Here is a 72,089-nt window from a genome sequence, read left to right as displayed (position 1 = left end):
CAGGGCGGTAGGTGAGGGTGAAGTGGAACCTTCCCAGGAACAGAGCCCACCGGGCCTGACGACTATTGAGCCTACGTGCAGAATGAAGATAAGCCAAGTTCTTATGGTCAGTCCAAACTATGAAAGGATGTACTGCACCTTCCAACCAATGTCTCCACTCCTGCAGGGCCAGCACAACTGCAAGAAGCTCCCTGTTCCCCACATCATAATTCTTCTCTGCAGGTGTCAGACGACGTGAGAAGAACGCACAGGGGTGGAGCTTCTGATCCTCAGGAGAACGTTGGGAGAGAATGGCACCAACTCCTGTGTCTGAGGCATCAGCTTCCACGATGAACTGCAAATCTGGGTCTGGATGAATGAGCACAGGAGCAGTGAAGAACATAGTCTTTAAAGCATCAAATGCCTCCTGAGCACTAGGAGTCCACAAAAAGGGACGCTTAACTGAGGTGAGTTGAGTTAATGGTATTGCAATCCTACTGTAGTTCCTAATGAACCTCCTGTAAAAATTAGCAAAACCCAAAAACCTTTGGAGCTGCTTTCGGGTCTCTGGAGTAGGCCAGTCCAAAACCGCTTGAATCTTGGTCAGATCGGGTTCCAACTGGCCCTGCCCAACCACATACCCCAGAAACCCAACAGAGGGAGCATGAAACTGGCATTTTTCAGCTTTCACAAACAGTTTGTTTTCTAAAAGTCTCTGGAGAACTGCCCGGACATGACTGACATGCTCCTGCTCACTCTGGGAGAAAATCAAAATGTCATCAATGTAAACAAAAACAAATTTATCAAGCATATCTCGAAGAACATCGTTCATGAGAGCTTGAAAAACTGCGGGCGCATTTGTTAAGCCGAATAGCATTACCTGGTACTCAAAGTGTCCTAAGTGAGTATTAAAGGCAGTCTTCCATTCATCTCCTTTCTTAATCCTTACCAGGTGGTAGGCATTCCGGAGGTCCAGTTTCGTGAACAGGACGGCATCACGCAGGGGAGAGAAAGCAGAGTCAATCAGAGGTAATGGGTACTTGTTTACAGTTATGTCATTCAAACCTCTGTAGTCGATGCAGGGTCGAAGTGACCCGTCCTTCTTTGCCACAAAAAAGAACCCTGCACCGACTGGAGAAGACGAGGGCCGGATGAGACCCGCTGCCAGAGAGTCATGAATATAGGTCTCCATGGCCTCTCTCTCTGGTCTGGAGATATTGTAGAGCTTCTTGGTCGGAAGGGGGGCGCCTGGCAGCAACTCAATAGCACAATCATAGGGTCTGTGGGGGGGTAAGGACAGGGCCCTATCCTTGCTGAAAACAAAACTTAAATCATGATAGGCACTAGGGACCACTGATAAGTCAATGTCCTCCATGGGACTAGGAACCTCAGCTACACTAGCTGGAATAGCAGACTTCAAACAATGAAGGTGACAAAACCTACTACATGACGTGACAGAAATAGTGGACCAGTCTATTGTGGGGTTATGGAGTTTTAACCACGGTAACCCCAATACCACAGGTGTGGAGGGAGCAGACATGACATGAAATACCACCTCCTCTGTGTGGTTGCCTGACAGTACAAGGGTGATGGGAACAGTGGTATGAGTTACAGAGGAGATTAAGCGGCCGTCTAAAGCTAGAACTGACTTGGGTTGGGGTAACTTCACTAGAGGGATGTTGTGTGTGGAAACCAAACCCTCATCCATAAAATTATCATCTGCCCCAGAATCAACTAAAACCTCCACAGAAAGTGAATCTAATGACCGGAGTAGGGTACCTTTAAGCAGAAGACGACTGGTGTGGAGAGGGGATTGAGTCGTGCGGCTCACCAGCGACCCCCGACCGGTTGGTGAGCCAGCTCTTTTGGCCGGGTAGGGCAGGTTGCCAGATGATGTCCCTCTTGCCCGCAGTAGAGGCACAGCCCCAGCTGAAACCGACGCCGTCTCTCTGCCGGCAGCAATCCAGAGCGTCCCAACTGCATAGGCTCCACTGAAGAGTTGGGTGGTGTGGTTTCTCCAGGTGGCTTGCTGGGAACCCTGGCTGTAGACTCCGGAACCACTGGCTGGAGACGATGGTGAAAGCTGGAAGAGTCGGAAACCACCCTCTGCCTCTCAGACCTCTCCCTGCGTCTCTTCCTCAGTCTGTTATCTAATCTAATGGCTAAACTAATAAGTTCCTCTAAGGAACTGGTCTCATCCCGGACCGCTAACTCATCCTTGATTTCATCAGATAACCCCTTTAAATATATTCCTTGGAGCGCCACCTCATTCCACCCACTCTCCCCAGCTAGGATGCGAAAATTCAGGGAATACTGGGATACTGACTCTCTGCCTTGTACCACTCCTATAAATTCTGTAATATTTGCCTATCCAAGGCGTACCCAAAGTAAATTGAATGCTGTTCTTGAACTGTTTGGAGAATATGGATGGGCTTGGTCTCTTTTGAAAGGTATCACTCTGAAGTTTTTCCCCAAACTGAAATAATCACTATAAGTGCTACTATCATTGAGTAATCTAAGTGGGAGCACACTGAATTAGAATGTTTTTATTCTCGCCTGAATTTTTTTGTTGCAATCAGATGCCTGAAGATGAGTGTAGCTGAGAATTTTAGCTGGAAAACACAATGGGACTACAGCATGAAGCCTTACCTGGCCCCAGTTCAAATTTGATAACAATCCTGCTAAAAATGAGTATTTTACACATGTTTTTCTAAGTGTATATCTAGGCGTTTTCCTAAAGTTGCCATTGAGAAACAATACATGCGCCAAAGTGCAGCTTTTGCAAAGTTACGCATGAAGATGGCAGTGCTGCCTTTTCCCAGGGACAGTGAATGCAGCACATTGTTCGTTTCGTAATCTCATTGGCTATTCAATGCATCAGTTGCCATCGGGATCGGTTCCTAGTGGCTGAAGCCATTCAGCGCTGTCGGAGGGGATGTTCCTCATGAGACACAGCCACTCATCCGCTATTGCAGGCGGCAGCCGGGGACAGGGAGCTTGTGATTGGTCGAGTGAGCTGTCAATCGAAAGGTCAGAGGGCAGCGCCATTTTGTAAAGTGAAATAAACATTGTTTTCATGTAAACGCCGGACTTATGAGGAGAAATAAACGGATTTACTGGATATACAATGCGTTATTTCATAAGATGCAGCAGCGGGATGAGGTTATCTACCGGTACAACCGTGTGTTTTGGACTAAATACTTTACTGGATTGGATTTACTGGACTTTTCTGAATGTAACGACACCAAGTTTGTGGGGAAACCCTGTGATCCTGAGCCTGCCCTGACACAAATCGTGAGTTATATCGGCTTTTTACGAACTTTGTTAGCATGTTTATAGTCTGATTCGAGTGTTGCTGTGATGATTATATTTAGGAATGGTCGGCATATCTTTAATCACAAGAGTTTTAGCTTTCCAACGATATGTGGCATGACTATTTCAAGTGACTGGTGACATCCTCTATGACACCTCCCTGATTAAAACCCCCCCGCGGGCCCGCCGGCGGGCCGTCGGAATGGCAACAGGTTGGCTGACTGCCTCCTTGCCTCTCACTGGGTGGTCAAACACTCTCCGCATCTCTTCGGTAAAACTTTCAAAGTCTGAGCACAAGAAAGGGTTGTTCTCTGACATAGCTAGGGTCCATGCGGCTGCCTTATCAGAACACAGACTCATTATAAATGCGACCCGGGACCGATCTGTAGCGTAGGTACTAGGCTGTTGGCTGAACACTAAATTACACTGGTGCAAAAAGGTAGCACATGTCCCTAAATCTCCTGTGTACCTGTTGGGGATGGGGATGTAAGGCTCTCGAGGCTGAGGAGGCAGGGTGGGATGCGGCCCTGGTGTCGGCAGCAGCTGGCGCATCAGATGGCGAACCCAGTCCATGGGCAGCTCCAGCGAGGTACGAGACTTGTGCTGCTGTAGCTGGGTCAATGTTTACTTTGTTTTATTCGCCTGATCATTCATTATTGTCATTATTTATTTATTTTTCTAATTAATTATGGTGAACATTCTCAAAACCTGGTCAATGCCAACACTATCTAAAAAAAAGTTTGAATTTCCTGCATTGTTATATCAGTTCTATTTCTAAGTTCCATCTTCACCTGTAGCAAGGGGGAGCGATATTGGGGTAACACACAAGGGGGTACGTGGGTGACGTCGGACCAAACTCCCGGCAAAACTATGGCTGCTCTTGTTGTGGTAAGACGTGTTGTGAAGCTCTCACGTTACTCTGTAAAATATGCACGTAAACTGTCGTGTAATGCGGTTGAAACTGTGCGCTAAAGTAACGACAGCCTTTTATTAATGTGTTACTGTGTTTTCAATTGTTTTTTACCGTGAAAAAGCGGCTGTAGTTTCGGTTTAACGTGACGTCTCCCGTGTGTGTGTTTTGTGGCCTGTCGTAGGAGGCAGACTGTTTCTACCTGCAACTGTGTGTTTCCTGACTCTGCCCCTGTGCTGCCTTTGCAGGTGCGTTTTGTCTGAAAAATGCTTTGAAATGTGATTTCTGAGATGTGTTTGTGGTAAATATATGAGAGTTGAGTTTAGTCAGAGCTGTAAAAACGTCACTAGAGCACACATTATTTCAGTTTTTTTTATTATTGTCCTTGTGTAGAGGAAAAGTATGGAATATTTTTATTTAATAATTTCATGGTGATTTTTATTCTGTTTTTCTGATAATTATTATTTACAAGTGGGTAATAGACATTAATTTATTATTTTCGTTTCCATTCTGGAATCTTTTCTCTAAAATGATTATTACTATTTATTTATTCATTTATTTTTGTATTTTTACAAACAATACAGTAAAGAGCAGCAAAAAAGAAAAAACTATGGCTGCTCTTGTTGTGGAGGCAGACTGTTTCTACCTGCAACTGTGTGTTTCCTGACTCTGCCCCTGTGCTGCCTTTGCAGAATAAATGAACCAACTCAGATCCATGGTGATGTCATCCTTCAGCCTATAAGCAACCATTTCACAACTGCTACATAAAACTGGTGCCGTGACCCGGATCCATTGGTCAGCCGCCGCCGATCGCCGAGGTTCTGCTGTGTGCTTGTGACATCTGGGATATCAAGTTGGTGGACCTGTGGATCCCGTTAGTTGTTGAAGTGTTCGCTAAGACTGTTTAACACAGGAATTAAAAAAAAAAAAATCAATACCTAACCAAGGAATCATATTGATATAAGTTGCATTTTTTTGTGATACCTGTAAAACTGATTTCTGAGGGTTTTTTTCATTACTGTATATGTGCATTACATTTGTGTGATATGGCAGGCAGAGGTCAGTATACCTTTGATGTGTCTACGCCAGGTTTTGATAGGAACAGGGGTTTATTCAACACAGATGGGGTAGTTCGTAGTAAGACTACAGTGTTAATAAATGAAGAGCCCTTAGATCTAGATGATTTCACTGACACCCCTCCACTTGAGCCCTTGTTTTCCACACCTGTTGCTAACAACGAGAACACAGCCCAACAGCTACGTGATCTCATTGGTGAGCTGGGGAGCCAGATAGGTGAATCAATAGCCAGTCGTCTACTAGCCAGTCAGTCCCCATTCACCCCACAGCAGGCTCCTGCAGCTAATTCAGCAAAAGTTGGAGCACAAGACACGACCATTGACCTCTCTAAGGTGAGCCTGGTCGTCAGATCAGATGTGAGGGAACCTCCCATGTATCGTGGCGATGGAGATGACAAATATTCCATTCAGGAGTGGATTGACATGATGGAGGTGTATTTGCACAAGAAACAGTTCTCGACCCACGAACAGAGAGATGAGATTCTGAGCCACCTTCTCGGCAAAGCTAAAAGTATCGTCAAAGTAGGACTGAAGAGCAGCTCACCACCTGGCACAGTTGTTAATCCTGAGACAATCTACAGCATACTGAGACGTTATTTTAGTGAAACCCCTGGGTCTTGTTTACCATTGGCTGACTTTTATGCCACACAGCCAGTGGCAAAAGAAACACCTGTAGACTATTGGGTTAAGCTAAATACAGCTGCTGAGGCAGCAGACAGACACCTCAAGCGCCAAGGGAGCAAAATGGACAATATGGATGCAGAAATAGCTATGATGTTCATTAGAAACTGTCCTGACCCCAGTCTTGCTTGTGTTTTCAAGTGTAAGCCCATAAGTGGTCTCTCACAGAGGTGCAGGAGGTCATCGATGAACATCAAAGAGAGTGTCAAGTTAAAAGACCAACTGTAACCACGGCCAAAGCACATGTTCTGCAGGTAACTACAGCTACAGCATCCCTTAGCTCCCCTGAACCTGACACTGACTTTGCCCAAGTGAACACGGCCAAATGCACCCCAACTAACCCAACCAAGTCAAATGAAGCAGCTGTTTCAGAATCAGGTGCCCTGGAACGTGTGTTAAGTATGTTAGAGAGAGTGTTAGAGCGTACCAACCAGTCTGCCCCTGCTGCTAGACCTCAGTTCATCCCATCAGCTCAGTTTGGCCCATGCAGAGTTTGTGGTAACAGCTCCCACTCTACACGAACACACTGCATGAGAGAACGGAGATGTTTGAGCTGCTTAGGACAAGGACATATACGAAAAGATTGCCCCCAGGTCACTGCTACTCAGCAGGACAGAAACTCACCTGATCAGGGAAACTAAATCACTCACGCATGGGAGGGGACAGTGTGAGTGACATCGACGAGACCCTCAATCCTAGTGAAGATATGCAGTCAGTGTACGCAGAAAGCCTAAAATCTGCTCCACCTGGTGCCATTGTATTGTTCCAGAACATAACCCAGCTCAATAAATCTGACAGCCTATTCTATGCCAGTGCACAGGTGGATGACAAACTGACATTACAAGCTCTGCTAGACACAGGCTCCATGGCTTGCACCATTAGTGAAGAGGCTGAACAGATGCTTAAGAATGTTGGTTCTGTATCAGAGACCAACTCTGCCCATCCTGATGTTGTGCTTGTCGGCTGTGGTGGAACCAAAGTCAGGCCCAAATCCATTCACAACCTGAAGATGGAAGTATATGGTTGCACATTTATTGTACCTGTTTTAGTGGTTCCGGGGCAGAAAGATCAGTTGATTTTGGGCACAAATGTCATTAAGTATCTATTGAAGCAGTTTAAACAGTCTCCCCATTTCTGGCAGGTTCTGAGCAAACCTCAGTCTACAAACGCACCTGAGATAATGCAGTTTCTTAACATGTTGTCTGGCATCAACAGATGGAAAGGTGACACTATGCCGGATTTTATCGGGACTGTCAAGCTGGTGCAAGCAGTAACTCTTCTCCCAAAGCAAGAGCACCTGGTCTGGGGTAAGTTGCCCGGAGCCTCACCCCTCTCTGAAGGCAGCGCTGTTCTGGTTGAGCCATCGAGAACACAGATCCACAAGAAAAACATCATCATCTGTCGGTCTGTTGCTTCTATGAATGGTGAGAGATGGATCCCAGTCAGAATCTTGAACACGTCTGACAAGGCTGTTACATTAAAGCGCCACACCAAGGTAGCAGATGTGTCCTCCTGCATTGCTATTGAGGATCTGGATGTGGCCCCTGAGCAAACATCAACTGCAGAGGTCAGAATGCAGAACCAGACAATATGTGGTGAATCCGCCCACAGCTCAAATCCTCCACCAGGTTTCAGTTTTCGTGACAGCTTGTGTAATCTGGGATTGGATGATCTGGACATTGATTCATGTGAGGTGACAGACCACTGGAAGTCACAACTGTTGCAACTGATACAAAAGTATGAGGACATCTTCTCAAGGAGCAAGCTTGATTGTGGGATGGCTAACAATTTCGTCCATCGCATCCATTTGTCCGACCGGCGCGTTCCACCAGCGGAATATCACAAGCTCTGACAGGTTCTCACAGAGATGGAGGAACGTGAGCTCATTCGCAAGTCCAACAGCGAGTGGGCTTCCCCATTAGTGCTTGTATGGAAGAAGAACGGGGATCTCAGGATCTGCGTGGATTATCGCTGGTTGAACGCGCGCACAATCAAGGATGCACATCCCTTGCCCCATCAATCTGACTGTCTGGCAGCTCTGGGAGGTAGCGCCATTTTCAGTGCAATGGACCTCACATCAGGCTTTTATAACATCGCCATGGCAGAAGAGGACAAAAAACTCACAGCCTTCACAACACCTATGGGGCTTTATGAGTTTAATAGACTCCCACAGGGGTTATGCAATAGCCCTGCAAGCTTTATGAGACTAATGATGGGTATATTTGGACATCAGAACTTCCTAACTCTACTCTGTTATTTGGATGATGTGCTTGTGTATGCTCCCAGCGAAGCTGAAGCTCTGAGGAGGCTTGAAATAGTTTTCAGCAGACTTCGTGTTCATGGATTGAAGCTGGCCCCTAAAAAATGTCACCTACTGAGGAGGAGCGTGAAATTCTTGGGCCATATTGTGGATAAAAACAGTGTGTCGACCGACCCAGATAAAGTCAAGGCAATCGCCTCCATGTCTGAGTCTGATCTCATGATGGAAGACGGTGCTACACCATCTCAAAAAAAGATCAAGTCATTCTTGGGTATGATCATGTATTATCAACAGTTCATTCCTGATTGTTCCCGCATAGCCAAACCTCTGTTTGCGTTGACTGCAGCACCAAAAGGGAAGAGAGGGAATGCAAGAGGCGCTGCTGCGTTCAAGAAACTGCACCCCAGTGATTGGAGAGAGGAGCATCACAACTCATTTGAACGGCTGAAAGCTGCACTCCTGGAGTCTGTTGTACTTGCACACCCCGATTTCAACCGACCATTCATTCTTTGCACTGATGCCTCCCAGGATGGCTTAGGCGCCGTGTTATCTCAGCTCCAGGATGGCGACAGCAAGGCATGTCCTATTGCCTTTGCCAGCAAAGCAATGACCCGTGCTCAATGTAACTATCCTGCACACCGCCTAGAGTTTTTGGCATTGAAGTGGTCCGTCTGCGACAAATTTAGCCATTGGCTAAAAGGGCACACCTTTACTGTCTGGACGGACAATAATCCACTGACGTATATCCTCACAAAACCAAAACTCGACGCATGTGAGCAAAGATGGGTAGCCAAGTTGTCGCCATATAATTTCAACATCAAATACATACCTGGTAGCAAGAACATCGTTGCTGATGCTTTGAGTAGGCAGCCCTTCGTTCAAACCCGTGTCAGCCAAAGGCTCATGAAGGAGTCATATGCCAAGCTTTTGGAGGAGTCTCAACAAGTTCAAGACGGTGTCGTTCAAGAAGTGTTCAGGGCTGGCGCCAACCACCAGAGTGTTGAGCATCCACTTTCACTGGAGAGCTTGGAATGCCGCTCTATGACTGATGATGAGGTGTCTGCAGTGTTAGCAGGTCATGTTGAGTGGGATCAAGGGTCCAGACAAAGGGTGGTTGCTTGTCTAGCGCAGGATCTGGAGCAACTCATCCCACCAGGCCAAAGCACCCTGCCTGTCTTCTCACTTCAGGAGCTCCAGGATCAACAGAGAAACGATGCCACGCTGTCGCAGGTCGTCCCGTTTGTCACCCGTGCTAGGCGGCCTTCAAGGAGAGAGCGAGCCGGATTGTCAGTGAGGGTGCTTAAAACTCTGAAACAGTGGCATAGGAAAATGCTCGATGGCATCTTATACCGAGTGTGTAAAGATACAGTGACTAGGAGGAAGCGCCATCAGTACATGGTACCCACCTCTTTGGTCAACGGTGTTCTGCGTGGCGTTCATGATGATGCTGGCCATCAAGGTCAGAGCAGGACTTTGTACCTAGCACGGCAGAGGTTCTTTTGGGCCGATATGGAGCGTGACATCAGAGAGTACGTCAAGACTTGTAAGCGTTGTGTTGTCAGTAAGACCTTGGAACCTGAAGGAAGAGCCAAGCTTGAAAGTATTAAGACCACAAGCCCCTTGGAACTGGTATGTCTGGATTTCTGGTCTGCGGAGGATGCTAAAGGAAGGAGTGTGGATGTATTAGTGGCAACAGACCATTTCACTAAAATGGCCCACGCCTTCAAGTGCTCTGACCAGTCAGCAAAGCAAGTTGCACGTCAGTTGTGGGATAAGTACTTTTGTGTCTATGGGTTCCCCCAAAGGATCCATTCAGACCAGGGTGCAAATTTTGAAAGTCAGTTGATTCAGGAGCTGTTGCAGGTTGCCGGTGTAAAAAAGTCAAGGACCACCCCTTACCATCCCATGGGGAACGGCCACACGGAGAGATTCAACAGAACCTTGGGGAATATGATCCGTGCTTTACCCCCCAGAGATAAACAAAGATGGCCGCAGATGCTCCAAACGCTGACCTTTGCATATAACTGTACAGCTCATGAGTCGACTGGCTATGCTCCCTTCTATCTGATGTATGGACGCATTCCCAGACTGCCTGTAGATGTGATTTTCTGCAATGTGGAAAGAGATAATGACATCACAGACTACGACAGTTATGTCAAAAGGATGAGAGATGACCTCAAGGAAGCCCTCACACTGGCCCAGGTCAACGCCAACTCCAGTCAACAGCGACAGGCAGACCTGTATAACAAAGGGGCACAGATATTGAAGAAGGTGATCAGGTTCTCTTGGCAAATAAGGGTGGACGCGGACGCAGGAAGTTGGCTGACAGGTGGGAGTCCACACGCTACACAGTTGTTTCCAAAGACTCAAGGTGCCATACTTACTGCATTAAAAATCTCACCACCGGTCAAGAAAGGATCGTCCACAGGAACATGCTTTTGCAAGCTAACTTCTTACCAGTGGAAGTGGAGCATGAAGTTGGGTCAACCTTTGACAGTGGCTCAGAAACAAGTGAAGATCACAGGAGTCTCCTGTTGACTGAGTCTGAGGTTGACCCATCAGATCGCACTGCCAGTTGGGTAGTTGAGTCTGCTGTTCCTGAAGGCTCCCCAGAAACTGAACCTGTGCCCTTTGAATCCCCTCAACGGCCCCTTGACAATCCTGTATCACCCTCTCGGGAGTCACAGATAAGCGACGATGTCAACACTGAGGCTGATGAGTAGAGCGTCAATGCTGCATCAGATCTTCTCATTGAAACGGACATGGACAGCTGCAGTAAAGCAAGCAGCAATGTGGCAGACACTAGGCGAAGTAGTGTACAATCAGGAGCAGACAACAGTCAACCAAAGAGTCAACCAGCCAGGAGAGAAACTACTAAACTAGCCTTAAAACCTGATGGACTGCCACCAAGTAACTCAGTGGGCCGTATTAGGACAAGAGTAGGCAGGATTGTAAGGCCAGTTAACAGACTGATTCAGAACATGACACAGAAAAACACACAGCCGGTTCCGGTTGAGCGCACGCGGGGATATGCGGCTGTGTTAATACTCTCCGATACACCCCCCCTAAAAAATCGTTATTTTTGATATCTGCTTGAAACTTTCCCATGAGAAACAAGTAGAAGACGGTGGAATGAACTTGCGCTCTGGTGCGATCACGGAGGTGGCAAAAACTAAAAAGATAAAGGACAAACGCGAACAACAGCAAACAATCAGAATGGCGAACGCGGAAGAGGACGCCAGGAAAAGTTTGGAAAGGCTGGTGCTGAGCATAAAAGACGATATTGCTGCACAAATCAAGGACTTCAGGTCGGATTTTCATAAACGATCAGATGAAACGAGAAAAGAGCTCCAGAATTTAAGAACAGAGGTGAGAGAAATGCAAACATCACTTAACGGCGCAAATGAAAATATCCTGGCTGTTGAACAAAGAGTGAATAAGTTGGAGGAGAACGAGATGGTCAACGCCAGAGCATTAACACACCTGCTGCAGCAAGAAAAGCACCTGGTGGAAAAAATGGAATATTTGGAAAACAAATCTAGACAGAACAACATCAGGATCCACCAGGTGAAAGAAGGAGCAGAGGGAGGCGACATTGTTAAGTTTTTAAAGACACTGATATCGGAGAAGCTGGAGATACCAGCAGCACAACTTGACATTGTCGCCGCACACCGATCGTTTCAGAGGAAACCGGCACACAGTGGAGCGGCTCCACGCTCAATCATAGCAAGATTTTTGACATGGGATACACGTCAAAGAGTCCTTCGTGCGGCGTGGACCAAGAAAGTAATAAGATACGAGGACAGCCGGATTTTCTTCGACCAGGACTACTCCTCCAAAATACAAAAAGAGAGAAGCCTATATGCCCCAATAAGGAAAGAGCTACGAGAGAAAGGGGTGAAATCGCATATTATCTACCCATCGAAGTTAAAGGTATTTGGCAGCGAGGGATCCCAGACGTACAACACGGCGAGGGAGGCGGCGGCAGCCCTTCACGCACGGGGCACGGTCAGCGGAGTTCAACACCAAGGAGACCAGGGAGCCAGGCTACAAGCCGAAGACACACCAGGAGCAGCATCGTTTGAGGAGCATGGGAGGCAGAGAGAAGAATATAAGACTGCTGAGGATCTGCTGAAGGAGATGAGAGGAAACCTATTCGAGCCCTAAAGGTACTGTGATAGAACTTGCCCGACACAAACAAATGCATATGGACTGAGACGCGCACACACACACACGCACGCGCGCGCACGCACACGCACGCGCACGCGCACACACACACACACACACACACACACACAACTTGCACAAAGATGAAGAAAGGACAAGGACATGAACTCATTCTCTTTTTTTGGGGGGGATGTTTTTTTTGTTTGTTTTTTTTTCTTCTCTCTTTTTGGGGGGGTGGGGGGGTATTCACAGTGACATATATAATGCAGCTTGTGTTTGATAAGCTGCTGTTGCTTTTTCAATTGGGGCAATTCTTAGTAGAGGCCCCAGATTCCTATTTTTTTTTAGGGAATCATCAATCTACAGGCAGTCTTGTAGGGACTGCTACCTTTGGAAGTCAGGTTTTCTTTATTTTTGTAGATGGGATTTATGTATGTTGTTCACTTTTTATGGTTAATCACAATGAGTTGAAAAGTAGTAGGACCAAGGATTTATTAACTAACAAGGAAGATGTAAAAAATATTAATCAATTGTACCTGTCAAACCCCTCTTCTAATAAATGAAAGTTTTAAATATAATTTCATATAATGTGAATGGTATCAATAACCCAATTAAGCGTAAGAAATTACTAGTAAAGCTTAAAAAAGAAAAGGGAGATATAATTTTTTTACAAGAGACACATCTCGTATCATCAGAACATGAAAAACTTGAGAAACTTACGAATGCCCAGGTATATTACTCTTCATATAAATCCTGTAGAAGAGGGGTTGCAGTTTTAATAATGCCTCAAACAGGTTTCACACTGAAGAAATTAATTGCTGATAAAGAAGGCAGATATGTAATGGTTGTGGGAATGATTGAACATGTATTGGTTTCATTTATGAATGTTTACAATCCTCCTGAAGAAGGTCCAGATTTAATTAAAAAGGTTGTTGAAATGATTGTATTGGAAAGTCAAGGAGTCACTATTGCCGCTGGTGACTTTAACCTCATAATGGACCCAAGTAAGGATACACAAAGTGTTCGACTACATAGTTCAAACCAAGCAGCCAAAATAATGAGAGGAGCTGTGAAAGAAATAGGGCTGACAGATGTATGGAGAGCCCTTCATCCGAAAGAGAGAGACTACACCTTCTTTTCAAAATCTTTCTGTAAATATTCAAGGCTTGATTATTTTTTCATGTTTAAGAACCACATATCAATGGTTGCAGAATGTCACATAAAGGAAATTACATTGTCTGATCATGCTCTGATATCTTTAAAATTGAACTTTGACTTAGAGAAAGGTCAGAAGACATGGAGGTTAAACAACTCCCTGCTACAGATAGATGATTTTAAGACTAAAATAAAATTAGCCCTCAAAAATTACTTAGAGATTAATGATACAGGAGAAGTAGACCCACTTATACTGTGGGAGGGAATGAAAGTTGTTTTGAGAGGGGAAATTATATCATTTGCTTCATACAAGAAGAAAGAAAGGGAGAAAAGAACAAAGGAATTAGAACAATCAATTAAGACATTAGAATCTAAGCATAAGGAGACAGGTTGTAGTTCTGATCTGCAATCTTTAAATAAACTTAGAAATGAATTGGATAGATTATTAACTATGGAAGCAGAGAAAGCTCTGGTTTTTACAAAACAGAAATATTTTGACAGCGGGGCAAAAGCAATGAAAAATTTGGCCTATAAATTAAAAAAACAACAGGAAAAATCAAATATAGTAGCAATCAAAAATCAAACTAGGGACGTAATGGTTAAAGGCAAGAGGGATATTGCACATGAATTTGCTAAATATTATGAACAATTGTATAGTTCAGACAATAATTTGACTCAGCAAAACGGAGTTAAGGAATATCTATCTGGAATAAACTTACCGCAAGTAACAGTGGAACAAAATGCAAACTTGACATCAGCAGTTACCCCAGAGGAGATCATGGTGGTGATAAAAAAGTTAAAGAACGGCAAATGCCCAGGAAGCGATGGTTTTACAGGGGAATTTTATAAAGAATTTAGCAAAGAGTTACTGTTAGTTTTGGAAAGAGCCTTCAATTGGGCACTAAACCATGGTCAGTGGGCAAATACATGGCGTAACTCAATAGTTACAGTCATACATAAAGAAGGGAAAGACCCTACAAGTTGTGGATCCTATAGACCCATAACTTTATTAAATGTGGATCAGAAGCTGCTAAGCAGCATTATAGCAAATAGATTATCAAAGATCATCCCATTTATTATAGACCCTGACCAAACTGGTTTTATTCCAGATAGATATTTATCAGATAACGTAAGACGAACATTGAATATAATAGATTTCTCAAAGAAAATGAACACTCAAACGTTGATTCTTACCCTGGATGCCGAAAAGGCCTTTGACAGGGTGTCATGGCCTTTTATATTTGAAACCTGTAGCAGATTTGGTTTCCATGACACCTTTATCAAATGGCTCCATGCTATGTATAGTAGTTCAAAAGCACAGATCAGAGTAAATGGGACTCTCTCGGATAGTTTTGAACTACAACGGGGAACAAGACAGGGAGATCCCCTATCTCCTCTGATCTTTGCAATCTGTATTGAACCCCTGGCAGCATGTATCAGAGCAACAAACGAAATCGAGGGGGTGAAAGTAGCAGAGCAATCTCATAAATTGGCTTTATACGCGGACGACGTGGTCTTATATCTTACAAATCTAGAAAAATCACTACCAGCTCTTATGCAGGTTATTGATAATTATAGTAATGTGTCAGGATATAAACTAAATATACAGAAGTGTGAAGCAATGGTTCTAGGAGCCCCAGTAAGTAGAGAGGTGAAGAGTAACTACCCATGGCAGTGGGACAGGGATAGAATAAAGTACCTAGGAACTGTGCTACCAGAGAATAAATTATTGTATCAGCTGAATTACAAAGACTTGGAAGCACATGTTAGACAGGATATGCATAGGTGGAAATTAGCTATATGGTCTTTGGGTAGAAGAATAGATGCAATCAGAATGAATGTACTCCCTCGTTTCTTATTTTTATTTCAAACAATACCACTATATATATGTATGAACACTTTCAAAATCTGGGATACAATGATTGGTAAATTTATATGGGATGATAAGAAACCTAGAGTTAAGATGAAGACTTTGAAAATGCCCAAAGAGAGGGGGGGACTTGCCCTCCCAAACTTGAAGCATTATTATATGGCAGCGCAAATGAAGCACATACGTACCTGGTTAAATGACAACTCAGAGGCAAAGTGGAGATCAATAGAGATGTTTATGTGTCATGGTTCAATAAAAACGATTCCTTTCTGTACAGAATACCAACGAAAAGTACCAGTAAAAGATAATATATCACTTAGAAACACTCTAGAAATTTGGGCTAGAATTAAAAATGTTGTTGAAGTAAAGAAAGACTTACTGGCTCTGAGAGAGATAAAAGAAGACCCTGAATTCATGCCTAACAAAACGGATGAAGCCTTCGACATCTGGGCACAAAAGGGACTGACCATTTTTGGGCAGTGTTTAAATGAGAAGGGAATAATACAATTTGAATCTTTAAGTAAAGCGTATCGTTTGCCGCATTCCCACTTCTTCCGATATTTACAAATAAGAAGTTATATCCAAAATAGTGAAATAAAAAATAAGACCAGTAGAGACTTACATCCACTGGTACAATTTTTGATAAAGAATTATGATAAAATTAAAGTCCCACATCAAATTTCGGCTGTATATACTATTTTGGAAAATAACTGTAAATATCAAGATACAAAGGCAAAACTGAAATGGGAAGAAGAATTGAATATAGACCTATCAGAGGAGAGTTGGAAGGAAATGAATCAGAATGTTCACACAACAACTGTATCGCCGTATTGGAGGGAATATGCATGGAAAATACAATCACGATACTTCATAACACCAGTGCAGCAAGCTAAATATAATAATAAAATATCAGCAAGCTGTTGGAGGGAATGTGGCGAACCATACGCTAATGTTCAACATATATTCTGGTCATGTCCCATTTTGCAAATATTCTGGGAAAAGGTACAGAAAGAAATCAGTCATATTTTAAGATGTGCTGTACAATTAAATATGGAGTATATGCTATTGGGAAGGACCATAGACACACCCCATGAGGAAAACGATGACTATCTGCTCAGGGTGCTGCGTATAACTGCTCTAAAACAAATCACCAGAAACTGGCTTCAGAAAACCCAGCCAACAATAGAAAAATGGAGGGATACCATTCAACAGGTACATCAAATGGAGTATGTAACATATAAAACGAGGGGTAACCTCAGACTATATGAGATAAGATGGGCCAAGTGGTCAACCTACTACAATTGATTTAGCCTAATCATCATAATTTTGTTGTTGTAACTGTGATTATCCTGCTCGTTGTAATTTTTTTTTTTTTTTTAATGCTTATTTATTATTTATTTTCTGAGTGCCTGTCTATGTGATTGTTGATGTCATATGTTTGTTTGTTTGTTTTTTTCTCTTTTTCTTCTTTTTCCATGTGTATGACGTTGTGACTGTTATGTTGTCTATGTCTCGTGACCTTCTTTCATGTGTACATGTAAATGTACAGACACGTGGTGACTTTAAAAATAAAGTAAAAAGAAAAAAGAAAAACACACAGCCAAATGGTATAGTTTCAGGGCTTGCTAAAGCTATGTTTATGTAGGTGAAAACCAGGTTGTTATGTCTCAGGGACAATTCTAAGTTCACCATTAATGTGTTTTTTTTGTGTGTAAACATACAGTTTGGGTTATAGTTATCTAATTAACTACAGTGGATTGTGTATAAGGCACTTTCCTAAGCAAGAGGACATTAAAGAAGTCTGGCCAGCTTCTTCATGTTACTTTCCCTGCTAGTTGGGAGACATTCATGTTGCGTGTAGTAAAGTATATTTGAGAGTGATAACATACTATGTTGAGATTGCCCTCCAGCCAGCTATTATCCTATACTGGAGCTGTTTTGAGAAGTTCAGGGAGGAGTATGTAGCTGGGTCAATGTTTACTTTGTTTTATTCGCCTGATCATTCATTATTGTCATTATTTATTTATTTTTCTAATTAATTATGGTGAACATTCTCAAAACCTGGTCAATGCCAACACTATCTAAAAAAAAGTTTGAATTTCCTGCATTGTTATATCAGTTCTATTTCTAAGTTCCATCTTCACCTGTAGCAAGGGGGAGCGATATTGGGGTAACACACAAGGGGGTACGTGCAGGGTAGAGTGCCTAGAGAGAGAGAGTGGCGACAACGGAAGTTCAAAAAGCTGGCCGATCACGTGGTCCATGTAGCCTCAGAAAGTTCCCGGAAGTGCTTGGCGGGCAATTGAAAGCAATAGGAAAACCCCGATAATTGCTAAATAACGGTCAATAAATGCTTTGTTTTGCGGTATTTATATGCTTGTGTTAATTACTTTTAACTGTGTTAAGTTTACTTAACCCGTACAGTCATCAACAGCAATAAAATCGTAGCATTTTCTCTGTTTTTATCAAACTTTCAGACTTGAATGAGGCAAACTGACAGGTCACTCACAACATGTCTGGACTCACAACTACATAATGATGACAACCGTGTTCAAATAGGAAATCCATGCAAATGCTAAAATATGATTTGAATTCATTGTAAATACACGTAATTCTATCACTATTTGTTAACTATTCTTCTTATTAGGCGATGCTTGTGTTGCTTTGAACTCTGTTAACTTGACTAAACCCTTACTGTTGTTGATAGCAATAAAACTAATATTTCCTCTTTTTTTTTACTTTCAGACTTGGTTGAGGCAGAGTAACAAGTGACTATGATTTGACAATTGACTACACAACAGCATTATGATGATAACTCTAATAGAAAATCCATGGCAAATAAATTAAAGTTTAATTTTAATTCATTGCAAATATATGGAATTGTATCACTATTTGTTAACTGTATACTTATCCCAAACCAGTAGCGTAGCCAGAAAAAAGACATTGGGTGTGCACCTGCAAAGACTGGGTGTGCCAAATTTATTTTCAACAAACTGAGCGTTACACCTCCATAAATATTAAAAAGAATTCCAACATTAGGCTATATGTTGTGTGCATTCTCATCAGTAATAACAAACCATGTGTTATTCGCTCTCAACAAGCCATAGGCCTTTAACAAGCATCAGACATAGACTGCACATAATAACTTGGGTTTAACAGTCGCATCATAAGCCTGTAAGATCATACTTATCTTCTAATCTATATGCAACGCTGAGTAAAAAAAACTGCTTAGTAACTGCTCTTATAGTCAACAGTACAACAGGTCTAAACATTCACACATATGACGTGCTCAAATAAATTAATAACAAAGTCATAAAAAAAACACACTTTTGCGTGTCTGGTTAGCGCACACACAATAGGTGATCTACTAAGAGTAACACGCTAAATGACAACACGCGCAAACCGCAGTATTTAAATGAGGGTTTTGCGCGTAACCGTTTCCGCCATGGAGAGTGTGGACAGAGAGCTGGACGGATACAAACGCAGAATAAAAATTTGATCCGACGCATTAATAGAGAGAGGGACAAATATTGTGGAAAAATTGTGGAGCTGCAGCAGAAGAAACGTGGGAGATTATCTACGAGAAAGTTAAAATGTGTGTGGCGAGGTGGAGTGGTGAGTAGTTGCCAACAACGCCACCTGGGGAGTTTCGCCCCAGGAAATAGTTACTGTATTTTTATAAAAATGGTCACGCAGGCTCGAATCACCACAGGGGAGAGTTCAGGTATCAAAAGAATAATAATTTATTGTCACAATATTGTTTCTATAAAACTTCAATAGTTGCCAAAATATTTCACATTCACGAAAGACTGGGCCAAAGAAAGGGGAATGGACAGGGCTGGGCCAGCCACGGCGACCTTAAACCAAACCAAGGGGAAGGAGAAACAAACCAAGAAAAATAATATCACCCGTGACACTGCATACACACGCAATGGAGAAGTGAAGAAGCCACCACCAGGGATTGGGCCGCCGCGCTGGACTACAGCACCTGTCCACAGGGAGAGAGGGAAAAATTAAGATGGCCGCAGTCTAGCTGACCTCCTCACACACACACACACCAAGAACAATTAGATATTATTTATAATACAAAACCAACATAATGAAGTCTTCTTAAAATATTCAAATAGCCTACAAATTAGAGGAGAACAATTAAACAATTATCAAACCCGCCCCCCCACAAAAGAAAAAGGAAACCAGGAAAGAAAATAAATAAATTGTTAAATGTCTCCGAGGTCACTATCGTCGGCAACAACAATCATTTAATCAAAACCATGTAATCGAGCCAAACAAAACAGCAGCAAACATCATGGTGGCCGATGACCGGAACACACCAGGACGCAGGATAGTGTGCAGAACTAGGAGAGTGGGGGCCGCTGGTTACAGCGCCCCGCTGTAAAGCAAGAGAGAGACAGTGTCACAACTAGCGCAATGATGTAAAACTGCAACAGCAGACAATTAGAGCAGCCTACCTCTGAGCTCTACTGCACCCAACACGCGCCCACCAGAACCGCTCGCTCCCTCCGGCTCACCGCCGCTCCGAGCACTGCAACGGAGCGGGAGGATGAAGCCCCAGGGCCAATAAAAGTAAAACACCAAACAATAACTAACACGGCATGCTTACCTTAGTGATATGACGGGGAGACTCGGGCATGCACGCCAGCCCGCTCACCGAACGCGCCGCACAGCAGAGGCAGAGAGGGAGAACAGCGACCAAACACACCTGTCCCAATCACACACACAGCGTCGCTCCACCAGCTCGCCGTTGCTCCAACACTGCAACGGAGCAAAGGGATGAGGCCTCAGGCCCAATAACAGCAAACACAAACCAGCAAATACGCAGAATTCCTACCTTAATGGTACGACGGGAGGACACAAACAAGCACGCCGGCCAGCTCACCGGACGCACCGCACAGCAGAAGCAGAGAGGGAAAATGTCGACCAACACAGCTGTTTTAATCACCTAACAGTGCCGTCCCCCCATTAACCTGCGCCAGGCTGACAACAGCGCCATGCAGTGACCAGGAGGGAGATGACTCACCCGGTCACATGTGGTTGGTAGAACAAGAAGAGAAGAGATGAAGTGAAGAGAAGATGGGGAGATATAGGTATGCGGCAAAGAACAAAAGAATATTTTAGTTTATAATAAAACCTCAGCAAACAAGGGAGAGCTGCTCTGGTCAGTGTTGAGCAGCAGCTGAGCAGGTAACTGGGAGACCTGCTGTCATTCATTGAGCTGGAGCTGTGCGCTATGGCACAGAGCTCAGGTGGGACACTCAGGCCACTCGGGTCTAAACGCGCTGACCAGATGGATCACGGACGGAGTGAAGGCGGCGGTGACGTCCCAGTCCCGGTCCCAGAGCTGAGCAGCCAGGTACTGGAGAGGGAGGAGAGGAGCGCATCGGACGAGAGAGGTGCGGCGTGCGTAACGGCGCTTAAATGACTTTGATCGCATGATCAACAAAGCTATTTAACCATCTGAAAACAACTACTGGGCTCATCATTAATCACATATGATTATGTAACAACTTGGCCTGATGGTTTTATATCGCAAAGCAGCAGAGGACAACGATATCGCTGCTTACCTGTGCGCACTGCGCAGCTCTCAATTTAAAGGGCAAGACGGCGTGGCTTGGCCTTGAACTCGTTAATTATTCCATTAGTCCAGTTTCTCCGTGAGCCGGTGCAGGTGTCGCAACGCATCACCTGACGGCAATTTTTACAAATGTATTGACTGATCGATAACATGTTAGTAGCTATAGACTATAACAAAAACAAAAAATGCATCAAATTTGTGGGTGTGCCAGCTTCCTCTGTGGGTGGCACTGGCACACCCTGGCACACCCGTGGCTACGCCAGTGTCCCAAACTTACTGTACTCATTGATGCATAATAAAACAGAGTAATGTTTTACCCAGTGCACTTAATATCACAATAAATTCCTTAAAAACAGATCTACAGAAGTCAAACAGATCAGCATGTCAAGCTGTTTGCGTCCTTTCCGCTGTGTTGTCTTCACCATGGTATGCTGTGCTGCACGGGGATGCTCCAGTCGCTTGGAGAAAGGCCTGCACATGTATGGCTTCCCCAAACACAGGGACAGGAGAAAAGCATGGCTGGCAGAAGGAGCAATTTAAACACCTAGATTTCAACAACAAAAAAATATGTGAGGTCATCATATTCAAACAATTTGCTCTTTCACACACTTTCAAACACCACGCCACTGGGAAGTTTAATACTTTTTTAATTAACAGAGCAGAACAGGAAAAACAATGCAAGAAGAATCACAGAATCACAGCTCCTAAAACAGTAGCAACGACAAGAGAGGGCAGAATCCATTGGGCTACATGTAATAAATGTCACCACCGACATAGACGTAGACCTAAGCAGGCCATGTGGAAATCCTTTGGGGTCGAATAAAACATAGGTGACACATCCAGCAACACCAGGCAGGCATTTCTTCTTCATGGCTGTTGTCCCACATCTGGTGAAACAGTTAACACATAAGAGACATGTTACATCCTTGTCATCATCACTCCTGAGCTATAAGATCATTGGTCCTTACTCGTCAGTTCTCCTGATGTACAGCATCAATGTCTATGATTATTGATTAACTATATATTGCTCTGGCCCATACATTCTTCATTTATATATTTAAAAAAAAAAAAAAAACTGCACTGCATGATGTTGCACAGGTGTATCAAATAATATGACCAATAGTTTATATAATGTTTAGTATGATTATTTGAGAACATGCCATGGCAAGATTTGTATTTTAATCAGTCAGTGGTTTAAAAAATAAATTAGCAAATCAGAACATTTTCCCATGTTTGAGACAGCAGTCCAGAATGTCCTCATATCATAAACTTCACCCATCTTTCCGCAGCCTCAATGATATTAATTTTATGTTTAACTGCAATCACACTCCCTATACATTAACCTCGCTACTAGTCTGACAATTGACAGCGTTGGATTAAGTTATATTTAGAGAACAGAATTACATTTAGCAGCCTGTTGCATGTGTTGCTATCGTTAGCCAGAGTGCTAGCCTAAACTTTTATCTGTTAATATTCTCTAAATATTCAAATCTAGACGGGGATAATCCGCCAACATTCTTAATTACTCATGTCGATTTAATTCAGATGCACTACTGATATGAAAATGCCATTTTTTAAACATTTTACCTTGAACAAGTGCTGCTCCGACCAGCTGCTCCATTGGAATACATTGAGCGGCGGTTAGCTTATGCTAACTTCCGGGAACTTTTGAGGGGCTCCATGCGCCGCCATTGCTGTGAAAAAACTGAACCATTGCAGTGAACGGAGGTGGCGCCACTCTCTCTCTATAGGCACTCTAGTCTAGACTAGATAATGTTTATTCTAACTGACTGACACGCCCTGAACTCACTGCACCAACTCACTTCAACCTGAACCGAACATGTTACCTGAGCACCTGAACTTCCTCTGATCCGAATCACTCCACAGATTTTCACTTTGCATTAAAAAAAAAAAACCTCTAAACTTGGATTCACTTGCAGGGGCACTAGGTGGCAGCAGCTCTCCCTCTCTGCTCTTGTGACTGAATCAAAGCTACCCTGCGGTTGGTTTGATTTACAGTGAGCAACATGAACCACAAACCGCTGTCACCTCAGCCAGTCACATTGAAACTTTTAGGTGGTATAGCCTAAAGCAAATCAAAGCAGCATTATTCTGCCCATCCCATCATGGAAACAATAACTCCTGTCAGTTGGACCTTTGTCACCCGTTTTTCTGCAATGCCTCCTGTAATCAAAAGCTGCTTTTATTGTGCTGAGTAAAAGTTTGGCAATGGGAAGAAGAAGAAAAAAATCCCCTGCGCGGGAGAAAACATTATTACTCAATAATCAACTTATGTCAGACCTGAAAATCTGCTTCTTCTTTTTTTATTCTTTATTTTTTTTTGGCAGTTGGGGAGAGAGTTCATCCATTGTTGTGCGGTTCAATAGAAGCTCAGTGCTGCTGCTTGGGAAAAAGTATAGCGTGTCTTATGACCTGCCTTGTGGCTTCATGGATTCACATGCAGCTTTTATGTTTTTAATCCAATTTATTGTAGCATCAAATCCCCAAATCAAGACAAATCCACAGCGAATGTGTTTGAGATTAAGGTAAACCAAAAAAACAGACTACCTTTCAAATCTATAAAATCAGTGGTCATTTATATGCAAGTGTTTTGCCTGTTATACATAATTTAGTTTACTCATACAATGAAATATGCATTGCAACACTCAGACAAGGTCAAGACCACCATTATGTCACAGCTGGAAAAGAAAAAAAAAGTCCACTCGTCGGCACATTTTCAGGAATGGGCTCAAAATATTTCCCACGCTGGAAAAGATTAACTCAACACAAACACAAACTCACACACACACATGCAAACACACACACACACACACACACACACACACACACACACACACACACACACACACACACACACACACACACACACACACACACACACACACACACACACACACACACACACACACACACACAAAAGAACAACTGCTCCAGTAAATGACACCAGACACCACTGGCCACACTTCAAAACTCTACAAACAACAAGCCTGAACTCGATCCTTACAGTAAATCTGCACGGAAGATAAACAACGACACAAAACGAAACTTAGGGTCTTTGCATCTGATGGAGCCGCTGCAGCTTCTAATTATTGATCACATGCTATTGTCCATAATAAAATAAGAAGACATTAATATACCCTGCAGTGCAGAGGGTCAGTCAGCAGACAGCTGCAGCGGCGGCGGCGGCGGTGGTTGGCGGTGTGGTCAACCACAGCAGTTCCTCTATAGTAATGACTCATGTGAGTGGACACGAATCAAAACAATGCACAAGGCCTTCCACCGAACAAGAAGGTTACACACGGAGAGTTTCATTTCACTCAACAACTTTTCTCCAGAATAGAGAGAAAAGGAACTTCTGCAATGACAAAATCCTGAGATCAACATATTTTGGAGTTTTAAAGGGATAGTTCACCCCAAATTCAAATTTCACTCATTATCTACTCACCCTCATGTCGACTAAGAGCTGTGAGAATTTTCAGAGTCCTCCGTGCCTTCTCTGAGTTACAGAGGGGTCGGCGCAGCAGTATTTGTCCATATAATGGTTGTGAATGGATACCACTTTTCTTTGTCCAAAAAGACACACCAAAAAACATCCAAATACCTCCATAGTGCTCGTCTGTAATGTCCCTCTTGTATTGAAGCCCCGACATGAGAAATTGTTCTGAAAAAAATTAAATAAGTCTATGTTTTAAGCTTGTTTGTAGCGGAAGCTCCCAGTGTCTCAGTTCGCTGCTCTTCCTGTGTCAGTGCAAATCTCGTGTGATTTGCACTGACCGGTGGAACAATTTCTCACATTGGGGCTTCAATACAAGAGGGACATTACAGACGAGCAGTGTGGAGGTATTTGGATGTTTTTTGGTGTGTCTTTTTGGACGAAGAAAAGTGGTATCCATTCACAACCATTATATGGACAAATACTGCTGCGCGGACCCCCCTGTAACTCAGAGAAGCCACGGAGGACTCTGAAAATTCTCACAGCTCTTAGTCGACATGAGGGTGAGTAGATAATGAGTGAAATTTGAATTTTGGGTGAACTATCCCTTTAACTTCATTATTCATCATTATAAGTAACATTTCTGCAATATCTTATATCAAAAAAATAATGATACATAGTCTTTTAAGATATGTCCATATGCCACATTGGTTATATACTTATCTTCCTATATCCAGAGGTTGTATGTATGTAATTCTGTAATTCTGTAATTCTCACAGCTCTCAGTCGACATGAGGGTGAGTAGATAATGAGTGAAATTTGAATTTTGGGTGAACTATCCCTTTAAAATGGGAAGTCTGCATTTCTGAACAAAGTCTGCATTATCATATTATGGTGAATATTCCTTGTGTTGCTGGAAGATTTTCCACTGTAATCTTATCTAAAGCCAGACCTAGAGGTTCACAAGTGCAGAATGAATCTAGAGTAGGATAAACGTTATCCACTTTCACTCTGAGTGTATCTGGCAGGAAGTCTTTTTCATCCCGGTAGTTTGTTGTGTCTTCTTCGAAATACACACACATTCCTCCACAGTGGAAAAAGTATTCTGAATAACTTTACCGCTTCATCGCACATGTAAGAAGAACCACTTACTGGTATCTGATGGTAGAAGAACAGATCAAAATGATGTTGACACTTAGATTAGAAGATGTAGACCACAACATGGAGCGAAGATATTGTTATCTTAACGTAGCTTATCATAAAGCGGAGGTGGGACAAGATCCGGTCAGCTTGAACTGCATAAAATTAGCCCATTTAGAGATATCCTGTGTTTTTCTTTAAACTATTTGGTGCTGTTGCCACTTCAGGTTTCACTAAAACTTCTAACAATCTTTTGTATGTTATTTTAGACAATAACTTTATCATCTTTTGTTGTATAATGCAGGGGGGGGTATAGCTCTGCTAGCGCATTGATACCAGCCGTCACCGAGCATAGTTAAGATAAAAATCCTGCATAGTTCCTCTTTAATCTGTCCAAAAAACAAAAATGTGAGAAGAACATTTTCATTATGTTTATGTTCATTTAAAGGGACAACGAGGAGTTTTGGAAAAGCGAAGCGTTTTCACACTACATTTATGAGCCTCCGCGCACCGTGAAATTATTTGACCGGCGCAAGACAGACTCATGTTTTCATTCATCAAGAATTAAAGTCAGAGGTTCGAAGACGATCACATACCGTCGTAGTTCCGACCATAAACGGCGATTCGGCGGCGTTATTCTCATGACTCGCCACGAAACCGAAAGTAAAGAAACGCTGGTCGGCTCGACCAGCATTTCCACCACCACTAATAATAACAAAATAACGATAGAGACAGAACGATATATTTATCGAAAATGGGCCCAAAGTGTGGGTAATGTAGATTCATCCACATTAACGTGAGACTTTTTTATAACCAAATAGAAACTCCTTGTTGTCCCTTTAACTAATTTGGCACAAAACCTCAAAATAAAACTTAAATGTGTCGATTAGCAAGCTTTGGATACGCTTTAGACTGAAGTTGGCTAGCTTTTAGCCTAACTCCAGGTCTTAATATTTAATGGAGATAATGAGGGTTGCATCAATGGCCTCATCTAAATCTCACCAGAATAACCAAATATGCATTTGGTGCTTGATGGGTTTGATGAGTTTTTTTTATGGCCCTTTTTCACTAGGATGACAAATCTACTAGTTTTTTGTTTGGCTTTTCCACTAGCTCCTAGTACCTGGTACCTGGTACTTCTTTGGTAATGCTTCTGACCTTACAGCACTGGTATCCATGTTTCAGCAAATCCCAAATACCTACATTGGGTAAAATGAGGAAGAAATTTAATTTAACAGGGTCACAACAAGCCAAAAATGCTAGGAACTGTTGTAAAGTGCTTCAGGATATATATGCAAGTGAATGCATATAGTAATTCTGCAGACGTGTTTCTCCCAGTTCTGTCTTTTTTACGTCATTCATCTCTCCCCGGGGACGTTTGGCTGCCACCCACTGCAGCTGTTAGAGAATACCACAACACAAAGTGTGCACAGAAGAACGTAATCGTTGGCCCTGCTCTCTCTCCGCTCTACACCAGGACTGTTCAGACAAATCCTTTGAGGTGCTGTTTTATATTCTTGTGAAATGGTTGGGCTGGTATTTACAGCAGCCTCAGGGCTTTGTTCCCTCGTCTGCACAGCATGAGTTTCTATTCCCCTGCTTCCCTCTTTTCTTTTTTCTTTTTTCTGCAGATCATTCTTATGAATGCACAAAATAAAACTTAACCTATATAGGGGCTCCATGCCTGCTTTCCTGGAAATCACATGGTTTATGCTCCTGTGTCCTCGCTGGCGCTGCTTCCCTTGACAACTGTGTCCATGGAGAATTCACTGTGCCAGTCGAGGAGGTGGTTGTCCTCTGGGTCATATTTTGTTCAGGCTGCAACGAAGGAGACTGTAGTCAATGGGTTTTTTCTGCTTAGACAGGAGGGCCATTTTCATTTTGATAAACCCACTTACATGTAAAGGGACAACGAGGAGTTTCTCCATCGGCAGAACGAAAAATTCTGCGACAATAAAAAAGTCTCATATTAATGTGGATGAATCTATGCAACCCAGACTTGTTAATGGGCCCATTTTCGCTAAATATATCGTTTTGTCTCTATCGTTATTTTGTTATTATTAGTGGTGGTGGAAATGCTGGGCGAGCCGATCAGCGTTTCCTTACTTTCGGTTTCGCGGCGAGTTATGAGAATAACGCCACCGAATCATCGTTTATGGTCGGAACTACGACGGTATGTGATCGTCTTTGAATCTCTGACTTTAATTCTTGATGAATGAAAAAAACATGAGTCTGTCTTGCGCCGGTCAAAGAATTTCACGGTGCGGACATTTGCGTGTTTGCTTTATACAGTATATGTAAATTCTGTGTATGTAGTGTACCTAATGTTACATTTGAGTAAGTGTTGTTGAACCACCTCATTTTACACACACAGTCATTTGGAAACTTGATGTGAAAACAGACAACAACATCAGAGTGATGAGACTTATAGGAATCTTCTCTTTCTTTATCACAGAGATGTGTAATTCCCTCCAAAAACCACCGCACATTGTCCAGGGAAGGACAGGAAATATACAGGATCAGAGAGTTCATCCCCACACGTTCCAGTCCCACGCTGCGTTTTTTCACGGTTGCATCTGTCTTGCTGTTGCTCAATAATTCTCCCACACTCGCCAGATTGTGATCTGGTGGCTACTCGTATTATACATGCACACACATGCATACACACACACACACATACACAGGCTAGAAGCACATGAATGTGAAGTGATGCCCGTACGCATTCCATAAAAAATCCCCAGACCACACTGCATGGATATCAACCGATAAAGACGGGGGCAGAGCAGGAAGATGGAAAGATTGATGGAGATCAAAGATGTAAGGAATGTAATATAAGAATCAAGATTGTACTGTCACATACGCTCATACATAGGCTACAACCTCTGGATATAGGAAGATAAATATATAACCAACGTGGCATATGGACATATCTTAAAGACTATGTATCATTATTTTTTGATATAAGATATTGCAGAAATGTTACCTATAATGATGAATAATGAAATTAAAGGGATAGTTCACCCAAAATTCAAATTTCACTCATTATCTACTCACCCTCATGTCGACTAAGGGCTGGGAGAAGTTTCAGAGTCCTCCGTGCCTTCTCGGAGTTACAGCGGGTCTCGGCGTAGCACTGCATGTCCATATGACGGTTGCGAATGACGGTTGTGAACGGAGCTCACTTTTCTTCGTCCAAAAAGACACACCAAAAAATGGGGTCATTCCTATGTTCCCACAGCCCTATGTTCCCTCATTTCTAACTTTTGTTGTCACTGAAAATTAGGCCCTATGTTCCCTCAGCCCTTTGGTCCCACCATTGGTTGGGTTTAGGCAATGAAGAAAGGAGTTGGTTAAGTTTAGAAAAAAGACCAGGTAGAGGCTAGACAGGCCAGATAGATAGAGTCCAGATAGGTAGAGAGAGTCCAGAGGGAACATAGGGCTGAGGGAACATAGGGCTGTGGGAACATAGGCACGCTCCCAAATACCTCCATAGTGCTCGTCTGTAATGTCCCTCTTGTATTGAAGCCCCAACATGAGAAATTGTTCCGAAAAAAATTAAATAAGTCTATGTTTTAAGCTTGTTTGTGGCGGAAGCTCCCAGCACGGCTCTTCCTGGTCCGTCCAAACCAGTTCACGGCTCCGCAAATCGCGCAAGATTCCGGCAGAGCAACACTGGGAGCTTCCGCTACAAACAAGCTTAAAACATAGACTTATTTAATTTTTTTCTGAACAATTTCTCATGTTGGGGGCTTCAATACAAGAGGGACATTACAGACGAGCACTATGGAGGTATTTGGATGTTTTTTGGTGTGTCTTTTTGGACGAAGAAAAGTGAGCTCCGTTAGCTACTGTCATATGGACATGCAGTGCTGCACGGAGACCCGCTGTAACTCAGAGAAGCCACGGAGGACTCTGAAACTTCTCCCAGCCCTTATAGTCGACATGAGGGTGAGTAGATAATGAGTGAAATTTGAATTTTGGGTGAACTATCCCTTTAACTATGTTTTCCTATTTACTTTCAACATTTATCTTCAAATTCTGGTAACTGGGTTTCGCCCTCTCACAGACCACATGGGATTTGAATCCCAGAATCAATGGGAAAAACCCACACAGCGATTTCCAGCTGGATATGTATTATCTTACATCACACATCCTGATAACACTTTCTAAGAAAACAACTTCTTCTTCTACAGATCTTAGTAACATATTCGCCCCACGTGGGATTCAAACCTCAAGCCTCCCAATCCAAAGTCACTGGCATCACCCACTATGCTATCCAGCTGGTTGTGTTGAGCCCTCGGGTCCAACATACTATTATCTTACATTACGTAAACCTCCTGAAATTGAAATGTTCTGCGAACGTGTTATGTTCCAAGTTGTTGCCCAAGAGACAGAAGGAACCGGGTTAAAAAGAGGGGAAGGAAACGGACGGGTATCGTTTTAGAGGTTTATTGGTAAAAAAAAAAGCAATAACTTCCATGATAGTGACAACCAAAAGCGAGCTCCCCAAACGTAAGGCCCATTGGTTAGGCCTCCAACAAACAATCCGCCATCAATTGCTATCGTACACGCTCTTTAAGGGAAAGAGTAATCTTACTTCTTTTCTTTTTTTTAATTAACCCAAACAGACAAACAGAAAACCAAGGACAGAACAAACCTCACAACATAATAAAACAGGGCCAAAACAATAAAAAACAAAACAAAAACAAACCAACTACAACAAAAAGGGATGTAAAACTACTAAAATTAAAGCAGAAGTAAGTGATCCGGTCGTTTTGGCTAACTTCCTGTCAGCCGATGGAGTTGGCAGTCCCCGCCCTCGTCCCTACGTCACCACATTCACGCGCATCCCTTGGCTGCACACACAGAGAGGACCGCCCCTTTATGCCGTTCTCTCTCCTCATTGGATAAAGGTTGTAGGATACAAGGAAAGTTTTCTCCTCGGCTTACAGCAGAGCAGAGTGACTGACAGACCCGTGTTTCAGACCAAAAAAAACTCTATGTAAGTGATTGCTGTCGGAAGATATAACTATTTAAGACTTATATTGCTGTAACACAAACATTCCTTCTGCTTTAAATTAACAGTAACTACTTAATATACATTTTACTCCCATTTTTTGTTATGCATTTACACCTTGTCTTGATTTGTTGCGATCATTTTTTCCAAAAGAAAGAGTAATCTTATTGACACGGTACACAACCGCTATCAAAAGTGGTCAAACACACACTCTGCAGCACACGGTCCAGGCTGTCTCGCCAAAAGCTTCTCCTCTCCGAGCCTCCACCTCAGAAAACAAGCTCCTCATCTGCAAAACTTGATGAAACAAGCAAAGGTTGACTGTGACTGGGATTCAAACCTCCAGCCTCCCAATGCAAAGGCAATGCCTTTTCCCACTGATCTATCCAACTGAATGAGTTCACTGAATGAACTGAACGAACTCACTCACTCACTCAGCTCACGGCAGCTCTTTTATGTGAGTGGTCAGAGAGACTGAGATGACCATGTGTCTGTTGAGCTCTGTCTGCACAACGTGTGACGCTGGACTTTAAGGTCACAAGTTCAATTCCCATGTTGACAGAGATCACTCGGCCATGTCTCCAGGGGAAACCCCAACGTTTCTGTGAGGAAATTTCCTACTTTGTAATGTAATGCTGAAGGATGAAACCCTAACCTAGAGATAGATAGATAGATAGATAGATAGATAGATAGATAGATAGATAGATAGATAGATAGATAGATAGATAGATAGATAGATAGATAGATAGATAGATAGATAGAGAAGTTGAACAGACTTTGTACCTCCAAGCTTCATCATTTCCATCTCAGCTTTCAGAGTCGCTCACATGTCGTCGCTCTGACATCTCTGTCACTTTAATCTCCTGTTTGCTCTCGATGATCTTCACTTCACTTTCACCGCTGACACTTTGCCTCATTATTGGCTTCAACTTCAAACAGAAAACCGACGCGATCTAAACTATGTGATTGTGATAGGGAGAACTCCCCCTCCTTCCACTGGCAGCTCGGCCACGGCCACGCCTCTCCAATCAGTGCCGATTCCTAACAGCTGAGGCTAGATCACTTCCTGGTCATCTTTAAATGTAGCTGCAGACAGCCAGCTGTAGGTTCTCCTCACTCTCTCCTGATCCTCCACTGCCATGAATGGCAATGTTTAGTTAAGGTATGCTTCTCCTCTTTTTGTTGGAAGTAAATTCTGGCATATGCACTTAGCACTCTCCTTACATTTGTACAGGTGCAGGACTGAGCACTTAAGCTGCTGGTCACCGTGTTCCCTTCCCCGTTTGGTGCAGCACTCATCATGTGTGGATGTGTGTATGTGTGGCTGTATCATGTGAAGTTCTCAGGTATGATTGCTTTTGGTATTTTGAGTAATTTCCTGTATTTTTGGTTGGATATGATATTCAGTACATACTAGTCACAGTATTTTATGATGCATGCTTTTCATACTAGGAACGAGGAAGTGATGTCGGCTCCTGGTGCTGTAGCTGAGCTCTAGGCACTGCTGTTTTTGCCCTTTTTGTTAAATATATTTTGTGTACTTATGGTTACCATGTTTTATTAAGTGTTTCCTTATAATTTGTTGTAGCACTTAGGTTAAAACCTAAGTGTTGTTTGTTTTTTTTTTCTTTTGTAAACCAACATTGAGTTTACATTCTATTCTGGAGTCCTTTAATGCCAGTACAGGCGGGTTGGTCATAGGCTTGCAGGTGGTGGCTCACTAGGTGGAGGGTTTCCCTGCTCTCTGAGTTTTATTTGCATGTTTACTACTTTGTTGTGTTCTAATCTGTGTTTTCTTGCTTTGCAGTGTATGTGTGTGTGTGTAACTCCCCCCTTCTGGTACCTGGTGGTGGTGGCCCATCCTCCCCTCACCCCCCCCACTCCTGTTGGCCTCCCTGATACCACCCCCCTTACTGGTAAATGCTCCAGTATAGCGACCCCTCTTTTAGTAGAGAGTATATTTTCTTAGTGAGATTTTTAAGCCAAGTTGGCACGTTAAAAATGTCTAAATAAAACTTGAATATTTTTGCAAAACTAGAAACTCACCTCTCTGCTCCTTCTTACTTTAAACCAAAGAACCTGTGTAGTATTCTCTGGGTGAAATTCCCAGAGTGGCGTTGTCGCACTGTCAGGGGTATAGAGCTGCCCTGGTCACAAATTGGCGTTGTCGGCAGGATATTGTAAAGCAGAGACGTGTCCTTCTAGTACATTTGCTCGCAGTTGGTTTATGTAGGGTTTTTGTTTGTTTGTTTGTGTGTTGTCTTTTTTTTTCTCTTTTCTTCTTTTTTTGTTTTGGGCAAAAACAGCAGTTGGCCGTGGATTCTTCTCAAAGAGGCACCTCTTTTGGAAAAGAACCTACATTCCTGTCCTGAACTTTGGCCCTCAGGTGCTAAGCCAAGACACTGACCCAGTTCTTCAGATATGGCGGATGAAGAGCAGGACTTGCGGGATTTGGTGGTACAACTAAGGGCTCAAAATGAACAACTTACACAAGAACTTTCTACGACACGAGCCCCTACGCCAAACTCCATCCCTGGTTCTTCTGAACCTCCTCGGCCTGTTAACCCCCCTGGTGCAGCCTCTGGTTCAGCCTCTGAACGCCTCCTCTACATCCCCAGAGAGAGGAAATGTCCCATGTTTAGGGGGAACGTGGGTATAGGGATAGTAGAATGGGTTGAAGAGGTCCGTGCTAGTATACGGGCCAGACATTTAACTCCCATAGATCAGGCATACTTTATTTATGATCATTTGGAGGGGTCTGCCAAAGATGAGATAAAGTATAGGCCTAAGCAAGATCGTGAGGACCCAGAGAAAGTTTTGGCTATACTACAGGAGGTGTATGGATGTTCACTGTCTTATGTTGCTTTGCAGAAGGATTTCTTCTCCAGAAAACAGCTAGAGGGTGAGTCATTACAAGACTACTCCCATGCTTTATTTGAGCTTATGGAAAAAATTATGAGAAATGCGCCTCAGGCTATACCTAACTCTGGCATTTTATTGAGGGACCAGTTTGTCGAACATGTTAATGATGCAGACCTCCGTAGGTCTTTAAAACAGGTTGTACGTGTTAAGCCATCAGCTACCCTCTTGGATGTGCGAGGTGAAGCGATTAGATGGGAGAGGGAGGGTAGGCAGCTGGAAAGTAGGCCCCGCAGCTTTTCGGTCCCCTCTATCTGTGCCACCCACCTTTCAAGAGTATCAGGGCAGAACAGCACACCACCTCAAATTGAAATGGCTGAGATAAAAGAAATGCTAAAAAAACAACAGGAACAAATTCAACAGCTTTCTACTCACCTCCAACAGTTGCAGAACTCCTCCAGATGGTCCCAGCCTCCTAATACAGGTCCTGTTATCTGTAACCGCTGTCAGCAGCCAGGGCATTTTGCCCGTAATTGTGATAATGCAAGGGTCCCTCCTCAGCAACAGCGCCCCCAGTCGCATTCAATGCAAAGGTCAGCTGCACAAAACCAGCCGTCGGAAAACTAATGCCCTCTGTTTTGCAGAGCCACAATTCAGAAGGGGGCATTGCAGGCTCATGTCATCCAGTAGACGAACAGTCGCTTTCTCAAATTGTTAGTCCTTGTCCACATGTGATGGTAGGCATGGGTGGGGTTGAAGTAAATTGTCTGCTTGATACCGGGTCCATGGTTTCCACCATTAAGGAGTCCTTTTTCCACCAACATTTTAGCAACTCCCCTCATGCATGCCAATGGTTACAACTTACAGCAGCTAATGGCCTTAGTATTCCATATGAGGGGTATGTAGAGCTTGATGTTTCTGTATTGGGTACAGTTATTCCTAAAAGGGGAATCCTAGTGGTCAAGGATCCTCCTGGGTCCTCACCTGAAACAGGTGTTCCTGGTGTTTTAGGTATGAATGTGATACGTGAATGTTATGCAGAGTTGTTTGGACAATATGCTTCATCCCTTTTTGAGGTTCCACTGGTGCAAGAGGCTCCCGAGGCATGGAAGAAAGCTCTCCAAAAGTGTCACGAGGTGCAAACCAGAACATCAACACGTACCCGTGGAGTTGCTAGGGTGAGGGGAAAGCGCCCAGTCTACATACCTGGGGGGACAGTAAAATTGGTGGCAGCAACATGTTCACAAAAATGTTTTCCATCTTCTCATGCTTTGTTTGAACCCTTTGTTGACCCTGAAGCCCTCCCTGCAGGTTTACTAGTATCTCTTGCTATGGTCACAGTGCATCATGGTACTGCTTACATCCCAGTTGTGAATGTTGGTAAAACTGATGCTAAACTTTTCCCCCGCTGTGCTCTAGGAATGCTGAACCAGGCCCAAGTAGTGAGTTTACCCACAGAAATCAGCGAGGTCCCTAAGAATCCAGCGGGATTGAATACCCTGGCCACCATGAGTTCCCAGGTAGGGCAGGTGAGGAACATCTCTGACACCCTAGCTTCCCTTGATCTTGGCAATGTTCCAGAGATAGAGCAGGCTAAGATACAGTCCATGTTTGAGAAACATCAGGCAGTTTTTTCCACATGTGAAGGGGATCTGGGATGTACTAATCTTATAGAGCATGAAATTCCATTGTTAGATGATGTGCCTGTGCGACAGAGGTTTAGAAGAATTCCCCCCTCAGATTATGATTCTGTCAAGGCCCATATTAACCAGCTCTTAGAGACCCAGGTTATCCGAGAAAGTTGCAGCCCATATGCATCCCCCATAGTCCTCGTCAAAAAGAAAGATGGGCGCTTAAGGATGTGTGTGGATTATCGTCAACTCAACAGCAAGACACGCAGGGACGCCTTCCCTCTACCCCGGATAGAGGAGTCTCTCGATGCCCTGGCAGGGGCACGGTGGTTCTCAACGATGGATCTGGCAAGTGGCTATAACCAGGTACCGATGGCCGAGAGAGATAAGGCAAAAACAGCCTTTTGCACGCCTTTTGGCCTGTTTGAGTTTAATCGCATGCCCTTTGGCCTCTGTAATGCACCAGGTACATTTCAAAGGCTAATGGAACGGATCTTTGGTGCCCAGCATTTTCAGACACTATTACTGTACCTGGATGACGTGATTGTCTTCTCCTCCACAGTAGATGAGCACCTGAAACGTCTCGATGCAGTGCTGTCCCGTTTGAAACAGGAGAAACTGAAAGTAAAGTTGGAGAAATGCTGCTTTTTCCGCACAGAGGTAAATTATCTTGGTCATGTGATTTCCAAAGATGGAGTGGCCACAGACCCAGGAAAAACATCAGCTGTGGCAAATTGGACCAGACCAGTAAATGTGACAGAGCTGAGGTCATTTTTAGGCTTTTGTAGCTATTATCGACGTTTTGTGGAGGGGTTTGCTAAGATTGCAGCCCCCCTCCATCGCCTGGTGGCTGACATGACAGACGCTCGCACAAAAAAAGCATCACAAAAGACAATTGGGGAACGTTGGACCGAGCAATGTGAGGGGAGCTTCCAGGACCTCAAATCCAGATTGATCAGTACCCCTGTGTTGGCTTATGCTGACTTTTCTCTGCCTTTTATTCTAGAGGTGGATGCCAGCCTCAGTGGATTGGGTGCGGTGCTATCTCAGGAGCAGAATGGTAAAGTGAGGCCGATAGCATATGCCAGCAGAGCCCTGACTCCAGCAGAGAGAAATATGCCCAACTACAGTTCCATGAAGCTTGAGTTTTTGGCCTTGAAATGGGCAATGACTGAAAAATTTCGGGACTATTTGTTAGGCCAAAAATGTGTTGTATGGACCGATAACAATCCACTTAGCCACTTGAACACTGCAAAGTTGGGGGCAACAGAACAGCGTTGGGCTGCTCAACTTGCAACTTTTGATTTCTCCATCAGGTATCGCTCAGGTCGCTCTAATGCTAATGCTGACTCCCTTTCCAGGCAGCATCACCCTGGCAATACACCAGCAGACCTGGGGACCTCCCTCCCAGGAACTGCCCTTCCGGAGTCCCTGAGATGCCGGGTTCAACCACCACGGCAGGTAACCCAAATGTCTGTGTCTGCCCTCCCCTCTTATGCTCCAGATTACCTTGCCACACTCCAGCATGCAGACCCAGTGTTGGGAACCTTTCTCCAGTTTTGGCGTTGCAAACGCCCTCCGGACAAGAAGGAACGGCAGGCCATCTCAAAACCAGTACAGGAACTGGTGCGTCAGTGGAACAGGGTGGTCGAGAAAGAGGGGCTCCTATATCGTCGCATACTCCGTCCGGATGGTGGAGAAGAAATATATCAGCTGCTGCTGCCGGCCTGCCTGCGAGAGGAGGTCCTCCAGCAATTGCATCAGGGGCATGGCCATCAAGGAGTGGAGAGAACCACAAACCTGGTGAGGCAGCGGTGCTATTGGCCAGGTCTGTATAAGGATGTCAAGGACTGGTGTCAAAAATGTGAACGATGCACCCTGGCCAAGCCTGTACATCCTGCTGTGAGGACACCCATGGGCCACTTGATGGCGTCTCGACCAAATCAGATCCTAGCCATTGACTTTTCCCTGCTAGAACGTTCTCGTGATGGAAGAGAACAAGTCCTCATCATGACTGATGTATTCTCCAAATTCACCCAAGCTGTACCCACCCGTGATCAGAGAGCCCCCACTGTGGCAGGGGTACTGGTCCGAGAATGGTTTTACAGGTTTGGAGTACCAGCCCGAATACATTCGGATCAAGGCCGGAACTTTGAGAGCCTGTTAATCCAACAACTCTGCAGTTTTTATGGCATACAAAAGACACGCACTACCCCATACCACCCCCAGGGGAACGGCCAGTGCGAGAGGTTCAATAGGACTCTACATGGCCTGTTGCAGGCTCTTCCACCTGCCAAGAAGCCAGACTGGCCCAGCTATCTCCCGCATGTCACCTTCTCCTATAACACAACCACCCATCAAACCACTGGTGAGTCACCGTACCTTTTAATGTTTGGACAAGAACCCCAACTTCCTGTTGATTTTCTTCTTGGCAGGATTCAGGAACCAACTGGAGGTACAGTCAATGACTGGTTGAGAGAACATCAAATGCGCCTTCAGACTGTCTTTGATGGTGCCAAGGAACGGATCCAGGCAGCAGCTCGCCTTAGGAAAGAGCGACATGACCAACAAGTGGCTGGTGGCAGCCTGACAGAGGGTGAAGTGGTCTACTTGCAAGACAACAGCGCTCGAGGCAGAGTGAAGATCCAGGATGTGTGGGGTCCCATGAAATACAGAGTGGTCAAGGCCCCCCCTGAGGGCGGAGCAGTGTATTCTATTGCACCTCTAAATTATGCAGGAAAGATCAAGCATGTCCACCGAACCCTCCTGCGACGGGCTCCACTTACCACCCCTCTTACTGGTGAACCAGACCCTGGAGAGCCAGTGGGACCGCTCACCAATGGAGAAGATGAGGAACATAGTGGTGAGTGGTGCATTGTTCCTCAATTAGCGACTGCTCCTGATCCCTCTGTTTCCCTTCCTCAACCGCCTATACCTGCAGAGCCGAGGGCTGTCACATTGGTGAATGTGGACACTACGGACCCTATGGAAGGACCCAGCGTAGGCCCCCTTCGTCGAAGCCAGCGTGAGACAGCAGGGAGACACTCAAACCCTCACAATCTCCCGGTGACAATATGGAGAAGAGGGAGAGAGGCTGCAACTTCTCAGGTGCCTGGGTCTGGTAATATGATTGCCACTAATTATAGGTGGTGGAACTAGTTTCTCCCTGAGACCTATCTTTGTTGTTTTGGGGGGGTTATATTATTTTTATTATTAGTGTTATTATTATTATTTTTGTTTATCGGCGGGACGCCGATAGGAAGTGGGGGGTAGATTGTGATAGGGAGAACTCCCCCTCCTTCCACTGGCAGCTCGGCCACGGCCACGCCTCTCCAATCAGTGCCGATTCCTAACAGCTGAGGCTAGATCACTTCCTGGTCATCTTTAAATGTAGCTGCAGACAGCCAGCTGTAGGTTCTCCTCACTCTCTCCTGATCCTCCACTGCCACGAATGGCAATGTTTAGTTAAGGTATGCTTCTCCTCTTTTTGTTGGAAGTAAATTCTGGCATATGCACTTAGCACTCTCCTTACATTTGTACAGGTGCAGGACTGAGCACTTAAGCTGCTGGTCACCGTGTTCCCTTCCCCGTTTGGTGCAGCACTCATCATGTGTGGATGTGTGTATCACTGTAAGACGCAATTAGTAAACCTTAATAGAAAAAAGTGTGGAAACTCGTTCCAGCTAGTAAAGTTTACTTTGAGCATTACTGAGTAAGGTTTACTTGATCATTTACTTAGTAAGGTTTACTCAATCATTTATTTAGTAAGGTTTACTTGATCATTTACTTAGTAAGGTTTACTTGATCATTTAGTAAGTTTTACTTGATCATTTAGTAAGTTTTACTTGATCATTTAGTAAGGTTTACTTCATCATTTATTTAGTAAAGTTTACTCTATCCTTTATTTAGTAAAGTTTACTTGATCATTTAGTAAGGTTTACTTCATCATTTAGTAGGTTTTACTTCATCATTTAGTAGGTTTTACTTCATTTAGTAAGGTTTACTTCATCATTTATTTAGTAAAGCGTACTAGATAATTTACTTAAGCTCTAATTAATGATGATTAATGATTACTTTAAGGAAAATCAGGTTTACATCATCTCATTTAAACAGACAACAATACATTTGGAATACCTTAGGTTTATTCCTTGAAGGAAAAACAAACACAGTACATCAACTTTATATTCATTTTTCCCCCTTTTTTGGGGGGGTCACAAACAAAACAGCTGGTGGTGCAGTTTACAGAGATAAAATAAACATTTAATTTAATTCAGAAACATAAATAATATCCTGGCCTTAATTACAACAACAACAAAAAAAAATAGAGACGGAAGACATCTGCTGAATCTTCACTGCTCGTTGAGCAATCCAACGTCTACCCCTGGCCAGGCCTCTTTGCTGTGACCATCCTGTATAGAACCAAACAAACAGGGAAATGTAGATCACTCACACATCTGCATTCAGAAGTTTGATCAACATTTGTATACAATACAATTGAATTACTTTTAATGCCTGATATTTATTGAGTTCAAAGCATGACATTTCAAGATTTTTGAATGGCCTCCAGGTCGGAAAAAAGTCAATTTGAATCGTGATTCTATAAAGCAGTGGTCATGCTCTACCAAGACACACGACGCTCACGACGGGGCGGGGGGCACGTCTCAGGCACGTCTCAGCAGCGTCCCAGCAGAGAGCCACAGCGCTATCAATCCGTAGCAGTTCTATTTTTGAGAATCGATTCTAGAGCATACAGACCTGGTATCGGAAGTATCGATATTTCAGTATCGATCTGCACATCACTGATAATCTCTGCTAACGTTACCTCCATCTACACGATTCACGTAGGTCAACTATTTTGGTTTCAAAACGACGAATTTTGCAGAAAAGTGAGTGATTTTAATCACTGTAACTTCCATTCATTACAACACTGCTTTGAAACGAATACCGGGTAGGTTTAAATACATTTTCACGTGAAAACATGGAATTTTAACACGGTGTGGTGAACTAACGTTACTTGGCTCACGCCAAATCCCGGTTTGAACACAACCCCCTTCATTCATTGTCCAGTATTGGTGCACCGTTTAGCAAATGTTCACTAACATAGCGGCAGTGGTCAGATAAACAAATTCACACTAGATAAAACTTACCTTATTGATGAAATGAGTCGAGAAGATATAAAAAAGATTTAAAAACGCTCTGTTTCCTCTTCTTGTGCTGACTTCTGCTGTAGTACTAACTGCTGCTGTGTCTTGCGCACATTAAGCCACGCCCAGCTGCTCAAGTAAAGCTTACTTGCAAATAAAAGTTAATGTTACTATAACCACAGTGCAATTAGAGGTTACTCGCTCTGGCCAAGTAACCCTAAATACAAATAAAAGTAAATAATACTATAATCACAATGCAATTAGAGGTTACTCACTCTGGCCAAGTAACCCTAAATACAAATACAAGTAAATAATACTATAATCACAATGCAATTAGAGGTTACTCGCTCTGGGAAAGTAACCTTAAATACAAATAAAAGTAAATAATACTAATCACGATGCAATTAAAGGTTAGCCGCTCTAGGCAAGTAACAGTGAATACAAATAAATAGGTAAATCATACTAATCACAATGCAATTAAATGTTACTCGTTCTGGACAAGTAAAAAATATATCTTTACTCAAAAAAAATAAGTAAATTGTGTTTTTCAGTAAAGGTTACTTGAATAAACCTAGTATTATAACAAATTAGTAAAAGTTACTCATTTTTTCTAAGTCGTGATGACTATTATGTTTTACAGTGTATGTGTGGCTGTATCATGTGAAGTTCTCAGGTATGATTGCTTTTGGTATTTTGAGTAATTTCCTGTATTTTTGGTTGGATATGATATTCAGTACATACTAGTCACAGTATTTTATGATGCATGCTTTTCATACTAGGAACGAGGAAGTGATGTCGGCTCCTGGTGCTGTAGCTGAGCTCTAGGCACTGCTGTTTTTGCCCTTTTTGTTAAATATATTTTGTGTACTTATGGTTACCATGTTTTATTAAGTGTTTCCTTATAATTTGTTGTAGCACTTAGGTTAAAACCTAAGTGTTGTTTGTTTTTTTTTTCTTTTGTAAACCAACATTGAGTTTACATTCTATTCTGGAGTCCTTTAATGCCAGTACAGGCGGGTTGGTCATAGGCTTGCAGGTGGTGGCTCACTAGGTGGAGGGTTTCCCTGCTCTCTGAGTTTTATTTGCATGTTTACTACTTTGTTGTGTTCTAATCTGTGTTTTCTTGCTTTGCAGTGTATGTGTGTGTGTGTAACTCCCCCCTTCTGGTACCTGGTGGTGGTGGCCCATCCTCCCCTCACCCCCCCCACTCCTGTTGGCCTCCCTGATACCACCCCCCTTACTGGTAAATGCTCCAGTATAGCGACCCCTCTTTTAGTAGAGAGTATATTTTCTTAGTGAGATTTTTAAGCCAAGTTGGCACGTTACAAATGTCTAAATAAAACTTGAATATTTTTGCAAAACTAGAAACTCACCTCTCTGCTCCTTCTTACTTTAAACCAAAGAACCTGTGTAGTATTCTCTGGGTGAAATTCCCAGAGTGGCGTTGTCGCACTGTCAGGGGTATAGAGCTGCCCTGGTCACATAAGTATGAAATAATCACAGAATAACTTCATTACACATCGTTTGCACTTTCTTGTTGGAGTTCTATGGTTTATAGACCCCACTTACATAAACTTACACCTCATGTTTGGGTCGTAATCTAGTCAGATTACTGTTTTGAAACAATTTTCATGATGTGACTCTTTATAAATTTGACCTGAACTTCAGATGCTGTAATTATGAATACAACACTAACCCAAAATACTGATGCGTGAGAATTTATCAGTGTTATCCTCAGGCCTGAAAGAAAAGAGAGGTTGGGCTGCATGTTAAAACATTGTTTTGCAACCACTGGAGAAGAACATAATCTATTTTGCAGAGACATGCAACATGTACACCGACTCACATGTGTCAACCTGAAGTCATCATTTAGTACATTTCTCAGAACCACTGTGATGCTGCCGCTGCTGCAAAACAGTGCAATGCATTTGTTTTGATAGTTTGCAAGCAGAGCCACAGCAGAGCATTAAAGAAGCTGAACTGTGCTTGTGCATATGGGTGAAAAGCTAATGTGGATTGCACAATGCGCAGTAGTGGAAGATTTGTTTCACTGAAGACAAAAGCCCTGATAAAGACTGGGCCTCAGGGGAGACGGACAGGAAAAACTTGGCATGAAGCACAAAGCAAAGGAGGCGTGAAGCGATCAGCGTGCCAACTTTCTCCCACTTCCAGTCAATGAGCTCGTCTCGCACTTTCACTTTCTGTCTTGCACACCTGTATAAATGCACCTGCAGCTCCACTCTGCTCCTCACAGCAGCACCAAGTCGAGACTCTCCAAGACGAACCTGAGCCCAGACCAACAACCGCAAAGACAAACGGAGACATGGCCTCTCGAGTTGCAGCTCTGCTCTTGCTGTGCAGCATCATCTGCGCTGACTTCGCAGCCGGTAAGAAACCACAAGAGACACGTTAAAGGTTAAAAGGTTGCATTTGCACTGTCGTTTATTTTTCTTCCACTCATCACCTTGTTTCTCCTTCTCCCTGCAGCCGAGGTGCCAGTGGACTGCTGTAAGAAAGTCAGTGACAAAATGTTGCCGAGAAACATCCTTCAAGAATACAAGATTCAGGTGGCTGGACAAGGCTGCGCTATCAGTGCCACGATGTAAGTTTCCACCAATGTGTGCAAAATTCAGAAGGTTACAGTGGTTTTAATGTTGTGTCTTGCAGCTCTGCAGCTTTTTTTTTTTATCTCACTCTCTCTGTGTCTGCTGTTGTTTTTTTTCAGCTTCTTTACAAAGGGAGGAAAGAGGCTGTGCGTCGTCCACCCAGACGAACAAGGGTGGGTGCGACAACGCATCACTTTCCTGGACAATAAGAAAAAAGCACGAAAGTAAACGAGGTAAGTGAAGCAAAAAAAATTATGCATTTTAACCAAGACTTTTTTTCTGAGCTGATTTCTCTACATTATCATCACATCTTCACTCACTGCTCCCTCTTGTCTTTCTTCTGCAGGTGCAGAGCTGAGTGGAGTCCAGGAGGAGACAGACTGAGTGCGATACAGTAGATGGACCTGTCACATCACTGAGGTCGTCGGCTGAAATGTTATTTATTTATGCTGTGAGCATTCAGATTTATGTGCTTTCTCTCAACTGTGGTGACAGACAGTTTTTTTTTCTTTACTCTTCAATGTCTCTGCAAGTGAAATGTGCTGTGACGTTGCTTCGTTGAACTGACACTAAATTTTTTTTTATAACCCTGTGAAAAACGTTTTGCAAAATGTTGAGGTGCTTTTGTTACATGTGTCAAAATTACTGTTGAGAATGACGTTTAAATAAAGTTTTATATTATTTTCTAACTCTGGAGTCACTGCCTTTCATTAAAGCTGCAGACACACAACCCTCCTGTCATAAAAAAAATAGAGCAGATTTCAGAATAAAACACTCAGAGAAACTAAATCCTGCAAAGTTGTTGGATGTTGGGTCCAGGTGGTGAGGGGGCGGGGCTTTGTTGTGACATCACAAAGTGACAGGAAGTCCAGACGGCTGGTTTTAAGGCTCAGTTTCTGAATACAGGCTGTGTGCATTTCTCTGTGGACTGAGGCTTTGATACTTTCACAGTATTAACATAGAACCTAGAGCTGCTTTATAATCACACTACACATGGACATCTACCTTTATACTGTATGGAGCTTTAATACAAACATCTACCTTTATACTGTATGGAGCTTTAACACAAACATCTACCTTTATACTGTATGGAGCTTTAATACAAACATCTACCTTTATACTGTATGGAGCTTTAACACAAACATCTACCTTTATACTGTATGGAGCTTTAACACAAACATCTACCTTTATACTGTATGGAGCTTTAATACAAACATCTACCTTTATACTGTATGGAGCTTTAATACAAACATTTACCTTTATACTGTATGGAGCTTTAATACAAACATCTACCTTTATACTGTATGGAGCTTTAACACAAACATCTACCTTTATTTTGAAGGAGCTTTAATACAAACATCTACCTTTATTTTGAAGGAGCTTTAATACAAACATCTATCTTAGTATATACTGTATTGCATTCTTAAAGATGTCAACCTCCTGTCTTGATGTTTTGTCTTTGCACATGTGCTGTGTGTTGATCTCTCACTTTCCCATTTGAGACTCACTCATCAACAGTTTCCAAATTTGGCCCGTGGGGCAGAAACTGCCATCACACTGGCAATGAGCCAAACCGGCAGCAGCAGCAGCTCTCGACAGAGGAGGCTTTAATCACACATACAGTATTGTATTACAGGCTTCATTATGCTCAGATATATGAAACACACAATTTGTCCCTTGTAGGAAAAAAACATCCACAACAGAGTGTGTGACGCCCTCTCTGCACTTTAGCATCTTGTACATAACAATATGTTTTTTTTTACATTGTTAGAAGACTGATGTAGTCGATTTTGTAAAGTTTTAAGGAATTCATTTGAGTTTATATCAAGAAAAAAAAGAGTACTGGTGTATTTCCAGATTGTTGTGTATTGATGGTTGTAGTGAGTGCATAATGCATAATGAGTAATGCTTTTGTTATTTAGTTGAGATGAATACATCATTGAAATGTGGGGACATAAACTTCCTGACTGAGAACAGGAAGTCCTTCCAAAACGTTTGACCTTCTCGTAACGGGCTCGCCTTCTTGAAATAGTCCTCAAATGAGACCAAGGAGCGGGGACCTCCAGGGTCAGAGGAGTGGAGTGGAATTTCCCACAAAGACCACCTTCAACTCCCCCAAAAAATAAACAGCATTTGTTTACATCCTTTAATCTGCAGGACAGATTTGATGTTTTGAAGCTATTGGACTTATACTGAGAATAGTTTTCTGCATGAGGGAAAGGACACAGACGCAGACACTGGATACAAAGGTGTCCAACAACCAAGATGTTACAGAAAACACCAAAGTAAACCTAAGTATTTGCTTTGTTAATTAATTGTTTGTGAGACTGGGACAGATTTTCTTTTCTTTTATAAGATTTTAATTCAAGATTTGAGATTTTGCCATTGCATTTTGTTTTGTTTTTCAAATAAATAGAATACATTTATATATTGAAAAAATTGTTTCTCTTTCTTCTTTGTTCATATGATTATGTTTTTGAAACAATGTGACAGTGGTTTGCACTGTTGCCTCACAGCAAACGTAATCTGGGTTGGATGCCAGGGCCTCGGGCCTTTCTGCATGCTCGTCCTGATTTTTTCTTTCTAGATCAGATTTTTTTCATGCAGCTGTTTATATTATCTTCAAACATGAGAATTTCACTGCCGTGGGAATCTTTTAGATTTAGATTTATTTTGAAAAGTTAAAAATACACAAATAAAAGGAACAATGTGATCATTTACAGTGCGGGAAGAGGAGAAAACTCAAAGAACTTATTAGATGCCTCCACCTGTAGTTAACAATGAAATATAGTTGTCATACAAAAAGAAAGCAGAACATAGGGTACAAATGAACAATCAGAAAAATATAGCTGAATGATAATATTAAAAGAAAAAATATCAAAGAGAAATTACACAAAGAGACAAACAATATCAAATTTCCATGCAGGTTTTTTTTTTTGTCTTTTTCTTATCCATTCAAGAGGCTAATTAAAATTCTTGTTTAACTGTTGCTTCATTCACACCCTCACGGCCTCAGACGCTCCCTGGTTTCTGCTTCACACGCCCACTGGCCTTGTTAATAATTGTATATTAATAATAAACCAGTGTCCTTGCTTTGTATTCTGTCCAGGTTTGACTTGTTGGCACAGAGGACGTTTTCAGACTAAACTATTCAATTGAGCAAAGTCTTCTTGAATGCTCCTCGGGGCGGGGTGGGAGGGTCGGGGGTGGGGGTTTGGATGCTTGCAGCCTTCAGATGTGTAATGACATGCTCATTCCAAAAGCACTTGGCAAGTTCTCCCTCTTGGATCTGGACGCGCTTCTGACTGGATGGGTGCCAGGCTGTTCTGAGCAGGCCATACTATGTACTTCAGGTCTATCAACTCTCTCTTTCCTGTAACTGGCTCAGCAGGGAAACTCCAGAGAGATTAACTGCGGCATAGACTGAGGGCAAACACCCAGAGAGGCATTTACAAGAAAACGAAACCTTATTTGCAAATGCACTGTCTGTCTCGTGCAGTGTGTGAACAGCTATTAAATATTTGCTCCCAACAATGCAATAAAATGGTTGCACAATTAAATATGATTCTCTCACATAAAATAAATGCTGGTCAATTTTTTTACGTCAATATAAAGAAACCACTGCTGGGCCTGAGCCTCAACTTCCTCAATACTGTCAGTGGGGGGAAGAGAAAGTTGTTCTTGGACTATTCAAATGAGTGGGATCAGTTTCACTCCAGTTGTCATTTTCCAAGCAAAGAGTCTAACATGAGAGTAAATCAAGACCAGAGGAAGTGTGTAATAATGCAAATGTTTGATTTGAGATTTGATTTGTGTGTGTGCTTGTAATCATTTCGGCTCAAACAACCTGTTCAAATAAAAGCACAAAAAGAGAAAGAAATACAAAGCAGCCCGAGGGGGCAGATTTGTACCTAAATGTCCTTGGTTCACAAGTGAAACTGCAAAAATCAAATACACAGGAGCATGATACAAAAATGGCACACTGAAATCTCAGTCACTGTGTCTGCAAAGTAAGCAAAAGCACATGACACAGCACTTTTACTTTGTATTTCAACTTCTTACCTTAATCGCCATCTTTGGTTTCAACCTGAAAGACCTCATAAAATGAAAAATGTATTTTCCAGCTATAATCGAAGTTACTTTTAAGACACAGCAGACCCAGACCTTTTCGTTATGACAGTATTTTGTGTAGGCTAGTGCAACAGTATCAGGAAAAAACTTACTTGTCATGTATCTCTTAATATTTGTGAAATTCATGTTACGCTACTATTTGAATATTTTCACACCAAAATCAGTTTTTTTTTCTCTTCCTGTGATATGAATTAAAACGTTTATCCTGCACTCAAGGGTAAAATGCTAATGTTGTGTCCCGTTTAAATCCAGTCCAATCTAATCCATTTTATTTATAAAGCACAATTTCAATAAACACAAAGGTTCCCATATAAATGTTGTAGTTGCCTTTTTTTCCCCTTAAACTTGTCATCCTGCAGAGCTGAAATTTGTTTCAGGACAACAAATGAACTCCTTTGTACATTTTGCTATTTCTAGCCAACGTTAGCATTGCAAGCTGTTAGAGCATAAATGCGACACATTCAGGATTAAACACCATCCCTTTACTCATGTAACGGAGGTCCGCAGGTATAGCCACAGTCACGAGGTACCAGTGAGGAGAAGTGACGACGTGTGGCGGTTAGCGGTACTGAAGTTAAACTCGCTCGCCCATAAAAGATGTGCAAACCCATTCACCAAGTGGTCATTGACCTCTTGGCCAATCAGCAGTGGCACCGTCGCCAGCAAGACAATCACTGATAACTCAACACAGCAGAAGGAAGCTACGTCATCTTCGACAACGATGGACCGCCTATGCATTTCTAGGAGCACCCCCAGTTAATGTTGCCGCGCACACCCATAGCACCTGCAATCAAATTTCTCTGGCACTGCCCCTGGATGCTCAGCTGTGCTTACGATGCTAATGCAGAGTGTACTATGCCACAATTATTAAACCGGCGAGTCTCTGCTCCACACAAGTAAGTAAGTAGGTAAAAATACAAAATCAGAAACAACACAGAGAAATACAGCAAAATAACCCCACAGAAAACCTTACAGCAAAAGTACACAGATTAAATTCTAGTAAGTAACGAATAACATATTACTGGAACGCACATCTGAAGAGACACGTCTTCAACTGTCTCTAAAGGTGTTCAGAAATGGCCGTTTGTCCTGTTTGTCGCGCCGAGTTTCGTGCCTGCATTATCCAATGTGGAAAAAAAATACCACACTTTCATCCCGGATTTACTTGAAAAAGGAATTTTGCACAAAGTCTGGGCTACATCATCTGATAGACGAGTTATTACACTAATGTTAGGACCCACAGTGGACTCAAATTCAATTTTCTTTTCTGTACAGCTTTAATTATTGACCGACGAGGCAGTTCTTAGTTCGTATGCTTGTGGCTAGCATGAAGCTAGGCCACAAGCTCCACCTCAAGCTCCGCCCATTTTTGGATGAGCTTGGAGTTAGGGGGCGGAGTCAGACACTGCCAAGATGGCAACAGTGCAGCAACTTACTCTAAAGAAACAAACTTTAACGTGTCTGCTGGGACTTGTCGTAAAGTGTTGGTGATTGTTGTTTGGTTGTGACGCGTTTGAAACGAAACATGGGGGAAAAAAAGAAAAAAAAAGCTCAGTTACATTTTTCTACAGAGCCTTTGGTTTTATATCACGTGGGAACATACAGGAATATCAAAACTGGTACTTTCCAGCATTCAGTAAATTCACCACATGGTATCTCTGTGGTTCGTACTTCTTCTTAGTTCTGCTTGATTTTTTACTGTGGGAACTTGGATTATGACGACTTTTCCGTATACGTGCTCCAAAACCATGGGAAATTTAACGTTAGCCACGTGTTTATTGTATAAGGCGAAATCTATCCCCACAGTGCACAATGTGACAGATGTTTTTCTATTTTCTTAACACAACTATCCTTAATATAGACGCTCTCGTGAGGCTCATAGAGAAATCAAGGGAATTAAATGTAAAAAAAAAAAAAATCTTTCATATATTAAAGCAAATGTTTAGTATCCGGCTGATGCAAGGGTTAAATTCTGACTGTGTTTGTATTTGTTGTGGTCAGATTAGAGAAGTGTGGGGGTTCCCTGACTCAAAGGAGGACAAGTTGTTCCCCTTACCTTAGAAGAGCCAGGCTTGTTTGTGTTGTGTGTTTAAATGGTGTGAATAGAAAAATGAGCTGATAAGCACCAGACAAGAGAAGGATGTGAGAATAAATGTAGAGGTCAGAGGGAGGGGGAGGGGGAGGGGGAGGAGGAAGGATTAGCGATGTGAAAGTGAAACTGGACAAGACATAGCATATAAGTGTTCTGCACACAGGCAGTAACCTCATGCCCTGTAGGTGTCAGGAGGAACAGCAGCAGCCTCTCCATTGGCCAATCGCTCTGAGAAGAAGGAAGAGAAGAAGTAGAAGAGACAGCATCACCAGCTCAGCCATCTGACCAGAACCAGAACCAGAACCAGAACCAGAACCAGAACCAGAACCAGAACCAGACATGGCTTCGTGGGGTGATGCCAAACTCATCTTCTGCATCCTCTTCATCACCTGCTGCTGCACAGGTGAGTCAGAGTCAACCACTACGACAGGGCTTAGTTAGTGACTGTAATGTGAATAAATCAGAGAAGCAGAAGCAGAGGGAGGAAAAAGACGTTTAAAAACTGTTTAATCTGTGTCTTTCCTCTGACTTTAAAACTCAACTGTGTTTTTGTGCATTTCGAAGCTGTGAAATTCATAATTGTATCAGAGAGAGCTTTGGATGAAGGGAAACAGGCAAAAGCAGCTGCAGCAGAGGCAGAATTAGGCTACATTATATTTTTCTTATGATATTAAATCAAGACTTTATAATGCGCATAAAATAGGTTAGGGGCTATTTTAAAGTATAGAGAATTATAAGTGCTTTGATGCTGCATATGCTGCACAAAGTGTAACAGCAACACACCTGAACAAGCAGCCTGTAAATTCAATCCTAATCACTTATCAGCAGAGCAAACACACAGAGGCTGCAGAGTGTGACGTTTGTTGATTTTCCCCTCTCACTCTCTGCTGCTACTTTAGTGTCACAGGCAAAAGTACAAGGTCAACGACGGGAAAATCCCAGGAAAACAATGATACAGCTTTTTCCAGCTCAGTTTATTGTCATCCAACAGGTCCAGCAGCGTAACGGATAATTAACATTTAAATATTTAGCCCTGCTATCATAAAATAACCTAAAAGAATAAATATGAGACACATAGTGATGATGATGCAATGCTTGTAGTGTGTGTAGTGTGTGTAGTGTGTGTGGTTGTGGCTGTGGCGATGTCAGCTGCATCCGGAGTGACAACAACTTTCCCTCCCGAGACTCTGACTCATCCCCTCCACTCAGTCACCGCTTGGCTTTAAATAAAACGACTTCAATGATTAATTATCAGCGAGACTAATGGATAATTCAACAGATCAGTACAAGGTATTTTCTATTACTGAAGAATGCCAGAATGAATTTCCGTTTGCAATTGCGTTTGTAATTTGTATTCTCTGAGAATGCACATGATCTCACATTAAAATAAAAATAATGTTAGACATGAAATGAGCTGCATGCATCATCACGACACAACTCTGAAAAGCTTAACTTGAATGTTAAATGTTAAACTCTGCTGCTCCGGTCACATGACACAGTAAATCAGTAAACTGTCTGTAACCCGACACTTCTGCTGAAGCTTGTGTCGTGATTTTACTATAAAACCTCAACGATTAAACATTTGACAAGATCGAAACCTGATGCCAACGCACACACACATGCAAACACACAAAACACACTCTTCTTTGGTTTGACCTTTGCTGTGAGGACATGAATACCAAAACCCAAAGCTACAATGTAAAACTATTGTACAGTGTTATACTGAAAACTGCAAAGTGCAAGGGGGATTGACCCCCAGAATCTTTTTGTTTTTCTACTCAAATCATATATTAACTTTTTCCAAACTGTCCCTGGTTGGACAAACAGTCTCCAAGTAGCCTAACTGGTCTTTAGTCCCTATAGTAAAGCATGATGCACACACACTGAGAGAGAGCAGCAGACCTGTACAGTAAAAGCTTCATAAACAAATCCAAATAAAACTTGTCTCCTGCATTTGATCTGGAGCGATAATTTTTTTATGCACTTGACTGAGCTGCTTTTCATCTGATTTAAAGTGTAAGTGAGTCGGGTCATGACTTTAATTGTGTGTAATTGCAGTAATTACACCCTTTTATGACCCTGTCGCTCTCTGTGGGTAATTTCCCTGCTTGTAAAAAAAAAAAAAAAACAGCTGTCGTCAGCTCACAGTGGATTCCAGCACTGACTTGCACAGAAATATCACAATAATAATCGTATCTATCTAAGATAAACCTGTGGTGTGTCAGTGTAAACCATCCCCATCCTCTCTGTGTTTTGCAGCAACACTGGCTCAGATCCCCATAGACTGCTGCCTGAGCGTCAAGAACAAGAGCGTGGACAAACGCGCCTTCGTCGACTACCGTCAGCAAGTCAACGGGATGGGCTGCGCCATCGACGCCACGATGTAAGACGAGCGAAACAGGCAGCAGCAGCAGCAGATAATTCTCAGTACGCGATCACGCCATCACACTTACCTGGATGATTCTGTGTTTTCTTGCAGTTTGGTGGGCAGACTTGGGAAAACGCTGTGTGTGCCGCCCACCGCACCCTGGGTCCATGAGGTGGTGAAGCACGTCAATCACCTGAGGAAAGTGTGCAAGAACCACTACCAGGTAATTTTAAAGTGTTAAACTTAATGATAAGTGCATGTTTTATGCTTTTATGGATGTCAAGATGTCCATAGGATAGATTTGTGGTTTTAAGAACAAACAAAAAAAAAGACTTCTCTCTTGTCTCTGGAGGTTACAACAGGTCGGTGTCAGCCCAATCAGAAGAGAGGCTCCTCTCTTCTGATTGGCTGACTGTTTTCAGACCCAATAAAAATGTAGCTGATAAAACACTCAGATAAAACCAAATCCTGCAAATGCAGCTGTTGGATGGTTTTTCCAGGTGGGCGGGGCTTGGTGACTGCTTTGTTGTGACATCACAAAGTCACGGGAAGTTTTAAGGCTCAGATTCTGAATACAAGCTGATTGAGTTGTAATTAAATAAATAGAGAGATGTAAATCTCACTTTATACAATATGCAACCTTCATAATTCCCTTAAAATCAGCACCACCAGTCTCTCAAAATTTAAACTTTTAAATTAACCTGCGAAACCAAATGAACTCAACAGCAGAAAGAAACCCGACTCACCTTGTAACAAATGGACAAAAAGAAGCTGAGTAACAATATTTTCATGTCAGTTTTCTGGTTTCAAGCCTCATTAAGTTTAAAGTGTCTCATATTTTCTTTTGAAACCGCAAAAGGCTACCACCTGCTTTGACTCATGAGATAACACACACACACACACACACACACACACACACACCAGAGCGATGACTCACATCCACCTCTTACCTGCAGCAGCACACACATTTAAAGTACATATATTTAAGCAAGATGTCAATTTTTAGGCGCCATAATCCAAATGATCTTCTTATTTCACTCCTCAATGCATGTGCTTTTATTTTGAAGAGCACAAGGATTTATTTTATTATTTTATTTCTTGGCTGGGGTTTGTTGTAATATATATGTAATTCAGCACAACTTTCATCTCTGACTTCAATTTCTGAACATTTGTGTGTCTACAGAAGAGACGCTGCCAAGGAGTGAGGACTGACTAAACTGTGAGCTGACCGCTGACCCCCGTTGGCCACAACAGCTACCACAATGGCCACAATGAGTCAAAGCAATGGAAAAGAACAAACAAGAACAAGAAGAGTTAATCTACATTAAAAGAGCTCTTTCTGTCTTTACTTTTGTTTCCGATGAATTAAAATAAAAATAAAATAAGAATATTTGAAGGATTTTTATATTTTTCTACTCTGAAATATGTTTTTTGAGTTTGTAGATGTGGTTTAGAAACTGGTGAATCAGGTTTATTGGTTGTATATTGAGCTGTTTCAGAATAAAAACCTGTTTTATTTCCAAATCCCAATTGTGTCTGTTATTCTTTTCTTTGACGACACTGCTCCCTCTGTCTGATCTTATGTCTCTGTCAGAAGGGAAAATTAGAGATAAGGATCTGAAAGTGATGAAATGAGAACACATGAACTCTTGAGTTCCTGTGTTTGTAGACCTTCATCTTTTGCCCATTTGGGTGAGAGGAACAGTAGGACAGGTAGGAGACATGATGCAAAGGTTGGAAATGAGTGATTTGTTCCCTCATAGCACTGTCTAACAAGTCTCTTAGTTATTAGGAACAAGTCCTATGTATTATATTGGATGAGAGGAGCGGCCTCACCGTATAGACATTTAACAACGTTAACGTTAACATGATGCCAGGTTGGGATAATAATTGTTCTGATGATTGTGATGTACATAATGTTATTTAATTTATTGTATTTAAACACTTACGTGAATTAAAAATAATTTAATACAGTTAATTTACAGTTAACAGAGTTTAAAAAGAGATATGCTTCATATATGCTTAATAAGATATAAAAGAGCTGTTTAAAAATATAAATAGTGCTTTATAAAGATAGATAAGTCAATTTATGTTAAAATGTATTGTAAGTTCATTGTGTCATGGTAAAATACTTCTCTAAATACAGGGTTTATAATTTACAATGATTGGAACAGTGTATATGCTGCATCTGGAAGATATAGAGTGGAAGTAGAGAGTAGTGGTAATGGTAATTTTCTGCACTATGTGTATAGATTGTTTTTTATTTTTTTTCAATGGAGGTTCAATGGCGACCCAAGAGGAACTATCCACTGCAGACGGAAATGAAGCACGATGGGCCAGCTGTGGGGTCCAGAGAACGATAGACCACCAACTCACTTCACTCTCTGACATAGATAAGAACAGAACACCAATTATGGCACAGCAAACTAAATCCGTTGCAACATTTACTTTTACTTTAGAATATGAATAAAAAAAGGATCCATAGACTGACTTGTTATTACAACTGAACAACTTCCAACTTCCAGTCTATCTCTAAGTTTGAGTGTCTGGTGTTGAAAAGCTGCTGATTCAACATCCTCTGGTTGCACAACTCTCCTTTTACAGTAACTTAAGACCTCTACTTACATAAGCACATGAGATTTATATGGCTTCTCTTTTCATGGCGCTTTTTTGTTTAACACAACATGCAGACAAAAAAAATAACAATGAATTAGAAATAGATGGGGTTTCATTCACAGGTTGTTGAATGTATAATGGTCAGTGGAGGGAAACACAGGTGTAAGAGTTTAAATCAGGTCATTGCCAAGATGGAGACATCGATTTCTTGGTGCCCGAGGTGGTTTCCTATGCTAATCTTTAATCAGAGAACATAAAAGGTGTGGTGGCCATTCAGAGGATTAGGAGGTGTCCTAATCCTCTGGCACACGTCCATCCTGCTCACATTACGAATTACATTTGGCAGAGGCTTATGTCTCCAGTGCCAAAACTAATGTCCACACTTCATGTTTGTTTTTTTATGAGAAGTAAACAGAGACAGAGGTGGGACAGTCAAGAGTGGTTCCAGGAAAGGAGGGGAAATTATCAGGAAGGAAATATAATATGATATATATTATAATAATATAATATAAACCAAGGTGACAGCAGTCACTTGGCAGCGAGACATCAAGATGCAAACAAGTTTCAAATAAACAAAACCAAAGAAAAAAGTCATTGTAATTACTTCCCCTTGTTGCAAAATCCACCACCAATTTGATTTCCTCTGAAAACGTGTCTTCACCCTTCTGGGGAATTTTTTTTTTTACAAGACTTGAAAAAAACTAAAGAGATTGACGTAGATACAGTACACAGAGACGTACATGTGTCTGTCTGAAAGATGATTCATGGAAGAATCAGCAGGGAAGTCATGCAATGTCATCATTAAAAAAACAAAAACAAACAATTGTGGTTATTAAATTGCAAAATCCAATGCTTTTCTTTATTATCACAAACATGTTGCACAGTAACATCTGTAATTGAACTTACACATTTCAGAAAAAAAAGACACATTTTAATTAAAATAAACTGCAGTTAAAATCGAACTTGAACAAAAAAAACCCTGAAAGTTGCATCCTCAACATTTTGAGATTCAGCACATGGCAAAAAGTATGTGGACACTTGAATATTACACCCATAGAGCGTCAAGAAATAGTATGTGAACCCTTCCCTGGTTTTGTGCATTAATTGCTTTCCAAAAAAGAACACACAAAAAAAGTTTACCAAAGATCACCTTGACACACTAGAAACTGTTATGGACTGACAAAACAAAGACTGAACTTTTTTGGATCATATGGCATAAAATGGCACTTCATACCAGCATGTAAACATCATCCCAACAGTTAAGTATGGTGGAGGGAGCATCATGGTTTGGGGCTGATTTGTGCAGGGCCTGGACAGCTTGCCATAATAAAGGACAAAATGAATTCCCAATTTTATCAAGGCATCCTACAGGAAAATGTCAGGGTGGCCATATCAAGCAGCTGAAACTCAGTAGAAGTGGGCTGATGCAGCAGGACAACGACCCTAAACATCTACTACAGAGTGGCTTCAAAAAAAGAAAATCCACCTTTTGGAGTCAGAGCCCAGACCTGAATCCTATAGAGATGCTAGAATGACCTCAAGAGAGCCGTTCACACCAGACATCCTGAGAACATGGCTGAGCTGAAGTAGTTCTGTAAGCTATCAGAAGCACTTGGTTGAGGACGTTATTGCTGCAAAAGAAGCTTCAAAATCCAGGGCTGCGCTTACTTTTCCTACCACTACTGTGAATGTTGAATGAATATGTTAAATAAAGACATAACATATAATAATACAGTTTGTATGGTACTGAATGAATGAATGAATGAATGAATGAATGAATGAATGAATGAATGAATGAATGTTTGTCTATACTTGACTCAAATGTAGGTTGTACATTTTATGAACAATTAGTGCAAAAAACTAGGAAATTCAAAGGGTTCACATATTTTTCTTGCCACACTTGAATAATAAACAGCATGAGTTTCTTTGTTTTAGTAGCAAGCTCAAAAGGCAAATATTATACTTTCCACTATTTACATTATGGGGCATTATTTGTTCGTTCATATTAAGATAAGACCGAATTGATCCATGATTGAGGATCAATCAAGTACTCTTAAGTAAGTAAGTATTTTCGTTGCACCATTAAACAGTATCAAAATGCTTTGTTCACCTGACCAATTATAATAAAGATAAAAACAATGACATCACCTCTGCATAAAATATACCCCGTTAATAATAAACAATCTGGGATAACTGTCTGAATATCACAGAGCTCACATTGCTTCCATCCAATAACATTGAGTATAGCACCATCTACTGTTGAAGACAGTGAATTACATCTCAGTGATTATGTGGGATTCAATATGGTTATATTGTCCACAAAATACATATCTTCCCCAGAATCTTTGGTCAAACTCCCAAAATTACATAAACTACAGTACCAAATTGCATCATGTATTACTGTACTGTACAGATGGCTTGAACTTAAAGGGACAACGAGGAGTTTCTATTCGGTTATAAAAAAGTCTCACGTTAATGTGGATGAATCTCCGCTACCCACACTTGTTAATGGGCCCATTTTCGATAAATATATCGTTCTGTCTCTATCGTTATTTTGTTATTATTAGTGGTGGCGGAGATGCTGGTCGAGCCGACCAGCGTTTTTTACTTTCGGTTTCGCAACGAGTCATGAGAATAACGCAGCTGAATCGCCGTTTATGGTCGGAACTCCGACGGTATGTGAACCTCTTTGAACCTCTGACTTTAATTATTGATGAATGAAAACATGAGTCCGTCTTGCGCCGGTCAAAAGAATTTTACGGTGTGCGCGGAGGCTCATAAATATAGTGTGAAAACGCTTCGCTTTTCCAAAACTCCTCGTTGTCCCTTTAAAGGGATAGTTCACCCAAAATTCAAATTTCACTCATTATCTACTCACCCTCATTTCGACTAAGGGCTGGGAGAAGTTTCAGAGTCCTCCGTGCCTTCTCGGAGTTACAGGGGGGCTCCGTGCAGCACTGCATGTCCATATGATGGTAGCAAACGGGGCTCACTTTTCTTTGGTGAACAAGCAGCAATGTTGGAGGAAATGTGGGCAGTTGAGTGCCGATCACACGCATGTTTTTTGGTCATGTGTAAAACTGCAGGGGTTCTGGGACAGAGTGGTTCAGATTCTGGAAAAGATTTTTTCTTACAGGATACCCAGAGACCCCCAGACTCTGTATCTGGGTTTGTCTCCAGAAGATACTATTCAAAAGAAGGACCTGTATCTTTTCAAAATATTGATCTTGGCATGTAAGAAGGGCAAAACAAGAAACTAGTTGAAAAGTGACCGTCCAAGTCCAGGGCAGTGGCTGGATATTGTTGAGGAGATTTACTTGATGGAAAGACTGACTTACTGTCTCAGAATGAAAGCAGGGACCTTGGACCAAAGGTGGCAGAAATGGTTTGTGAAAAGAAAAAAGAAGAGTCTATATACAGCAGACATAATGGACAGGGATGAAAGCTGCAACCAGAGGGGTGTGCCCCACATCCACTTGTTACTTATTTATTTATTTATTTTTTTAATATTTTTTCTTTATTCATCTTTATTTACTTTTACTCTGGTTTTTTTTATCTTCTATCATTTTGGTGACTTGCATTGTTGTGCAATGACTCTTGTTTATGTAAAACAAAAAAAGCTAAATAAATAAAGAGTTAAAAAAAAAGTCTCAGTCTCAGTTCACTGCTTTGCCTGTGTCTGTGCAAATCTCGCGTAATTTGCATTGACACCCAGCTCACGGCTCCGCAAATCGCGCAAGATTCCGGCAGAGCAACACTGGGAGCTTCCGCTACAAACAAGCTTAAAACATATACTTATTTAATTTTTTTCGGAACAATTTCTCATGTTGGGGCTTCAATACAAGATGGACATCACATTACAGACGAGCACTATGGAGGTATTTGGATGTTTTTTGGTGTGTCTTTTTGGACGAAGAAAAGTGAGCTCCGTTCGCGACCGTCATATGGACATGCAGTGCTGCACGGAGCCCCGCTGTAACTCAGAGAAGCCACGGAGGACTCTGAAACTTCTCCCAGCCCTTAGTCGACATGAGGGGCAGTAGATAATGAGTGAAATTTGAATTTTGGGTGAACTATCCCTTTAATTGTCTCTAGACACTATTGTATTTTGAATGTTTCAGAAAACAGCTTCATCAGTTTGACAGCACATGAGCTGCAAAACCAACAGCAGTGTTTCTGGGGACACAATGAAGTGAGGGACCAGGCTGGAGCGCTTAGGGGCCGTGTCCACCAGACGCGTTTTCAGCGCTCTGGGCATCTACTTTCCATTCAAACCCTATTGAGTTGGGCGCTCACAGCGCTCAGCGCCCTCGGCGGTAAAACGCCCTCGGCACTTGCTTCTTTTTGTCGCGGCGCTCAGAGTGCTTCGAGTTGAAATCTGTTCAACTTTTAGAACAGCGCCGCGCTCGTCAATGTCACTTTTCCCTGCACTGACCAATCAGAATCAAGAAAGGGCGGGACATACGTTACCGTCAGCAACACAACCGGAGACGTGGCTCGGTTTATATCATGACCCACACTTGTATGTCGGTAGGCCGACCTCAGGGTCCATGTCAAAAGCTGCCTCTAATGCTGTTGTGTATTTCTGACACTCGTTGTAGGCAAGGCAGGAACACGGAAGTGTCAGAGGACTCGTTTTGTAACCTCGCAACGGGGGGCAACCGCCATTCCGACATGCCGCCACTCCGACATTAGGCCCTAATTGTCGGAATGGCAACACTTTACCCTTTAATAAACATCCCACCATTCCGACAATTTTCGTCTCCTAAGGTCGGAATGGCGGTATTTTTTTCTCTTTGAAACGTGTTGCCATTCCGACAAATCTTTTAAAAGCCTACCCCACCCCACCGCAACCCCCCCCCCCCCCCAAAAAAAAAAATAGGCCTAACACTATTTTGCACTAATGATATGCCGGCGCAAAATAGCAGTTTGCCCACGTTTGTCCAGTGCATCTCATTAAAGCACACAGATTGGTCAGATAATTCAAACGGCAGACGATTTCAAAGCCTCAGATTTTAAGCAGAGGGACTCCACAACCTCGTAAACCAACGAAGGAGGAGATAGGCCTTGAACGGGAAGCAGACCGTGCTTTCAATCACACACTCCGAACCCACTTGTTGCACTTAAGAAAATATAATTCAGGGGGGGAAAGGCTTACAAACATGGACCAAAACGGCTCCAAAATACCACAAAAATCCAAAAGAAACGAAAATTAACTAAAAGATTAACTAAACAGGTCGGTGTTTTACGCATGCCTCTGTGCGTCTGGCACACGCGTCTTGGAGCTCTCCCACATTGGTTTGTGAATGAAAACTATATGTTCAGCTCCCCTTACATGTGAAATGTATTACTTATTATTATCTAACTATATGGACAGTGCCATGGATTTATCAGTGAAGAGTGAACTGCTGATATTTTGTAGTGCTGAAAGACAGCGGAAGCGCTGTCCGCTGTCTCGGTGCTGAAGAGAGAGAGAGAGAGAGAGAGAGAGAGAGAGAGAGAGAGAGAGAGAGACTCTGTACGCAACGAAATGTCATTTTACATGTAAGCGGAGCTGAACAGGCAGATGCGTAAAACACATATGACTACTTCATGCTGTTGCTATTTTTTTTCAAGTTACCTTTCGTTTCCTTTGCATTTTTGTGCGTATTATGAATGTAACGGAACAGCTTCGGTGATGATACGCTGGCTGTGTATATACTGGCCTAATCCTCCGGTCAGAGAAGACGCAGCAACTTCTCTCATTTAGATGAATTTATTGACCTCTATCCAATTGAACTTGACACTGAGGTACATTTGTAGATGTGTGTGTGGTTTGTGATGTCTGCAGAGGACAACAATAATAAACAGTATTAATTAACTTACTTTGCAGTAGCATTAATAATAATTAAACTACAGTGACATTAGTAATAGAATAACACAAATTACAACAGACGTGAGTAACGTGTCATACTGCAAATCGCCAGTAGGAGGCACTGTAGGATCATTAATCAACACAATGGCCTGGCGCAGCAGGCAGGTCACGTGACCAAGCTAGACTGAAACAGCCCCGTCGGCTACCGAGCCGGTCAATTTAGCACACTAGCCTCACTGTTATAGCAGCTTCAATGAACGGCAGCTACACCGCTAAATAAACATTCACAGAAGAAAATAAATGTATGATAATTAACTGAGTTACATGTCGGACGGGCCGTCCGTATTCTAGGGGGCTCGGTAAGACATGCTAAATGCTAAGCTAACGAGCAAACGAACATATTACCCTGCTAATATTATTAGCTCTCGTCACACATGAAATATAAACATTCATTCATTCATAACGTAACTTACATCATCACCGACGCACACTGTTGTACAGTACAAAGGGATGAAGGAAAGCACTGCTGATCGGTAGAAGGTAACTCAACCAGGTAACTGCACCGAAGTTTATTGAACACACTGCGCATGCGCAAACAGTCCATCAGTCTCTGCGTGAAGCAGCTTGCTGTGACATGTACTCCTCACAGCAGGGAATTCACAACAATGAAGCTGTTTGTAAGCCTTTTTACCAGGAGTAAATTCCCCAAAGTTGCAACAACTTGTAGTGATCCACTGGGTTTTGCCTGGCCAGCCTGGGTAGTTGATTTGCAGGTTTTTTTCATTGTGTATTAGGCCAGGGAAATGATCAATTATCCTTGTGGTTTGCGCAAGGGGACGTGCGGACCTTTAATGAATGAATGAATGTTTCTTTTTTGCTGTAAGTTGTGTGCGTAATGCGTAAAAGTGCATTAGTGGGACCGAGGGTTTAAATGGGGAAGTGACGTGGTGAGAGGGGAGGAGAATGAGAGACACGGTCGGCGTTTGGACGGCTGGCGTGGCGGCAATTCCAAAGCGGCATAGTGGATTATTTTTCCTTTTGGACACTGCACGGCCGGGCCGTTTTCAGCCAAGCGGGACGAGGGAGAGGACTGGCGTGGTCACCTGGCGGAGCCGCGGCGTCTCTCCCGTGTGGACAGTAGGACAAACAAACTCTCTCTCACTCACCCTCACCACGCGCCAACACACACACACACACACACACACACACACACACACACACACACACACACGGACAGTGACAGTGGGGGGGGGGGGGGGGGGGGGGGGGGGCTTTCTGTTGATCTGTGTGTAATTGTTTATTATATACACACACCCTAACCACCGCTCGGAGTAACGCACATTTCCTTATGGAAATTAAAGCCTTGTCGGAATGGCGGGACGAAACTGTCGGAATGGCAGGACGTTTACATGTCGGAATGGTGGTATGTCTGAGTGGTGACATGTCTGAATAGTAGAATGTCGGAATGGCGGTATGTCGGAGTGGCAGCATGTCGGAATGGCAGCATGTAACCCCTAGCAACAGCGGCATTCTGACGAGGGAGAGAGAGAGCGCTAAGCGCTGGGAAAGCAGCGCTGAGAGCGCTGTCAGAGCTGAAAACGCGTCTGGTGGACACAGCCCCTTAAGTTCAAAGCTTCTTGACTTTTTGTTAATGGGGTTTGACAATAAGCTGAGTTTGTTTGGTTATAATAACGTCAATATCACATTATTCACATATCATTGATCATATGAACTCTAATTAGCATAAATTTTTAGCCTGGTCCATTCATTAACAAAAGAGTAAAAGAATGAAAGACGTTGGTGTCAGTGTTACGGCCCTGAAGTAAACAAAGGAAAGGCTCGAACACAAGGAGGCCAGTAACATATAGAAATGACGCCGGCTCAGCACAGTCAATTAAAAATTGTGTTTATTTCTTGAACGGCACACGGCTGTAGCCAAACACAACAGGTCCTGAAGTGAAAATAACCAAACAAAGAAAAGGGCAGGAGTTCCTGGCCAAACTGAACAAAAGAGGGAAGAGACCCCAGACCAGCCAGCCACGACCCTCGCATCTGGGGCTCCTCCTGACTAAAGCTGCCCAGCCAAAGAAACTACTAACCTGTGAGGGAAAAACAAAAGAGCACGAGAACAGGACTACCAGGAACTCAAACCCAAACTAAAACAACAAAGCCCTGGCACTCTAACAGGCCAGGGAACCAAACAAAAACTCAACTCAGGAACTATGGACAAACAAGAGACTGCACGGCCAGCGTTGCCTCCCTCCTCTGGCACCACACCTGTAATGAAAGAGAGAGAGCCGCCCCTGCTGCTGCCTCCTTTTTGCTCAGGTGATTGCCAGCAGAAGGCAGAGCAGGGTGGAGACAGAGACACACATGCAGAGAGACACACACATGCATAGGCCACTCCCCCTGGCCACATGTAAGAGTCAGTCACAAACACCCTGACAGTCCGTAGAACTACATCAGGTTCAGGTCTTCTGACAGACAGCGATCCACCTCACACATAGCTGTGATCAGAGCTGAACAAGCCTTTTCTCCTTTTCTTTTCACAGTGTCAATCACTTCTTCAGCTTTGTCTGCCCTGTTTCCTATCACAGCAAAATGGTCCATTTCAGCCACAGTTACCTTCCCACTGTCCAGGAGTTTGTTCAACAGTTGACCAAGACTTGGTTTAGACACACTATTGATGAACTTAGACCGAGCAGACGTCAGCCTCTCTACTGCTGAGACACTTGGAGTCGGTGCCGAGACACTTGAAGTCGCAGCTGAGACACTTGGACTTGGACTCGGACCAGGACCAGGACCAGGACTAGGATCTGGAAGATGAACTACAGTAGAGACATGTGTTCAATAAGCATTGTCTGTGCTGTATAAGCAAATTCAATAACAAGTGATCAATGTTGCTGATCTGAGAAATGAGATATGTAGGGACTGAATTATCCATGAAAAAACTCTGTCTTGTCTGATTTGTTTGTCTTGGTTCAGGGCTACGTAAAAACTCCTTAGACTAGTAATCCAGATGTCACAGGAGATGACACCAGGTCGAACACCACCTTAATTCATCCAGCACCACTTCTGTGCATGAGATGAGTGACTAACAAAGAATCTGTAGTTACTGGCTTTGGTGTCAAGAAGGCTTTTTACTCGGTTAAATGGGGATTCCTATACTTGATACTTGATATAAGGACTGTGTTTATGGCACCTGGAGTCTCTGGTCTGTCCAAGACGAATTTATCCCAAGGGAGACAATAAAGACTAACTAACTAACTAACTGACTGGTGACACACAACATAAGGCTTGTCCATGGGGTGATCCTCTTGTAACCCTTAACCTCAAAACTATTACCTCTGTTAAAAGAATACAGAACAAATTCCAGCTCTAAACTTGAATTGACATAAAATTCAAACTCTACTTTGTAACTGCAAACAAAGGGAACACATTGATAGAATATGCAAATGGAAAAAAATAACGCAATTGAATACCTGGAAGTTCAAATACCCAAAGATTTATCTACCATCACACACCAACTGTGCCCTGATAACAGCAAATATTCAAGCAGAGACATGGAACCATAAAGTTTGAGAAAACCTTGAAATCTACTGTAGGTGATCTCTCTTTTTCTTCCCATGTTGAGAACTTTTTTGTCTGTTCAAGGACATAAATGGATGTAAGACTACCTGCCCTGGCTCAACAGGAGATAAGACATCTACTATTTCAGAGGACAGTTTCTGATATGAAAGACTCTGAAATTGAAATGTTACTTCATGTACCTTGCCTATGATGAACCTGTCTGTCATCCTCCGTTTCATTTGTTGTGTTCAAGCCCAAAAGCCAAATTATATAGTATATAAAAAAATTATGCAATTCATAAAAAAAATTGGAGATGAAATACGCTAAGACTGATTTCACAGTCAGGTTGATGAAGAGGAGACAGAGTTTCAGTACTCACAGTTTTTGTCTCCCGAAGCTTTAATCGCCTTGTCCTCACCAATCCTGTAGGAATCAAGACAACAGCAACAGAGTCAGAGGACAATAATCAGGTCTTCTTTGAGTTTGTTTCATTAAACCAAACTGATCCAGGATCAGACTCACACAAATTAGTTTTAACTGATCTGGTATCATGATTATTCTGAACAGTGTGGTTGTGTGTTAGTCAGTGACCTTTTGGTCAACCAGAGCTTTACAGTTTTTTTTTTACGATCGCTATGACACGTTTATGGTCTGACCGTCTGATCTGGACATGGTAAAGTTTCAAGCACCTACAAAGAACTTTTAAATGGATATGCGAAAGTCTCTGATGTCTCCATGTGAGCTGCAACAGCAAATGAGCCCATTGGTGTGAAGATAAGCTATTTCTAAATGGTGAACCCAGGAGGCAGTGGTCGGGTCAGTCCAAATTTACGGCACTCAGACCTCGACCGGAGACGTAACGCACGCCAGGGCTCAAGGCCGTCCCGTCCTCCCGGGGACGTAAAAATATGTATGTAAATGCTCCAGCTAGCAGAGTCTCTCCGCTCCTCTCACCCACACTTGAGCACCTGTCCTGGGCTATAAAGTCATCCTGCTCCGCTGTCCTGCTAGAGGCTGTTCAAAAGTATTTTAAATACATTTCCATAGTAATTTACGAGCCAGATAAGCGTCTTCACAATATGCGCTAGAGCTCATGGGAAGTGCAGTCTTCATTCTGGCAAAACACTACCGCTTATGTCCACAGGCACTGCCAAAATCAACACAAAATGAAAGTTCTTTGTTGGGGCTTAAAAGTATCAGATCAAGGTGTACAGAGAAGATGGCTCTGTTACGACCCACATGTGGGTCTATGTCTCTGTGGGTGTGTGAATGTGTGAGTGGTTGGCTTATGTTTTGCAGGTGCAGAGTTATGCCTGATTTCTGTACATTATTTTTTTTTTTCCACATTATTTTGTAAATAAATCTTTGATTGTTCATTATCGTGCAAACCCGTGTCCTGAGGGTTTTCTGTGGTTCAGCTTGGGAGTGAGGGTAGGTGTCCATGTATTTTGTTCTATGCTCTAGGTTCCCCTAGCCAGGGCATAACAGGCTCTTAATCAATAAGATCTAGACAAATAAAGCCACAAATTCTACAGAATGTTCATCATCTGATCAGTGGAGTCTTGAAATTCCAGCCAGTGTATGTAATTTTGTATTTTACTCTTACATATCCCAGTTACTGTGAACAGGAGTGTCAAGAAAGTGCAGCAGCCCCAATACTCATGTGCTCCTTCTACCGAGGAAACTTTGCCAACACCCTGACCTGCTGCATCATTGTGTGTTTAGGAAACTGTACCACCTCCAACCAATAAACATGCAGTGCATAATGAATGCGGGAAGAAAAATCACTGGTGCTTCACGTCTGGACATCTACAATAGCCAACCTGCCAAAATAATCTACATTGCAAATGGCAACAATGATGAAAGAAGCATAGACTGACCCATCCCTCTACTGACCTCAGAGTCTTCAGTGTACACGTAGTACTTTCCAAAAGAGCTTTCAGATCCTTCACTCCTGAATCTTGCAGGTCGTTGTCTCTCAGGTCCAGTTCCTTCAGATGGGAGTGGTTGGACTTCAGAGCTGAGGCCAGAGAAGAACAGCTGATCTCTGACAATTTGCAGCTCTTTAATCTGAACAAAGAATAAAAGAATAAAATAATGTAATGGTTGCTGGTTGTGATCATACACATTTACTGTTTTTACAGTCAAAGTTATTAAAATGTATGGATCAAATAGTACATCAAAGAACACAAATCATATTTAAAGCAACAAAAAAAAATCAACTACCAGGAAATACTCAGAACATGTTCAGACAAAAAGACTCTTTTTTGTTATTTGTATTTTTTTTTCTATTCTAAACAAAGCAATATTATTTACATCTCCACAATGTCATAATTAAAGAAGCTGGATAAATGGATAAATGATCCATTTATGATTTATGGAGAAGGGTTGGGATCAAATAAGCACTGCTTCTTCTCACTCCGATAAAAATATGTATAAAGAATATAATGATTATGCTTTTCTTCAATGTTTCTGTTTTTTCTTTCATTACAAACGTATGCCTTAATTTTGCTTATTTGTTCGAAATAAATAAAACTATATTGACAATTGATCAGTTCATTGATCACTGATTAATGCATGTAGTCTTCTCCACAAATATCCATATGTCAGCATCAACTGCTGCTGACCTCAGGTCAATCTGTAAATATACAATCAATATCTGATCAGATGTGTTGAACTCAATCTGATCAATGCTAATTGATATAATCTTCTCTCTGTGTTTGGAGGTCAGTAGCTTTGTATAATTATTTTTATTAAAGGATAAGTCCTGACAGCCAGCAAATCTGTGAAGATATAAAATCTGTCAGAATCCAATCAGATTAAAACTGTAGTAAAAACACAGTTGATGCATTAGATGACAGGACATAATTATGTGCTGAACATCTGAGGTTCAGTTCATCTTCTTTGAGTTTCATATGAAACTGTCAGATATGCACCGGTTTAATCTGGATCTGTGTTTTAGACGAAGGAGGAAAACAATGTCACCTTTGTGCTTCACCATTTTTATGATTCAGTGATTCAGAAGAACATTTGAACTATCCACTGTTTTCAGACTGACTGCAGAACAGTTTGTCTGAGTTCAGCTCAATGAACAGCTCAGTCAAATCGATGTTTGTTGCCTGGTTTTCACAAAGCTAATCAGAAACATGAAGTTGACCTTTGACCTTGTGTCAAAGAACACCTAGTGGTAAAATAAATGGATGAATGGATGAAATGATTGATAATTGATCAGATGTGTCCTCACCAATGAATCAGTGTCTAAAATGAGAAGAACTTTGTCTTTTGTTCTGGATAGATAGATAGATAGATAGATAGATAGATAGATAGATAGATAGATAGATAGATAGATAGATAGATAGATAGATAGATAGATAGATAGATAGATAGATAGATAGACGGTGGGTGAACTGGTCTCTTCCTAACACAGCTCCACTGTAAGAGACCACTTGATGAGCTGAAGCTGAATGAAGCTTCAGGTACAGAGGCTGTATGAGTGACCTCTGACCTGATATTCTACCAGCTGAAGTGTCATCATCAGTCAATGCTTCAATCTCACATTGTCAAATGTCAAACAAACTGAACCTTCACACATTTAACTGAATATTAATTAAACGGCAACAAGTCCAGTTAGTGAACTGACCCCAGAGTCTGCAGTTTACAGTTGGGACTCTTCAGTCCAGCACACAAAACCTTCACTGCTGAATCATTCAGGGAGTTGTTACTCAGGTACAGGTGTCTCAGACCGGAGGGGCTGGACTTCAGTGCCGAGGCCAGAGAAGAACAGCTTTTCTTTGGCAAGTTGCAGTGCTCCAATCTAAATAAAGAATAAAAGAAGATAAAATGATTGATAATTGATCAGATGTGTCCTCACCAATGAATCAGTGTCTAAAATGAGTAGAACTTTGTCTTTTGTTCTGGATAGATAGATAGATAGATAGATAGATAGATAGATAGATAGATAGATAGATAGATAGATAGATAGATAGATAGATAGACAGACAGACAGACAGACAGACAGACAGACAGACAGACAGACAGACAGACGGTGGGTGAACTGGTCAATGCTTCAATCTCACACAGACAGACAGACGGTGGGTGAACTGGTCAATGCTTCAATCTCACGTTGTCAAATGTCAAACAAACTGAACCTTCACACATTTAACTGAATATTAATTAAATGGCAACAGGTCCAGTTAGTGAACTGACCTCAGAGTCTGCAGTTTACAGTTTGGACTCTCCAGTCCAGTACACAGGATCTTCACTGCTGAATCATCCAGGGAGTTGTTACTCAGGTCCAGTTCTGTCAGATGGGAGGGTTTGGACTTCAGAGCCGAGGCCACAACTTCACAGTGAGTCTTTGAGAGTCCACAACCAACAAGTCTGTGAAGAGAGAAAATATAAAGTCTGTCAGAATCAAATCGGAATCAAAATTAAAACTGTAGTAAAAACACAGTTGATGCATTTGTTGACAGGACGTGATGATGTGATGAACATCTGAGGTTCAGCTCATCTCCTCTGACTGAGTTTGACATGAAACTGTCAGCACTGCATAGGTTTAATCTGAATCTGTGTTTTAGATGAAGGAGGAAAATTACGTCACGTTCCTGCTTCATCGTGATTTTATCCAGAGAGAGGATGAAGACATGTGAACTGTTAACTGTTTATAGACACTTGTCTGAGTGCAGCTCAGTGAACAGTTTCTGACCATCCGTTTCTGGAGGTTCATGTAAGTGTGTGTTAGCTCTGACCAGAAAATGTTGGTAAAAGACTCAACTGAGTCACATCACTGTGACTCTGTGAATCTCTGTTACATTTAGTTTGATCCTGAACCATCATCAGTATTTGTTGTTACAGTAACACAATAGCTGCTGCAGCTAAACTGACACACTCACTGTAGACGATTAAAGTGTGAAGTAGCTGTGATCTGAGATGCTGTTTGTGTCATGTGATTTAGGGGGACTGGGATTTCTTCCATGTTCATCACGACTTCTGTCTCCGCTGGATACAGACGTCGCCTTCACGTCATTCTAACTCCTCACTTGTTCTTTAAACCTGTCACTTGAGTCAGTGTGGGTGAGTCTGAATAAAAGAAGATTAAATGATTGATAATTGATCAGATGTGTCCTCACCAATGAATCGGTGTCCTAAATGAGTAGAGGAACTTTGTCTTTTGTTCTGATGGATCATCATAATATGGTCTTCTACACACATAGTCCATATGTCATCACAGATTCATCAACTGTTGCTATGAATATATAATCAATATCTGATCAGATGTGTTGGACTAAGTCTGATCACTGTTAATTGATATAAAATTATCTCTGTGTTTGGAGCTATAAATCTATTAAAGGATGAGTCCTGACAGCCAGTTATATTCAGATAGATAGATAGATGATCGATCTAGATAGATAGATAGATAGATAGATAGATAGATAGATAGATAGATAGATAGATAGATAGATAGATAGATAGATAGATAGATAGATAGATAGACGGTGGGTGAACTGGTCTCTTCCTAACACAGCTCCACTGTAAGAGACCACTTGATGAGCTGAAGCTGAATGAAGCTTCAGGTACAGAGGCTGTATGAGTGACCTCTGACCTGATATTCTACCAGCTGAAGTGTCATCATCAGTCGATGCTTCAATCTCACATTGTCAAATGTCAAACAAACTGAACCTTCACACATTTAACTGAATATTAATTAAACGGCAACAGGTCCAGTTAGTGAACTGACCTCAGAGTCTGCAGTTTACAGTTTGGACTCTTCAGTCCAGCACACAAAACCTTCACTGCTGAATCATCCAGGGAGTTGTTACTCAGGTCCAGGTGTCTCAGGTGGGAGGGGCTGGACTTCAGTGCCGAGGCCAGAGAAGAACAGCTGTTCTTTGGCAAGTTGCAGTGCTCCAATCTAAATAAAGAATAAAAGAAGATAAAATGATTGATAATTGATCAGATGTGTCCTCACCAATGAATCAGTGTCTAAAATGAGTAGAACTTTGTCTTTTGTTCTGGATAGATAGATAGATAGATAGATAGATAGATAGATAGATAGATAGATAGATAGATAGATAGATAGATAGATAGATAGATAGATAGATAGATAGATAGATAGATAGATAGATAGATAGATGGTGGGTGAACTGGTCTCTTCCTAACACAGCTCCACTGTCAGAGACCACTTGATGAGCTGAAGCTGAATGAGGCTTCAGGTACAGAGGCTGTATGAGTGACCTCTGACCTGATATTCTACCAGCTGAAGTGTCATCATCAGTCAATGCTTCAATCTCACCTTGTCAAATGTCAAACAAACTGAACCTTCACACATTTAAAGGGATAGTTCACCCAAAACTCAAATTTCACTCATTATCTACTCACCCTCATGTCAACTAAGAGCTGTGAGAATTTTCAGAGTCCTCCGTGCCTTCTCTGAGTTACGGGGGGGTCAGCGCAGCAGTATTTGTCCATATAATGGTTGTCAATGGACACCAACTTTCTTTGTCCAAAAAGACACATCAAAAAACATCCAAATACCTCCATACTGCTCGTCTGTAATGTCCCTCTTGTATTGAAGCCCCGACATGAGAAATTTTTCCGCCGGTCAGTGCAAATCACGCGAGATTGGCACTGACACAGGAAGAGCAGTGAACCGAGACACTGGGAGCTTCCGCTACAAACAAGCTTAAAATATAGACTTATTTTTTTTTTTTCGGAACAATTTCTCATGTCGGGGCTTCAGTACAAGAGGGACATTACAGACGAGCACTATGGAGGTATTTGGATGTTTTTTGGTGTGTCTTTTTGGACGAAGAAAGTTGGTGTCCATTGACAACCATTATATGGACAAATACTGCTGCACGGACCCCCCCGTAACTCAGAGAAGGAAAGGAGGACTCTGAAAATTCTCACAGCTCTTAGTTGACATGAGGGTGAGTAGATAATGAGTGGAATTTGAATTTTGGGTGAACTATCCCTTTAACTGAATATTAATTAAATGGCAACAGGTCCAGTTAGTGAACTGACCTCAGAGTCTGCAGTTTACAGTTTGGACTCTTCAGTCCAGTACACAGGATCTTCACTGCTGAATCATCCAGGGAGTTGTTACTCAGGTCCAGTTCTGTCAGATGGGAGGGTTTGGACTTCAGAGCCGAGGCCACAACTTCACAGTGAGTCTTTGAGAGTCCACAACCAACAAGTCTGTGAAGAGAGAAAATATAAAGTCTGTCAGAAACAAATCAGAATCAAAATTAAAACTGTAGTAAAAACACAGTTGATGCATTTGTTGACAGGACGTGATTGGGGCGGCAGTGGCTCAGGCGGTAGAACGGGTCATCCAATAACCAGAGGGTTGGCGGTTAGAATCCCGCTCTGTGCCAGTTGCTGTAGTGTCCTTGGGCAAGACACCTTACCCACCTTGCCTTGTGTGAATGCGTATGAATGATCATGGTGGTGGTCGGAGGGGCCGTTTGGCGCGAAATGGCAGCCACGCTTCTGTCAGTCTGCCCCAGGGCAGCTTTGACTAGTTTACCACCACCGGTGTGAATGTGTATGAATGAATAATGGTTTCTGTAAAGCGCTTTGGGTATTGGGTGAAAAGCGCTATATAAATGTAATCCATTATTATTATTATTATTGTGATGTGATGAACATCTGAGGTTCAGCTCATCTCCTCTGACTGAGTTTGACATGAAACTGTCAGCACTGCATAGGTTTAATCTGAATCTGTGTTTTAGATGAAGGAGGAAAATTACGTCACGTTCCTGCTTCATCGTGATTTTATCCAGAGAGAGGATGAAGACATGTGAACTGTTAACTGTTTATAGACACTTGTCTGAGTGCAGCTCAGTGAACAGTTTCTGACCATCCGTTTCTGGAGGTTCATGTAAGTGTGTGTTAGCTCTGACCAGAAAATGTTGGTAAAAGACTCAACTGAGTCACATCACTGTGACTCTGTGAATCTCTGTTACATTTAGTTTGATCCTGAACCATCATCAGTATTTGTTGTTACAGTAACACAATAGCTGCTGCAGCTAAACTGACACACTCACTGTAGACGATTAAAGTGTGAAGTAGCTGTGATCTGAGATGCTGTTTGTGTCATGTAATTTAGGGGGACTGGGATTTCTTCCATGTTCATCACGACTTCTGTCTCCGCTGGATACAGACGTCGCCTTCACGTCATTCTAACTCCTCACTTGTTCTTTAAACCTGTCACTTGAGTCAGTGTGGGTGAGTCTGAATAAAAGAAGATAAAATGATTGATAATTGATCAGATGTGTCCTCACCAATGAATCGGTGTCCTAAATGAGTAGAGGAACTTTGTCTTTTGTTCTGATGGATCATCATAATATGGTCTTCTACACACATAGTCTTTTTTGTAACCCGGGAGGATGTTTTTATTTTGAACTCAGGTGAGAGGGAAGCAGTCACATCACTGTATTTCTAAAAACAACCATTCATCGCTCCTTCTACTAGTCCCCATGTAACAACTGCACCACCTTGTGGACAACCATTAGGCCTAACTGCACTGAAGTCACATTGATAGTTGATTTCACATTAACACAGAGTGTTTTTTTTTTCAGACACAATGACCACAACATGTCA

The 72,089-nt window shown here is 42.3% G+C and overlaps 2 protein-coding genes across 2 annotated transcripts; both read left to right on the top strand.

Annotated features, from left to right (window-relative positions):
* The first annotated feature begins 31,201 nt into the window (after positions 1 to 31,201).
* On the top strand, positions 31,202 to 43,330 carry LOC310991181 (C-C motif chemokine 19-like). Its single transcript, XM_083978794.1, has 6 exons — positions 31,202 to 31,218; positions 31,554 to 31,576; positions 42,483 to 42,635; positions 42,736 to 42,850; positions 42,974 to 43,087; positions 43,201 to 43,330. Exons 3-5 carry the CDS (start codon positions 42,572 to 42,574, stop codon positions 43,080 to 43,082), a joined length of 288 nt encoding a protein of 95 aa, XP_083834920.1. The 5' UTR covers positions 31,202 to 31,218; positions 31,554 to 31,576; positions 42,483 to 42,571; the 3' UTR covers positions 43,083 to 43,087; positions 43,201 to 43,330.
* Positions 43,331 to 49,240: 5,910 nt separating this feature from the next.
* Positions 49,241 to 52,975, top strand: LOC310991991 (eotaxin-like). Its single transcript, XM_083979940.1, has 4 exons — positions 49,241 to 49,480; positions 51,337 to 51,460; positions 51,557 to 51,668; positions 52,629 to 52,975. Exons 1-4 carry the CDS (start codon positions 49,417 to 49,419, stop codon positions 52,659 to 52,661), a joined length of 333 nt encoding a protein of 110 aa, XP_083836066.1. The 5' UTR covers positions 49,241 to 49,416; the 3' UTR covers positions 52,662 to 52,975.
* Positions 52,976 to 72,089: the final 19,114 nt, after the last annotated feature.

This window comes from Trachurus trachurus (assembly GCF_905171665.1).
Source record: "Trachurus trachurus genome assembly, chromosome: 9".
In the NCBI taxonomy this organism is placed as follows: Eukaryota; Metazoa; Chordata; class Actinopteri; order Carangiformes; family Carangidae; genus Trachurus; species Trachurus trachurus.
The sequence above is the reverse complement of the archived record's forward strand: the minus strand, read 5'-3'. Positions and strand labels throughout refer to the sequence as shown.

Excerpts from the sequence above, each read along its gene's own strand:
- LOC310991181 (XM_083978794.1), top strand. The coding sequence starts at position 42,572 with ATGGCCTCTCGAGTTGCAGCTCTGCTCTTGCTGTGCAGCATCATCTGC. Across the intron at positions 42,636-42,735 it reads CTGCGCTGACTTCGCAGCCG|CCGAGGTGCCAGTGGACTGC; the intron begins GTAAGAAACCAC and ends TTCTCCCTGCAG. Across the intron at positions 42,851-42,973 it reads TGCGCTATCAGTGCCACGAT|CTTCTTTACAAAGGGAGGAA; the intron begins GTAAGTTTCCAC and ends GTTTTTTTTCAG.
- LOC310991991 (XM_083979940.1), top strand. The coding sequence starts at position 49,417 with ATGGCTTCGTGGGGTGATGCCAAACTCATCTTCTGCATCCTCTTCATC. Across the intron at positions 49,481-51,336 it reads CATCACCTGCTGCTGCACAG|CAACACTGGCTCAGATCCCC; the intron begins GTGAGTCAGAGT and ends TGTGTTTTGCAG. Across the intron at positions 51,461-51,556 it reads TGCGCCATCGACGCCACGAT|TTTGGTGGGCAGACTTGGGA; the intron begins GTAAGACGAGCG and ends GTTTTCTTGCAG.